Source organism: Schistocerca cancellata, chromosome 4, assembly GCF_023864275.1.
Source record: "Schistocerca cancellata isolate TAMUIC-IGC-003103 chromosome 4, iqSchCanc2.1, whole genome shotgun sequence".
NCBI lineage: Eukaryota > Metazoa > Arthropoda > Insecta > Orthoptera > Acrididae > Schistocerca > Schistocerca cancellata.
Genome location: NC_064629.1, coordinates 665104911 through 665176999, shown reverse-complemented (window position 1 = coordinate 665176999; position 72089 = coordinate 665104911).

Here is a 72089-nt window from a genome sequence, read left to right as displayed (position 1 = left end):
TAAACAGTAGCAGTTGGGCACCGTTGACTTTGTCTAGGAATTCAACTAATAACCAAAGAAATATGACTCAAACGTCAGTCAACCGGTCAATAGCGTGCAAGAAATAACTATAGATTCTATTTTTTGACGATAGTGATGGAAGTTAGGTTGCGGAAAAGGTGGAAGATGTGAAAACAGACTTCAAGTGCTTAGAGCTGCGTCAAGCCAGGAGCAGATGTTGAAGAAGTGACGAGATCAATTGTAAAATCAAGTGAAAACCTTGACTCAAAAGACTGTGTCGTAATTTGTGCAGGTGCAAATGATGTTGCCAGAGATAAGATCTCTAAAGTGTTATACTCAGATTAAGTAACACTAACGAAGCTATTGTAAATCAGTCACAAAGATCCGTTTTTCCTTCTTGGCCATACATAAATAAATTAACAGGAAGGTAGGACAAAGAGATAAATGAGGTATGCAAAAAATTTCTCATAGCAGCCATGTCCTTCATTTAAATTACTGTGGTAATTAGCTCTTGGAAAAATAAATCTGTCATTTAGTAAACTTGAGTTACAAGAGGAACAGCGTGAGACCAGCCCAAAGTAATTTGGACAAACGGCTCATAAAGAAAGATTCTGGCTCTTAAACAAGAGTGAACAATAGTTTTGAGGGAGTTAACTGTTTAAAAAAAGTGTGATGTCGAACGAACTAAAGTGTACCGTTGGACGTACAGTTATTAACAAAGTCGATAAAATAAACTACTTCACAGCACGGAATGGAAAGTGCTTCAGTTTCATGTTTTTGTGAATATTTGTTACAAAATGGGTATTTTCCTCACTTAAAAATATTGGATTAATCTTTCGGCCTGTTTTTGTATAACAGAATTGAAAAATGGAGGATATTGTGTATATGCAAAAGAAAATTTAGATTAAAAGACTGTAGCCTATGTATGCAAATTAAATTGTGAAAGAGATTTAGAAATGTCAGCTGTTGAGTTACTGGCAGAAAATTTATTACTTTATGTGTGTAGCTGCAGATCTTCTGACAGCAATATAGGTTTTTTTTTCAGACAACTGTACCTTGTTCTATGTAAACTCAAGATTACTGGGTAAACAGCAGTACTCTGTGGAGATTTTAACATTGATTTTCTGAGCCACAGCCCTCACTGAGGAAAATTCTTGTACAGAATAAAAGCTTACAGTCTGAGTGTGACTCTTACTTCTCCAACACATATAACAAAAAGTAGTGCCACTTTACTTGACCAGGTATGTGCAAACATGGACAAGCGTACACCAGAAGACTTTGATACCAGCAACAGCGACCTCGTCTCGCAGTTACTAACCATACATGTAAATCACATTTTCACCAGTCTGCAAAATGTTACCCATAAAAGGAGCTACAGTCAGACAAGTACTGAACACCTCTAGTATCTAATCAGTGAACAATCTTGAACAAAAGTGTATGACATCTCTATTACCAACGCAAACACAGAAATTTTTTTGATTATTTTCGAGCATAAATTTGATACTGCTTTTCCAAAAAAGACAATAATTTCCAGAAGCACAGACAGATAAAAAAACTGGATTACGTTAGGTACTAGTGTATCTTGTAAAAGAAAGTGGGAACGTTTCTGTTCTCAAAAATTAACAGCAGCCCAGAATTTCTAAATTATTTCTAAAAATACAAGTTAGTTTTAAGACTTCTCAAAAAGTGGTAAAAATGTAGGAAAATCGCAAAATATTATGGAATCATCCAAGAAAACTAAGTCCACGTAGAAATCTGTGCAGCGTCTTCCGGGGAAAAAGAAAACTGAAAAAAATATTGTGTTATCAATGGATGAAAAAACTCACTGATCCTAGAGCAGCTGTAAACAATTCCAATTCCTATTACGCAACTGTTGCTGATATATTAATGAAGTCAACATTTGGAAATAAACCCCAATACAACATTGAAAGAACTTCCATACAATGAAATAAATAATCTGTCCGTATTTCTCCGTAAAGTAAGCCCAGCTGAATTCCTGAATACCATTAAATCACTGAAGAGTAAGTGTTCATGTGGTATCAATGATATCCCGGGTTCTGTTATAAAAATATCTGCAAGACGCGTACTCCCTTCTGTGTTAGATACCTGCAATTCATATTCATCAACTGCTGTCTTCTCTAAAACAGCTAAAAACAGCAAAAGAAATACCTCTACAAAAAAGTAACCATCATTGTATAGGTAATTATAAGCATGTGTCACTACCGACAGGGTTTTCATAAACTATTGAAAAATCTACTGATAGAAGGAAATAACGAGGAAGATCTTGCAGCATCTGCAGAAGATATTATGACCGAACTGTCTGAATGGTTTACCAGAAACAGACTAATAGCAAGTCCCCAGAAGACTGTATTCATGAATTTCCATACAGATCAATAAAAAATGCAGAACTAGCAATATATATATATATGGATAAAAGAAAATTAGTGCTATTAATGAAACTAAATCTTGGAATTCACATTCAACAAAATCTTAAGTGGAGCTCTCTTATCACATCTTTAAATTCAAACTAGTAAAATTGTGTCACGTGAGAAGTCTTTACAACAGCAGTAGTGCTGAAACAGTTAGGATTGTACACTTTGCTCGTGCACATTCTTTACTGAGATACAGAATCATTTTCTGGGGAAATGTACACCGGACCAAACCGGTTTTCAGGAAACAAAAGGCAGCTATAAGGACAGTGAAACGAACACGCAGCAGTAAACCATACAAACCTTTCTTTAAAGATCTAGAAATCTTACGTCTTCCTTTAAATTATCTATTGGAAGTGGTTACGTATGTTAAAAAAAATATACTAATGAAAGAAAACTTCTTTAATCAAAACAAAATTGCGCATAATCACGGTACCAGGTCAAAGAGTAGCATACATGTTAGTTATTGCAACGCCACATTGTGCCAGAACGGTGTCTATCATGCAGGAACAAAACTATACAACAGGTTACCCAGACATATAAAACCTCTTTCTGATCTCCAAAAATTAAAAAAAAATGTTGTAGTGTACCTACTGCAATACTGCTTTATTCAATCTCTCAGGATCTCATACATGAAAACATGTAAATTATATTTTGATTATGAAAATAACTAGCAAATATATATTACACACTCAAATATGCAATTAATCGTTGTATGGATTTAGTTTGTTATAAAATTTAAATGGCATAAATCTGCAAGTTTTAAAACCAACAAGTAAAAGTATTTTGTGTCCAAGACTTGTGTACGACATATGTACTGAATTAGAGATTTGTATGGACAAATAAAAAGACCAGTCTTTCATTTTTTGTTTCTTTTTGTGACAATTTTGTTTCTACTTTAAAGTTTTCGGTGATTTATCGCCTTTTCATGCGCATTTGGGAAAGAAGACTGATGAATGAGCTGTTAAATTTCTCGAAAATTCTGGATCGATAGTCGATTTTTTTTTACATAAAAGCTGTACTTCCACTATGCCCAACACCTTTGTAACGAAAAAAGTCTTTTATTTAATTAATACGGCACCTCTTCCAGAATCTTTTGTTGAAAAAGAACAGCTTATAGTCGTTGCTCGGTCTAATGGCTACCAATAAACAACCTAATCTGACATGACCTAATCTCACGGAACCTAATCTATAACATCACAACACTTACCAGTAGCTCTGTGGTGTTGGGTAGAGTTAGCCATGTCTTTTCTGCAATTATTTTGCTATCTAGTCGGCGTGTTAAAGAGGAAATTAGAAATAAAATCACTTTATTGCATGTGTGTGTGTATGTGTGTGTGTGTCTGTGTGCGGAGGTGGAGGGGGAGGGGGGACTGCGGGAATTCGAGTGAGGCCTCTGGTTTTATTTTTCAAATATCACGCCAAATGAATGGAGGAAGGCTCCGTGGTGGTTTCCGCACACAAATTTATAGCATTTATTTGGATTCATATTCAAGCCTTGTCTTTTGCTCCTTACTGAAAAAATACAACCATTGTCTATGAAATATTGTTAAAATGATAAGAATATCTGTTGTCCCTGAGCAACAATTAGTGAATGTGCGGTATATTATCGAAACATTTCCACACATCGTATCCTTGTACGATATTCAAAGAGAAACAGAATACAGAAAATTAATGTATCCATACAGAAGTTTACAAAATAACTGACGACTGCAGCGACAGGAATGGCATCCGCGTAGTTATAATAAAATACTTCTCAAATTATCACTGTAAGATAGCGGAACTTGAGATAGCTCGAAAAACGCTGAGGTAAAAGAAGAATGTTAACATATGTATTCTTAGACTGATTATTTAACACAATTTCTACCGACAAAGAACCCAGTGTTTCAATACTAAACTATATTTCTATGACGAGTCGGGTTGATCGCAAATGATCACCATTCGAAACCAACTCAGAGAACTCCGTCAATTGTGATTTGATAGGTGTTTTGGAATCTAAAAACCGAAGTCGGTGAACTTTCTTTCATCATTTTTCTTCTATTATTGTTCTGTGTATACGGATATTGGGTATCTGAACAATATACGCAACAGACGACGCAACAAGTACCAGTGAAAAAGATACCAAGAGCGGCTCTGGAAAAAGGTACTAAAGTTCTTTATCATCAGTCTTGTAGTTAAAGCACACATCATACTGAACATCTAATCTTACAAATCCAACAAATATCATTCGTATCCCCCATTATAAATCCATCGCTTCTTTGCTGTTACCGCGTCAAATGGAAGCTCATATTGGGTAGGAGTGAAGTTTGGAGCCGGCCGAGATGGCCGAGCGGTTCTAGGCGCTTCAGTCTGGAACCGCGCGACCGCTACGGTCGCAGGTTCGAATCCTGCCTCGGCATGGATGTTTGTGATGTCCTTACGTTAGTTACGTTTAAGTAGTTCTAAGTTCTAGGGGACTGATGACCTCAGATGTTAAGTCCCATAGTGCTCAGAGCCATTTGAACCATTTCTTCTTCTTCTTCTTCTTTTTTTGGATCTCCGTCCTACCATGCTCACTTAGGTCCGTTTCTACTTCACAGCAATATGTTTCTTTAAAAAATCAATGATCGTTTTTTGTCCAGTCGATGCTTGAGCGCCATTAATTACGACGTCGATATCAATATGGTTCAAATGGCTCTGAGCACTATGGGACTTAGCATCTGAGGTCATCAGTCCCTTAGAACTTAGAAGTACTTAAACCTTACTAACCTAAGGACATCACACACAGCCATGCCCGAGGGAGGATTCGAACCTGCGACCGTAGCGGTTGCGCAGTTCCAGATTGAAGTGCCTAAAACCGCTCGGCCACAGCGGCCGGCACGTCGATATCAATAGAACGTTCAATATATTACTTTGCGGCTCGTAGTAAAAAGCTACTTTAAAGAACAAATTAACAGTGGCACTTCTGCGTGGTACTTATGTCTCACAGGAACTTTGTTACTTGGTACGAATATAGTCACCCATCATTTAATTGATCGGAAGAAAGCAGCGAAAACCTACCTAATATAGTTCCAGTCACCTTTGTCATACAAAATTCTGCATTTAATCGTAATTAAATTGTTCAAGTCTGTGGTTCGAAATTGGATATAGATCAGCATGGATTAATCCAACAAATTTGGAAGACAGAATGTCAAGTGGAATTCATAATTCCGCTCTTTGAAACATAACATCAAAATTATGACCATTACAGATATACTGAAAACTTTGACACATGTTATTAGCACCATATACTTAATACTAGATGGAAATTGAGGAAGACTCAGTGGCAGAGACATCAATTGTGTACGAGAACTGAACACAGAACAAATGCCATATCGTACAAGTAGGACAATTTCACGATACTGATTCTCTAAATCACTCACCAAAGAGTGAGATGAGTAGCCTCGCATTGTCAGGAATCCCGTACGAAGGCACTGTAGAGAAGATGCAGCCGAGCAAACCATTCCGAAATAGCACACCAATAGTAGTTATTAATCATCAATTAAACTTGGTTCCCTTAAACATAACTTCTTTAAAAATTCAGTCTTATGTTCTTGTCGTTATGAATTAGTACTGAATGAAATGGAATGAGAGAGTGAAACCCAGTGCAGTCCCCTCCCCTACTCCTGTCAAACGGCTCCAAAGGGATCGCCGAACTTAACGTCCCCTATGACAGATGGATCACCATCGACAGGCTCACATGCCCTTACTTTATGATACGTTGCGAAGGGTGCGGGATTGAACTCAGGACATTGATCAGTGTGTCCTAGTCAGGATATTTACGCCACCTGAGAATTTTATTCTCAGCATACCATCCTGTTACCGCTCTCTCGTGCACTAGATGACCATGAGAGGTTTAACAATTTCTACACCGAACAGAGTATGAAGCGGCACGTAAACTGTGCGCTCTTTAGTACCATTCACTCCGGTCATCTGAGAGCCTTAGAAATTAAAACATCGCTCTTCTGCAAAATATAAGCCTCGCACCCAAACAGGTTGAGTTCAAAACTGCTGGAAACTTCAAAAAAAAAAAAAAAACGAAGAATTATATCGGAGAAGAAGGTTTCTCATACTATTGATTCCAGAGGTGTTAAATGATAATGAAGAATTGAGAAATAGTTGAAAATAGTCGTTCTTGTGGCACTACAACGGAAAGAATTACGCTTAGAAAGAACGACGTAGGAGATATTGCAGTAATTTGAAATCTCGACAGGGAATTCGACTTTAAATTTGTAGTTTATCCTACTACACATCATAAATATACCAGAAAGCCGCAGACAATAAAGGCAACGGCTATTTAGGAGCCAGGTGCGGGAAAAAATCGGAAGAAGTTGCCAACCCAAATTACTCCTATGCATTGCGTAGTAGCGAAAAAATGGTTCAAATGGCTCTGAGCACTATGGGACTCAACTTCTGAGGTCATTAGTCCCCTAGAACTTAGAACTAGTTAAACCTAACTAACCCAAGGACATCACAAACATCCATGCCCGAGGCAGGATTCGAACCTGCGACCGTAGCGGTCTTGCGGTTCCAGACTGCAGCGCCTTTAACCGCACGGCCACTTCGGCCGGCTGCGTAGTAGCGGTCTGAGGCAGTTTTTATCTCCGTAATGTGAAGTTATTCCTGCTACACTATTGATAACTATCCTTTGTTCCAAGTGAGAAGGATACTTTTACGTTGGGTATCACATTACTGCCAAAATGAAACAATTATTCGGAAACTCTGTTTCTGAAAGAAATGGCACTGCTTTTGATTGCATCTGTTCCTTCCACTACGGAAGTAGGAAGCGAAATTCTGGTTTATATGTTCTTGTATTAACATGAGTATATTAATCTGATGCGAAATAAAAGTCACGGTCTTTCCGTCCTGCATCTCTTAAAACACTGCAGCGTAAAGTAATAAATAATCTGGGTTTCAAATTGGAACGAGATTCGTCATCCGCGTCGAATAGCAGCTGACTTATGAACTTAAAGTTGGGCTCGAGCAGAAAGACGAACGTTTTAAGGAGTGCCGAAGATAACGAAGAAAAAAAATCATTTTTAACCTTATTGTGCGTGCAGGACTATATCTTCTATAGCTCCGCCGGTCGCTGTCAGTTTGTGGTCCACTGCAATTTACGTTATAGTTTACTTCTTTTTTCTTTTAAGAGAATGTTCCGCTTGACTGGAACATTTCGTCTTAGAGTAAAAGTGGTGGAACCCGACGTGTGAATAGTAATTTGCTTGTTAGAGGCTGTCATAAACAAAGTTCCTACAACACGTTGATTGCGTTCCGGACGCCGAGGCAGGAAGTTTATATTTCTCTGCGCCCCACGGCTAACTCCAGAACTTCGCGGGCATGTAATGTAACCGCCGGTCGTAAATGAAATTATCTGCTCGCTTCTAATCAAACTTCGCGCTTCGATTCTCTGCGGAAGGCGAAGCAACTCAAACACTCATCCTTCAAAGCTCTCGTTTTCAACCTTCAGACTTGGAATAACAATGGAAAGGGAAAGAGATTATCTGCTCCGTTAAGTAAGAGAAACACCATTTTCGGTACTCGATTGAAGCTTTTGTATAAAATATTAAACTAGAACAAATAAGTATTTTACGAGGATTAGTCAACAATTAATGTTCCCTATTTTTTCTTAAATAAAGATTGTTAAGTGAAAAATTTGAATTTGGTGCTATCCGCAAAACTTCTTCTCTAGAGCTGTAAATACCTATCGGGCGTTACCTCATTTCGATCGCTTTGTTTGCGCATGCGATCAGTTTCTTTTGGGTTCCCCTAGAAAACGGCAGCGGTGAACCTTCGAGAAACTGCGCAAAGATACATAAAATGTTGCGTAACCTTCGCAACATTTTTGTTCTGCATGATTATCCTCCTGTCTCTTACTTAACAATAAACAATACTGACAGCAAAATTGAAACTGTCAATATTTAATTCAGGGTTTATTCTAAATTTGTTGATTTGTAACTTGATACAGAGTGACAGAGAAGGATTTACTATCAGATACAGTGTAATATCACGAATTATTCTGCAAACCTAGTTGTTCTGTGTTTATTATTCACACAATTCAAGACAGGCTAGGGTACTTAACACGTCGCTAGAATAGTTCAGATATAAGTGAAATAATAACAGTGACAATACGATGTATAGCGCTACTTTCATGTGCGTGATATGATTCGGTATGACTTTTCATGAGGTGTTGTTGTAATTGTTGTTGGTGTTGCCTTCTGTCCAAAGACTGGTTCGATGTGGCTCACCGTACTGGTTTATTCTGTGCAAGCCACTTCACCTCGGCATAACTAGCGCAACCATGGATTTCGACACAGTATGGATTTCAGTCTGCTCGGAGATATTCCTGGATTTGTCGGGTGGATAATTAGATGACGGTTGGCCCTTGTTTGATGGACGGTTTGAGATCTGGAGAAGGCCGTCTAACTAATGCATCCACAAATTCCATGTGATACATCTGAAGAGGTTAGAGGAAACAATAATGTGTGTCAGTTCAGGTGTGGGCAGGAATATGGATTTCATGGTACCTGAGAATGTCATTAAACTGACGCTGTTTCTCGACAGGTGAAGAGTGACGATAGTTACCAAGAGCTGCCTAATACGAGTACAGGGTGCAAAAAATATAATTGTTAAGTGAAAAATTCGGTACGTTGCGCCGTTTCCGAGTTAATTGGTATTGAAGTTAGTTAATCACGATGTTTCGCTCGCAAATTCAAGTGGTGCGTCAGAGAACAGTCTCGCGCGCAATCGTCTAAGCTATGACAACAACTAACATTAATTGTATCTGGTGCGGCGCTGGAATTTTCGCGCCCAACGGCCTGATCGGCTTATTTCAAATCTAATTAACTAGGAAACGGCCTAATGTATCGAGTTTCTTGTTAACAATTTTTTTTCTGCACAGCCTATCCTCCAACGCCGTTACAAGCTTTTCAGTTCCTGTATACTCCACCGCGGTAGGACTGCGCGTGCTTGTCTTCACCACAGATACTAATGGGAAACAAGGAGATAATCCCTGTAGATGCGCGCCCCCTATGGCAGGTGAAGTAGTCGTTCAAATGATAAAAGCACTTCTCGATTATATCTTTGGTTACGGCATTACCTTGGCGACTTCTTTGCAATTTCGACGCCCAGTACTTGCTGTACCGCCAGGTGGATCGTATATGGTCTGTCTTAGCACCGTCTCGTCGTGTCAACGTCTATCGCACCTCCTACGGTCCGCAGCGACGTAGATATAGCGCATAAATTATCCCAGAGTTAAATTAAAAAAGTCCCAGTTCCCAGTTCTGACCAAGGTTTTCGGGAGGTTCCCCTTGTTTCTAAGGTAAATGCTGCAACTGGAAATCTTGTCTCAAATATCCGTAATTTGGACTCCCTCTGCCTCATCGACAGTTCGCTTGGTATTTCACTTGACAGCCCTATCTCTACAGTGGCTCCGAAAACGAACAGCCAATTTCACATCTGTTGCCTATGCGGGCTTATATTTCCATTCACCAGCAAAGATTGGGAGCATTTAAACATGTTGTAAGTAAGTCTCGCAAGTACTGATAAAAATAATAAAGCCTATGATCTCAATTAAATAAAAATAACATTTGAAGTTGATATATTTTTTTAATTTGACATTTTTATATATTAGATGAAACTTTCTAATAGATATTGATATTGCTTACTAACGTTGTTGAAAATATCCACATTAAATCTTTTTCAATTACGATGTAAGTCTTTTGTTCTGGTTCAAAGTAATAGAGGTAGGTAAATGAATGTAATCGTTACTACATTTCGTTCTAGTACTTAGTAAAAAATCATCTGCTAAACAAGACTCCTCAACATCTTCCACCTACTGAACTTCCGTAACGTAGGGACTTACCTTCAGAAAATAAATGCAAAGCATTTTAACTTCTTCACACAGTTACTCAAGATTTTCGGCTCTATGGAGATCAGTATTTTGGTCGTTAGTACTTCATACATCATAAATGAATTTTAAATTTTTTCTTTAGTCACTTCAAAACAGTATCATTTTTGCTTTTCAGTGAACTGCTTTTCAGTCTTAGCAACATGCCATAGATCGTTAATATGCACAGATTTCTATATTAACTGTGACTTACCAAATATGTACAGTAACATCATATTTTGTGTATTATACACACATCAAAAAAAGTTTAGTACAGTCCCTTCCACTGTTCAGAGATGTTACTAAACCCGCTCAAAGGTGTAAACAACCACGCATGAGCAGCGCCTATTAGACAGAGGGGCTACGATAGCCGATCAGTTCCAGTCATTTCATCAGGAAGGAGGTGCACGGCTCGTGTTGTCTGTAGTTCAACCATGCCTAGACGGACAATACCGCTGTTAGATAGCGTCTGCATTGTTACTTTGTGCCAGGAAGGGCTCTCAGCAAGTATAGTGTCCAAGCGTCTCAGAGTAAACCAAAGCGATGTTGTTCGGACAGGGAGGAGATACAGACAGACAGGAACTGTCGATGACATGCCTCGCTCAGGCCGCCCAAGGGCTTCTACTGGAGTGGGTGGCCTCTACCTATGGATTGTGGCTCGGAGGAACCCTGACAGCAACGCCACCATGTTGAATAATGCTTTTGGTGTAGCCACAGGACGTCGTGATACGACTAAAACTGTGCACAATAGGCTGCATGTTGCGAACTTCACTTCAGACGTCCATGCCGAGGTCCATCTTTGCAACCACGACAGCATACAGCGCGGTACAGATGGGCCCCACAACATACCGAATGGACCGCTCAGGATTGGCATCATGTTCTCTTCGTCGATGAGTGCCGCATATGCCTTCAACCAGACAATCGTCGGAGACGTGTTTGGAGGCAACTCGGCCAGGCTGAACACCTTAGACACACTGTACAGCGAGTGCAGCAAGGTGGAGGTTCCCTGCTGTTTTCGGGTGGCATTATGTTGGGCCGAAGTACGCCGCTGGCGGTCATGGAAGGCGCGGTAACGGCTATACGATACGTGAATGCCATCCTCCGACCGATAGTCCAACCATATCAGCAGCATATTGCCGAGGCATTCGTTGTCATGGACGACAATTCGCGCCCCATCATGCACATCTTGTGAATGACTTCCTTCAGGGTAATGACATCGCTCGACTAGAGTGGCCAGCATGTTCTCCAGACATGAACCCTATCGAACATGCCTGTGATAGATTGAAAACGGCTGTTTATGGACGACATGACCCACCACCCACTCTGAGGGCTCTACGCCGAATCGCCGTTGATGAGTGAGACAATCTGGATCAACAGTGCTTGATGAACTTGTGGACAGTATGCCACTTTGAATACAGGCATGCATCAATGCAAGAGAACATGCTACTGGGTATTAGAGGTACCGGTGTGTACAGCAGTCTGGACCACCACCTCTGAAGGTATCGCTGTATGGTGGTACAACATGCAATGTGTGGTTTTCGTAAGCAATAAAAAGGCCAGAAATGATGTTTATGTTGATCTCTATTCCAATTTTCTGTACAGGTTCCGGAACTCTTGGAACCGAGGTGATGCAAAACTTTTGTTGATGTGTGTATTTATACATTCATGAATTTCCTACTAGAGTGTCGGCCCAATCGCAACACGATAAGCATTCACAAGAAGTGGCACACACGCCACCACGTTTTGCAGCTTTAAAAGAGTATTCTATTGGTTTTTGAGGTATTACCAATATATATTTCGATCAAAGGACAATGAACTGTGCTTCGAGTCATCAGACTTCAGCACGATATACTAACGTGAGTAGTCGTTCTCTTTGTGACTTTAGAGTTTTTAACCACTGACTGTTAATTTTCAAAATTTTTTACTACACTTGCAATATGTTTTTGCTAGACTTTCAATTCACTGACAAACTCGTTCATGCTTTGCTCTACACATTTGGAGAGACTATATATAAAAAATTAATAAATTACATTAGATTGTTAGCAATTGTAATAGGAACAACGAATAAAATTAGTTTATTTTGTTTTAGGTCAATCTGACTGAAAGTGCGTCCATTAGGCATGACTTCTAGAAAAATACAGTTAGATGTTTGTATCTGCCGAAAAACATTTCGCAACAGTTGTGGCATGCTCAACGGCCGTTTACTTATTTTCTCTTTAGATTACATTTCAGCTATACATCTATAGTTACTGTAGCGAGCCATTTTTGTTGTGTGTGACCTGTTCTAAGGCTTGTGAGATGAGTGTTTTGGCTTCTTGGTTAGTCTTATTTCTTCTTTTATGTTTTCGCGATGTTTTACTCGTTTCGTTCACAATTTTCCGTTGTTATTCGTTTTGCAACTCGAGTTCTCTCTGTGCTGGTAATTGATAGGCATTCACAGATAATGTACATGCATTCTAAATAGAAAATTAATAAATACTCTCAAAGGATGACGTAATTGTGGTGAAACATATTTGGGTGAATACAAACACATAGTGTTTTACTAGACGGTAGATTTAGTTGATAGTATTTTACGCAAACTTGAGCTCATAGTTTAGGTAATACAGGGTAATTACCTCTATTATTTTGATTTAATTAATACCTAAGTTCATGATATATTCCAATCTGTTAAACTGTGCAACCCTCCTTGTGAATGCAAACTATCACTGACGTCATCACTACACCTGCTTGTCGATAGCTGTTTTCTGAACCGTATAACATACAAGAAAAGGAGGTCACTGTTGTTTACGATGCTAGTATTGACTTTCCTACCGCCTATTGATAACCCTGTACTTTCAGTTTAGAGCAACGGACAAAAAGCGTCTGGAATTTCCACTTCTCAATTATACGTGAAAAGAGTTAGATAATACGAGCTCTAGTTCATATTTATAACATTGGCGGCTTCATAGAGGACGATACTGTTTACAGACAATTTAAAACATTGTGAGGTACCACCGGAATACCCAGAAAGAAAACGCTTCAACAAACCATTGTCTGAAGTAAAGTAAAAACAGCCAGAAAAGTGGACTGACTAAATCAGACTGTATTCTTTTCAAATTTATTTACATGCTCGAATCAGCAACAACTAATTTTTATTTGTATTACCAAGGGATATTTACGAACTACACTTCACTGAAACTCGTAATTGTGTTGAGGGGCAACAAAACTCCTTCCGTCTCTCTCAAAATCAAACTTGAATTTGCATAACAATATTAACGTTATAATGCATCATACCAGATACGTCTACGAGCCTTTTTTGCTGTATACCAAGATACGTAAAGAGCCTAAAGGTAATCAATTTAACTTTAGAAATAGATAAATGGTAATAATACAAGTGTGAGTCAAATGAAAACATTAAATTTGTAATAACGAATCGAAATTTCGCTCCGTTATCCTGCAAGTTGGTAAGCGTGCTACAAACAGCGTGTAGAATGGCCTGTAGGTGGCAGCATAGTGCAGATGCACACATACTTTTGTGGCGGCGTTCGTAGCGACAAACACTTCGCTGTAGAACGGCTTACGAAGTCCTCGCCACACTTTTAATAGCGGGCCGACCGGTCCGCTGGGACAGTGAACAGAAAGATGAAAACCCAAACACTCTGATTAAATAAAAGTCGGTCCTTATCTTTATTAACGAAGATACAGAAACACAGTAGTGAACTCCTTGTCTACAGAAATCTGTCTAGTTCGAGTCGGAGCGGCTAGGTCAGCGTCGGCTGACGACAAACAACAACTCTGCTGCGATGAACACACAACTGACTAGCAAGTACACAAATCGGTGGCGAGTATACAACTGAGCGGCGAATACAGAACTGTCCTAGCGCTCGCGACTCCAGCGCTTAAGAAGCCAGAAGCCAGCGGTGGCGCGCGCAGACTTGCGGCGATTTCCTGTATCGCTGGCGCTGCTTATGCGGACGGCGTCCGGACTTTGATGCTGCCAACCTTTTGGCAGCGGGCTCGGTTGGCATTACTGGCTAGGATATAACACATACCGTCCCAGTATCAGTATAAAGATGGCTGCCCCACTTGCGACTTTCACCAGGGAAGAACAGCGTTTTGCTATTCGGTTTTTGCGTAGTGAAGGTGTGAAACCTATTGAAATTCATCGACGAATGAAGGTTCAGTACGGTGATGCATGTCTGTCACAGCAGCAAGTCTACGAATGGAGAAGGAAGTTCGCAAATGGTGTGACTTCAGTGGAAGATGCTCCTCGTCCAGGTCAGGCACAACGAGTTGTGAGTCCACAGAACATTGCAGCAGTTGAAGCCATAGAGAAGGAAAACCGCCGAGTGACACTGAATGACCTTGTAGCAAGTTTACAGATTAGTCATGGGTCAGCATACCACATTGTGCATGATGTGATCCAGTTTCACAAAGTGTCTGCAAGATTGGTGCCACGCAGCTGACTCCTGAAATGAGAGAACTACGTGTTGATGCTTATGAAGAACTTCTTCGGCGCTTTGAACGAGAAGGTGATGGCTTCCTTGCAAGAATCGTTACTAGGGACGAAACCTCGGTTCACTTCTACTAACCGGAAACGAAGAGAGCGAGCAAGGAATTGCCCCATTTCTCATCACCAAAACCAAAGAAGTTTCGAACAGAACCATCAGCAAGGAAGGTTATGCTGACTCTCTTTTGGGACGAAAAAGGCGTCATTTTGGAGCATTATGTGCTTAGAGGGACCACTGTCACAAGTGCATCATACACAGATCTCCTAAAAAATCATTTGCAGCCTGTAATCAAATGAAAGTGACGTGGATTGCTGTGAGCAGGTGTCCTTTTGCAGCATGACAATTGAAGGCCCCACACTGCCCGTACAACAGGTGCAACAATCACAGACCTGCATTTTGAGTGTCTTCCTCATCCACCATACTCACCAGTCCTTGCCCCAAGTGATTTCCATATGTTTGGACCACTCAAAGACGCAATGGGAGGAATGAAGTTCCGTTCTGATGAAGAGGTACGCCACGCTGTGCATGAGTGGTTGTGCGGACTACCAAAAGAATTTTTTTCTAAAGGAATTTATGCACTTTGTAAGCGCTGGAGGACTTGCAATGAGCGTGGGGTAGATTATGTTGAAAAGTGATACAGCTTTGTACCACTTCTGCACAATAAATAATATTTTTTAAAAAAATATTTAAGGTTTTCATTTGACTCACCCTCGTATTAGTAATAGTTATGAGCAAAATAAGCGCCGGCCGGAGTGGCTGTAGCTTAAATCAACTTCACCTTTGAAGGACTCAAGAAATTGTTGACGTTAATAGAGGAGTACATTAAGAAATAAATACAATTTCTGTAAGAAAGCGTTCAATTAAAAATCACCTCAGAATCAAGCGCCTCTCCTAGAGAAGTATAAGTGTTTTTGAGCTGTCAGTGAGTCCTGAAGTCTCATACTATTTAATTGTATGTATTTTTTCTGCAAATGTGGTGATCCTGTATCGTCGAAACTAAGTTCGTGATATGGCTTATTTGTAATAATGTATCAAATCGGCATGTGGAAAGCGATTGCTGCAAAATATGTTTGTGAAACTACCATAGACTACCATAGGTAAGCTTAGACTACGATATTTTTCCTAGTAGCTTTGGTCAGTTACGGTCGTACCCACGTTACCTGTACGTTAGGTGTATTGCATACCTCTCGGGCGTTACCTCATTTCGATCGCTTTCTTTACGTATGCGATCAGTGTCTCACTAGATTCCTTTAAAAAGCGCTAAACTTTCTAGAAATTGAGTGAGTATACACAAAGGGCTAGGTAACCTAGGGAACATTTTTGTTCTACATAGTTATCCTCCTGTCTATTAATTAAGAATGAACAGTATCTGTAGGAAAACTGAATTTGCCAATGTTTTTCAGATTTTATTTGAATATTGTTGATTTGTAACGTGAAACTGAGGGATGCTGCGTTAAAAATAAAGCAAACAATACAGATTCTTCATGTAGTGCTAGGAAAAAAACTGCAAAACAATAATTTATCGAACATCACTTCAATGCGTCGTCAAACATACATAAAACATAATTCTGTTATTCATAAACAACTTTCGCATTTATCAGAAATAACAGGAAACTCTTACCCTTAATCATGACGAAAAACGTTCTATAGAGCACAAAATAAAAACGATAATTATATACATTTTTTATATTTGTGCGTGTAAACTTTACTTGCCTCGAAAGCACCTGCTCTGGTTCTATAAAAGCGCAGAAGTTACGGCATGAACTGATTTTTATTACTTATAAAATGCGATTTATATTCTGCAAGGATATAAAATACACACTGAACTAATAATGTATGATGTGCAGAACTAATTATGTGCAAAAAAGATAACAAGACAAAAAAAAACAAACAAAGAGAAGCTGTCGGCTTCCAGTTTCTCTCTTACACGCATTTATTTTCTCCCTTACCAGTGTTACCGTAGTTTTGGTAGAACGCAATTCTACCGCTAAATGATGATAGACTGCACTCATACCTCAGGTCCTACCAGAAAATTCGAGAATTTGTACCGTATCTGCGTGTTCACTTCACACTGGTTTACGGGTGGGGCCCACCATCTTCAAAAGTGGCCGTGCCGTGGGAAAACACACTGTGGGTGTGGCGAATCTTCCGGCACTAACATAAATCATTCGAGAGAATGCTGGGGTGCTATCTAGTTAAATGTTATAAACGAACCGCGTGGCTGGCTAGCCTCGACGCCTTTAATGACTGGGTCGGCGACGAAACGTAAAGTGGACAACGTACAGCCCTGAGCGACAACTCGATGTCCACGGCTCTCTCTTACTGTCATCTCGGCGAGGTGCGTCGCCCCCACTATGGCTCAAAACATGTAAAACTGTCTGTTTGACCAGCATCAGGCATAAAAATGATGACGTATGCACGTACTGCGGCTACGTAGAGACGCAGTTAAGCTGCGGTTTGATACAGACGCTGGATTCTGGCCACGGCTAGAAGGCGCCCGCCAGATTCCGAGACATCGATGCTAATTAAGGACACGCACTTTGAGCAGGACTTTATCTGTCGGGGCTGTTTTTACCTTGCAAACTAACGTTCCTTACGCAAGTCCTTGAATTTCTAAAAACTTACCACGTTCAGTTTTTTTTAACTAATGGCAGCGCTCAGGTCCCTATCGTCATCATTATTATGGAATGGAGTAACTTAAAATACAACATGGTCGGATTAATGCTAACGAATGTGAGTTTCAATTTCCTACCATTTCATCGTAAGATTAGCAGTTTTGGTCTTCGACTCAGAGTAGGAACTCATTAACTGGGTGAGTGTTGCAAGCTACTCTTGAGGAAATGGAAATGAGCTTCCCTCGTTACTACCGGTCCAGTTTGAGCACTCAGGAGCACCTGAATCTATGACGCTGTCAGAGAGGATACTCAATGAAACCCATTTCCTGCGAACAAATGTTGGAGTTGGAACGGTACATCGTGTTCCTTCAGTCAACTGTCACTTTTTCCTTTCTCTGCAAGTCAGACTTAAGCCATTTGTCATAGTTTCTGGAGTTCACATCTCACTGTACATATGAAATTTACTAGTGCCACTGTTAGAATGAGTAGTGTTACAGCATCTCGTATTGAAATTGTTGGAATCAGACCTGATCAAGGGCGTTGAACTTTTTTCGATTTGAAAGTTCTTAGCGTACTGTTTGTTAAGTACCTCAGGTCTGCTGTTAATTCTTTCTCGTAGTCCTACGGGGCCATCTAGAATACAAGAAATTGTTTCTTCTGTATTTCGAGGTTCTATCGGACTTAGCAAGACTTTCCTCTTAATGGAATTGTTGGTCGCTTTCTGCCGTCTTGCCAAGTCAGCTAAGAGCCTTTCCTCTGTAAAGTTTTTCTGACGTTGCAATAATTTGACTTGGGGCTTTCCGATTCCCGGTAAACACAACAAACATCTCAGTGTAATAAATTACATTTTGAATTACAGTATCTTACGGCGGCTAAGGCTTTTCTATGGTGCTCAGGACCATTTTTAAATTGGGCACATATGATACTATTCCAAATGTTAGATAATTTCCCCTCAGTTTAATTTACTTTACATAGTTGCATACTGAAATCTGAATAACGCAATCAACTGGAGCGAATGAAGAAAGGTCGGATTGCAAACCGAATTTATCTTCACAGATTCAACTCCGACATTCCACCCGAAAGCTCGGGAGAGGCCAGGAAATTAACACAGAATATTTTTGCTATATTTCCTTTTTGGTCTAATGTTTGAGCGGAGCGAAAATAAGACGCCACAGAAATTACACAATGGACTTTTTGTCAGAATTTTCAGAGCGAAACTGAGAATGGGAAATGGGTAAATGCAGGGCCAAGTTGATCAATGTGACGTCTAGTTTTGCAAAAAGAGATTTAATTGACTGAAAATAATCAGATTAATAAAGACAAATTTAATTAATGATTTGAGCGAAAGATTTTGTCCGAACTTTCTTAGCCAAACTACTTGTAAAAATGGGAAATGGACAAATGGCGCCTCGAATTAAGCAACGTGAGGTCAGTTTCTGTCAACAAACGTTTGATTGTCTGAAAAATTTAGAAAAACTTAATTAGTAATCTGAGGGAAAATTTTCGTCCGAATTCTCACAGCCAAAAGAAGAGTGCGAAATGGATAAATAGAGTATAAAACTGACCATTAGTTAGGCATAGTTCAAAAAATATTACATATATAATGGCTTGAAAGTAATCACGGTAACGGGGGACGTATGAGAGGAGCCTCCCTGAAGAGTGTGTTAATTAGACGTCCCTGGGAAACAGCTTCGGCTGGCTGATCATTTCACTCCAGAAGCATCAAAATGTTACTTGGTGATGCTTCTAACACGAATAAATAAATCGCAGTAAGGAAGTAAACTTTGATTAATGATTTGAAGGTAAACTGAAATATTTTACGAACAGCTGCTGCTACCTATGTAAATGAAGTACCAAAAAGTTCCCCTCTTCAAGGCCTAGGTATATGGCGCAAGAAAAGTTGCATTTGTATAGAAGTTGTGGGATTCTTCTTCGCATGTTGAAAAAATAAAGTAAATAACAAATTGCAGCATAAATTGACAACTTCTTACATTCTTTTTGCCCATATACTCTTTATAATAAATGAATACCGATCAATACTTAAATATATTATACTTCATGGCTTTTGAGAAAAACTTGCAAACAAGAAAAAAATTCTCGAAAGTAACGGTCAATTATTTTTTGAAATAATTGATCTGAAAATAAGAAATAAAATATGTTAGAGACACTCATTTGTTGTTCATGATTTCGAGCACCATTTAATGGCCCTTCAAATCCTTCTCTATTCTATTTTAATTCTTACTTTTAGACAAATCGTTTTACATAACATGTGGCCTTTCTTTTTTATTTAAATTTTTTAAAATTTTATTACAGAATCTTTTGGTAATAAATACTTTCCGCTTCCACGCGAAATCCAGTTGATGTCTCTGTTATGTTTTATTGTTCTTCGGTTTTAGTACGCTAGTATTTCAATCAGGAGTGCAGAGTGACCCAAAATCCGTTAACATATGGAAATGCAGTAATTCATGGAATAATGCAGATAGAGAGGCAAAAACTTGATACATATCTCTGATTTGATATGGGTTTTTATTGAAACCAAAAACTAATGCAAAAACTGGCCAACAGATGGTGCTCGTAGCAACCATGAGTTTCGCGTATAAAATGGGCCGTAGTGAGAGAAGGAGTCAGATGCGCCAGCAGCCGCTGCATGTTGACTTTACCAGAAAAGGCACTGTTAGTGAGACCTTACTATGAGAATGGAGAATCCGCTACTGCAGCTTTACGACCCTATCACCATAAGAAGGGCATTCGAACGTGCAAAGGTCTAGTTACAAGTGTCGTTGTGAAAAAAAAAAAAAAATCACGAAGTTCGAAGTCACGAGTTGTTTAGACGATTGATCCCTTAGTGGGCAACTGGACAGAAGTGTTGCTGCTACTCGGACAGTTCAGGAGGCAACGGGGACTTCAGCTGGTTCTTCTCTGCATGGTGAAGTCAGCGCTCGTGAATTCACACGTCGCACCGGCATTCTACACTCAACTGTTTGGAGAGCACTAAGGTGCAGTCTCCAACGCTATCCGTGCAAAATTCAGTGTCACCATAAATTCTTAGCCACGGATTTTGTGATGTGGAGGCCATTTGCAGTGTGGACACTTCAAAAAATGGGCGCAGATGACGATTGCTTGTCTAACATGTTGTGGTCAGGCGAAGTTTATTCCATACTCTGAGGGTCTGCCTACACCCCCAACTGTAGAATTTGGGCAACTGAAAATCCTGTAACAGCCGTGGAAACTCCATTGCATGGCGAGAAAACCACGGTATGGTGTGGAGTTAACACGTCAATCGAGATTGGACCATTTTTCTTCGACGAAATGCAGGGTGTTGCTATTCAAACTGTCAGCGTGTCGGTTGCAAGGCACACCGATACATTACAGAATCGCATCATCGCTACCCTGGTTGATAAACACCTTATGAAAGGTACGAATTTATGCAAGATGGCGCTTAACCCCATATGGCTGCCGGCCGTGGTGGCCGAGCGGCTATAGGCGCTATAGTCTGGAGCCGCGCGACCGCTACGGTCACAGGTTCGAATCCTGCCTCGGGCATGGATGTGTGTGATGTCCTTAGGTTGGGTAGGTTTAAGTTGTTCTAAGTTCTAGGCGACTGATGACCTCAAAAGTTAAGTCCCATAGTGCTCAGAGCCATCTGAACCATCCATCAGAATGTTAAGGACGGAATGAAAGAAAGTTGGGGCTTCACATTTCGTCTGTGCTGTCACCAGAGACGGAAGACTGGTGCAACAGCCAATGTATGGCTATGGAAGTGGCCACTGCATCTTTGACAAACCATTCCAACAATCGCTGAAAATGATTCGAGGTAAATTATGAAAAATCTAAACCAGGTTAGAGGGACTTGAACCTCGCTGACTCCGATTGTGTGTCTACTGGCCTATTGCGTCACATATCTAGACTGAAGCCAGGAACTCGGCGATAAAGACTGTGGAATGACGTAAGTGCTGTGGAGGAGAATTTCTGTTGGTTTGGAGCTGAGTGCCACAGTTGGAAGCGAATCGTACAGGGGACATTGGGTTTCTTTAGGGACCTTTACAAGCTGTATACACTCCTGGAAATGGAAAAAAGAACACATTGACACCGGTGTGTCAGACCCACCATACTTGCTCCGGACACTGCGAGAGGGCTGTACAAGCAATGATCACACGCACGGCACAGCGGACACACCAGGAACCGCGGTGTTGGCCGTCGAATGGCGCTAGCTGCGCAGCATTTGTGCACCGCCGCCGTCAGTGTCAGCCAGTTTGCCGTGGCATACGGAGCTCCATCGCAGTCTTTAACACTGGTAGCATGCCGCGACAGCGTGGACGTGAACCGTATGTGCAGTTGACGGACTTTGAGCGAGGGCGTATAGTGGGCATGCGGGAGGCCGGGTGGACGTACCGCCAAATTGCTCAACACGTGGGGCGTGAGGTCTCCACAGTACATCGATGTTGTCGCCAGTGGTCGGCGGAAGGTGCACGTGCCCGTCGACCTGGGACCGGACCGCAGCGACGCACGGATGCACGCCAAGACCGTAGGATCCTACGCAGTGCCGTAGGGGACCGCACCGCCACTTCCCAGCAAATTAGGGACACTGTTGCTCCTGGGGTATCGGCGAGGACCATTCGCAACCGTCTCCATGAAGCTGGGCTACGGTCCCGCACACCGTTAGGCCGTCTTCCGCTCACGCCCCAACATCGTGCAGCCCGCCTCCAGTGGTGTCGCGACAGGCGTGAATGGAGGGACGAATGGAGACGTGTCGTCTTCAGCGATGAGAGTCGCTTCTGCCTTGGTGCCAATGATGGTCGTATGCGTGTTTGGCGCCGTGCAGGTGAGCGCCACAATCAGGACTGCATACGACCGAGGCACACAGGGCCAACACCCGGCATCATGGTGTGGGGAGCGATCTCCTACACTGGCCGTACACCATTGGTGATCGTCGAGGGGACACTGAATAGTGAACGGTACATCCAAACCGTCATCGAACCCATCGTTCTACCATTCCTAGACCGGCAAGGGAACTTGCTGTTCCAACAGGACAATGCACGTCCGCATGTATCCCGTGCCACCCAACGTGCTCTAGAAGGTGTAAGTCAACTACCCTGGCCAGCAAGATCTCCGGATCTGTCCCCCATTGAGCATGTTTGGGACTGGATGAAGCGTCGTCTCACGCGGTCTGCACGTCCAGCACGAACGCTGGTCCAACTGAGGCGCCAGGTGGAAATGGCATGGCAAGCCGTTCCACAGGACTACATCCAGCAACTCTACGATCGTCTCCATGGGAGAATAGCAGCCTGCATTGCTGCGAAAGGTGGATATACACTGTACTAGTGCCGACATTGTGCATGCTCTGTTTCCTGTGTCTATGTGCCTGTGGTTCTGTCAGTGTGATCATGTAATGTATCTGACCCCAGGAATGTGTCAATAAAGTTTCCCCTTCCTGGGACAATGAATTCACGGTGTTCTTATTTCAATTTCCAGGAGTGTATTTCGAATCAACTTATGTTTCAAACGTTGAAACTAAGTATTGTGCAATACATGTGCAGCAACTCATCTTTAGATTAATCACGTGTCTTAGGATATAATTACATGAATTCGATTTCCTGTCGAAAGTTCACAAAGGAAGTTCAAAGTGTAAATCATAAGTCCCCTGACATGTTACACTCATTACTCAATTTCAGAGCAGTAATTGCCGAAAATTTCCATCCTTTTAGCAGATGATCCACTGGAGGAAGGGAGAGAGAGGGAGAGGGAGAGAGAGAGAGAGAGAGAGAGAGAGCGGACTTCGAGACTATGCGACTGATACTGCAAATTTAGCCATGAATTCGAAGTAGAATGGCTCTGTCTCAAGCTGCAATACGCTTGGAGTTGTGAAATATATCTACAAATGTGACTTACACCCATACGTGTTAATTTGACGAAAATATCTTTTCTGCAAGATTTACGGTCCATTTAAGGTGTTTTTCCGGGTCTAGATTCATTCTGAATTCTCAAACAGTGCTAGATTTAAGGAGTGGAACGGAGAAAAGTGACGAGTAAACAATTGGATAATGTGAGTTTATGCTTTTACACGCCTAAGATTTAGAGAGTGAGAAACATAGTCCCACGTTCTTCCGATCACTATAATTACTCAGTTTCTTCAGTTCTTCGGTAGGGGTGAGATATAGAAGTTTCGTTATTACTTTTGTCTTAGAAAATACAGAGGTCAAATCGCATGATCAAGAAAAGAAATTTTTTTGAATCTACATTAACATGTGTACACGCAAGCCGCCTTAAGGTCTGTGGTGGAGTGCACTTTTGCCACCACTATCTGCTCCTCCCTTTTTTGTTCCATTCGCGAATGGTACGAGTGCATGCGTATCAGCTCTAATTTCTCGGATTTTCTGTTTCCAATTACTTCGGATAGTTACTCCTAGCTATTTTACAGTAGTTACTGTTTCCAGTGATATATCATCAATAGTGTCATCATGTGATAGTGCAAGAAAACCGGCTGTTGTTCTTTGAATCTTCTCTGTTTCCTCTACAAGTGCCGTATGGCAAGGATCCCAGACTGACGAGCAATATTCAAGAATCGGTCGAACGAGGGATTTGTAAGCTACCTCTTTTGTAGCTGGTCTACACCTCCTGGAGATTCGTCCGAATCTCAGTCTGGCACCTGTCTTACCTGCGATTGGTTTCATATGGTCGTTCCACTAAATCACATATTAGGGCTTAACGCCCCATCGACGACGAGAGCACTGGAGAAGAAGCAGAAGCTCGTTTTGGTGGCGGATGGAGAAGGGAATTCGTCATACCCTTTCCAAAGGAACCGACCCAACATTTGTCTTAAGCGTGAAAAATCTAAATCTCGATGGCTGGACTGGGACTTGAAAACCCATTCCGAAGCACACTTACAGTTCGTGTGATGGTATTCAAACCGTTGTGCACCCAGAAAGTCTGTAAATTGCGTATAGGTTTTGCTTGTGAATTAACAACTAATTTTCTTTCTTACAACGAACGTAAAACCATTTGAAAATGAGAATTAGGATTCATGACTTTCTCAGAGGTCTAATCACTGTTAACCACATACGAACGAAGGAATTATGCACTTTCTTTATGAAGGTTACTGGGATCCCCGAATGATGAACTAACGGTAACACTCCAAAAATAAGATATGTCATCGAATTTCCACATAGGTGGCCAAGTGTGTAAAGTACTACCAGACCTGTGTAATAAACACCCATTTAATAATGTGCTTTAACTCATTGCGTTTCATTATCGTTTGAAATAGTCGTAAAATCAGTTTTTCATTTATATCTTTCGGCAGGAATCGGGATCATCCATTGTTGTGCGTATACAACAGCACTGTATCTGTAGAAAATTGCCACCCCTTCAGCCTGTTTCCACTCCCGAAATTGCTTAAAAATGCATTGAGAAAGATGAAACTAGATTAGATTAGGTAGCGGTCGTTCAGAAGTTCGACGTCCACTGCATCCAAATAGTGAGTACAGTCCACAGCATGGCGAGTGCAAACTATAAAATGATTTGCTGCAACGTTTCCCAAATGAAAGAACCACTATCATGTGAGTCGTGCTCGGATAGCCAAACGCTAAGGCGACCGCTGGCGGTAAGTGAGTCACGGTCCGACACAAATTTTCACTGTCGTCAGCCTGGTATAAAGCTGATGGTAGTCCATATTAGCAACTGCGAATACATTTCATACTTTTCAACACTCCTGATAGGTCCACGATGCTCTCGAAAATCTGTCAAGCGCGGTTGGCTGCTTCTCCCCACCTCAGACGAAGGCGTAGAAGAGAGATGCTAGCCCAAAAAAACCCATGGCTTTTTGAACAGACAGGTTCCTCGGCACCAGTCACAGGTGCGCCAAATTTGTGTTTGTCGATTTGCGATACATTGTGTAGAACATGAATTTTTCGAGTCTCGTCTCTCCGCAGTTAGCACGTTTCGTAGGGCTTGAATTTGTTTTTTGCAATTCCTATACACCAGCTACGTGCGTGTTGCTGCTTATGGTCAAAGACAGAAAATAAATAAATAAGGAACATCTTTGTTGTTTCCTGGGGATTTACATTTGTCCGAAGTCTTATGCAACAAGTCGAGTATAGCTGAGATGTCCGTACCATAATTTTCAGCTTTATCCTTACTGCAGATATGTGCTGGCCGCTCGCAAAGCTTGAAGGTAAAGCGCAGACTGTCCGGTGGCAATAAGATTTCTTTCCCAACGACTTGGACGCGCTATTGAGGATAAACCCTTTTACGTCTATGAACCTAATATTGAAATAACACATAGTTATCTTCATTTGTTTTTCGAAATAACGCAGCAGAGAACTTGACGTAATCCATTCCGTGTTGTCTGTAACACGTTTTCGTGATCTGCATTTGATTTGGACCTCTGGCAACTACAAGGAGCACACCATGAAAAAGTCTAAACAGTCTAGTGCCCATCTCGAGAGGGTGAGAAGCAGCTGAGCTAATAGAGCGGCCAGCACGGGTATCTGGCGCATCTTTGAGAGCGTCCACGCCACGTCCTCGCACTTAAGCCCTTATCTCGACCCCATTGCGGCCAGCCAGCCGTTACTGCGCTGGCCGATGACTAAATTTAAACCGCGAACGCTGCGCACCTCCAGGCGATGGTCTCATAGGGGTTTACCAGCCACATTCCCGATTCGCTAGGCTCCCCATCTATTCACGCTGGAGGTACACAGCTGTTTGTGCATCTCTCGCACCGGTTAGACATTCGAGATAGGCTGGCAGTCGATGGGAGCGTTAACATTCATGCTCTGTAAGAACAATTTCACGTGTAGAACGAAATGAGTTAGGCTTTTGTATTACTGATAAGATTTTGATGAAAATTATTTACGAGTATGTAGAAGAGATGGGGGCACGTGAGATACTATGGAAGAAATGCACTCTTCGGCTGCGGTAGATAGTAACGTGAGAAGTTTAGTGATACGATTTTGATATCACTAAAGTCCGGTTTGAAGGTAAATAACGAACTAAAATTACTCTGAACATAGTTTGTAAGTGTCTTCTTTCTAATAAAAGTGCCGTATTTTAGCATAAGCAGGTTCACATTAATTTAAAACAGCTAATGACATACGCTTTGTGACATATGCTCGTCACGAGAGCGCCGTTTCAGAACACCATTTGTACTTCAGCGATCTTTTCGGTTACTAAATACTCGTTGTAGTGATATTCTGAGACGTAGTACCATAAGAGTAAAGCAAGCGTGCACCAGCGTTTACAGGAAGTGCAGTTCCAAAGAGTCAATAGCTGCTCATAGTGTCATACAGAGCTACAGGTGATACAATCTGTCACAATTTTGAAAGAGATGTAGTGAAACATGTAGCAGACAGAAGTTTTAGTAAAAATGAAAAGGAAACTTAGTTCTTTCTAAGTAATATCATACAGATAGAAAGGGACTGTGAGATGAGCAGTGTATTAGATATTCCTAAAAGTCTCACCTGTATAAGAAACAGGTAGTTAAGCGAGCACGTAATTTTGATTCATTATTAAAAATAAGGACCACCCAAGTCAGAATAACGTCTTAGCCTCTCACGTTAATATCAATTTGATAGAATATATACTGAATCCAATATGTGCACCATTGGACTGGAACACTGACGTTGAACATGAACAACCGGAAGAAATTTAGAAACTGTTCATGGCTTTACCGTAAAAATTCATTTAATACAAGTGAATAGTTTCTGTATCTTCAATACGATATCTCAGGTATTAATATTTTTGATAATAATAATAATAATAATAACAACAATAATAATGAGAATAATTACAAGGCGTCTACAAGCATTGCAGTTTGCTCTGGTATCTTCAACAGAGCACATAAATCATTAACATAAAATTTTAGTTAACTTGCGAACATATAGTAAGAAATATGTTTCATCGTGAGTCAACAGTAGAAATTTATCAACAGAATGCGTCTTACGTGCAAAGCTGCCCACCTTAAGAACAAGTTTTGGAAAATTTCCTAATTTTATGTTTGTGCCGTGTACTGGCACAATACTTGCGTTTTATTTAAGTATAAATGACTGAAAAAAAAGTGACCACATTGTTCTATTCATTCATTAAAAATATATTTCTACAGTGGATTACGAACACTAATGAAGAGCTTCATGGGGATCACTCAACAGAATCGGCAGGGGATATATTACTACCCAAAGAGACTGTCCTATAGTAGTACACCCATGTAGGAAATATAACAGAGAATTCACAAAAAGCTTCACTGACTATCTACATCCACATCTACATCCATATAAATACTCTGCGAGATTGCATGTCTAAAGAATATATACAAAGAGAAGGTGATGGTATTCAGTACCGAGTCAAGAGTAGATTCCGTCCGTCATTTTTATCGGGAAGTAGACACAGTACGCTAAACATCGCAATAACGAATGTGATAACGTAATGTAATGTGCAAACGTGTAATGTGTGTGCTTGTGTATGGGGTATAGTGTCATGAGCTAACTGGGTATTTTGGTGTAGCTGGGTGACGGTGGCTGCAAGCTGGAAGTCAGGTACCACACAATCATGATCTACATGCGCTCATTGTAGCTGAGGGCCGGAGACGTGAAGTATATCGAAACATGTAAACTATGTAGAGCATATTGCGGTATAAGAACATGCCTTAATCTGTCTGCAAATAGGGTGAAGCAAAGCGTCCAGATACGGCCGGAAAACAGCAGTGATGACTTAAAATGTATAACAACTCGGTTACATGAATACTAGGTTACTCCTTATACCATGATTATTCAACAAAGAACCGACTCACTTCTCTAATGTAATCCCGTGAAACGATCAGAGGAGTTGTCGCTGAAGATTCGAAGGTTAAACGTGCCAAAGAATATGGCAGCATAGACTTATTTACAGCAAGCGATTGCTTATTGTTCGTACTCGCGGTGTTCTTGTTCCTCCTACTTTTCAAGGTGGTCCTAACGTTCCTTCTGTCCAGGCGCCCATCAGTTATCCGAAGTGGCACTGGCGGGGCATGTTGGTCGTCTTCGTGGCGTTGGGGATACTTCCCGTGAAATATACACCACTGCAGATCACGCCTAACTACTCTCGTTGTGTAATCCGACAAACATAAACAGAGAAATTATAATAAACCGAATATAGCCAACACGGGCAGCATAAGTGTTGACGTTAAGTTATTGTTTGCCAGACCTTGCGCCAATCTCAACATTTAAATCCCAACTATCACTATTTCACAGAATCTGGCTTTCAAGGCGTGGAATCCCACTTGGTGCTACACAACTTGGCATCAGCATTTTAACCCTCTCTGTTCTCTATCAACACAGAACCGAAACTACGTAATAAGCTTGAAAGAAAGGTTAGGTTCAAGCCTACTGTCGACGAAGAGGTCACTGGAGTGGAGCAAAAACTTCGTTTGGGGAAAATATCTGGGTGTAACAGTCTGCAGGAACTATCATTTGCCGTGCGGTTCTAGGCGCTACAGTCTGGAGCCGAGCGACCACTCCGGTCGCAGGTTCGAATCCTGCCTCGGGCATGGATGTGTGTGATGTCCTTAGGTTAGTTAGGTTTAATTAGTTCTAAGTTCTAGGCAACTAATGACTTCCGAAGTTAAGTCGCATAGTGCTCAGAGCCATTTGAACCATTTCAACTATCATTAGGTCCAGTCGTTTTTAAAGAAGGTGGTAGACTTCGGGTCACTAGCAGGATTGTGGGAAACTTCTGTCAGTCTTACAAAGGATGCTGCTTACAAATTACTTGTGCGACACATTTTTGGATTTTGTTCAAGTGTGTGGGACCCATATAAGATAAGACTTACAGGGGACGTTGAACATATACAATGAAGGACCGCACGAATGGTCATAGGTTTCTTTGACTCACGGGAGAGCATCACGGAAATGCAGAAGAATCTGAATTGGCAGACGTTTGAAGACAGACGTTAGTTTTCCCGCGAAAGCCTACTCACAAAGTTACAAAAAAACACTGTTAAGTGAAGAATCCAGGCCCCTAGGTATCGCACTCACCATGTACTAGAAGATAAGATTAGACTAATTACAATGCGCGGAGAGACATGTAAGCGGTAATTCGTCCCTTGCTCCTTTCACGATGTGATCAGGAAAAAACCCTAACATATCAGATAATTCTAAGTGCCCTCTGCCATGCACTTCACAGGATGTATGTAGATCTATGTGTACACCGTTCGTCCAAAAAAGTTACAAGACTGCTCTTGTTCCTGGCGTATAAGCGACGTCAGCGCAGTGACTACGGTGGAAGCTTGAACTAACAACTGCCGACAAACAGATATGCATACGGCCAGTCAGTTGTGAGCAGGCAGTATTATGTCGAGGATGTGCAACCCTAGTGAATCAATGTTGTTATGTCACAAATCACAATGAACCGACGTCTCTGAATCAGGTGTTGAAGACATTCTCCAGGAAGTTTTGAAGAAGAAAAAGTGTGTGCAAAGTTTGTCCCAAACAAACACATCGCTGCATGGACGTCTGCCGTGACATGATTGAAATGCAAAACAGGGACAGCTCAGTTCTGGAAAAAAAAATCACGAGTGACGAGGCTTGATATTGTCAATACGAATCTACCATAAAACGAGAAAGTGCAGAAATTTACATGAAGGGTCAATGCTTTGACGACATAACCGACATTCAAGCCAGTGTGACGTGTGAGTTGAATAACACCTCAAAGAAGGGATTTTCTGGCCGTTTCCCATGGTTGTATGATCTTTCTGTGCATTTTACTCAAGTCGGGGGTGCGGCAGAGGGAGACTGGAACATCTGAATCATTAAAACCGCCGTCTTCCATTTTATCTACTTTTTTATTCGTTCAGTCTCGAAAGTTTTTGTTCTGACGGATTAGATGAACATATAACGAAGTCAGCTATGGTCTATTCAAAGGAAGCAACATACAATTACTTAAAGCTAGTTAGGGAAACCAGGGAAAACGTTAATCTGAACTGCCATTCTCCAGTTTCATAGCACAGCAACCCATCTAGCAGTGCTACGTTCTGCCCATAGTCACACTTACCTATGCTAAACATTTAATACTAGGTAAAACACTAACACTTAGTAAGGTGTGGGACGATGTGTGCAACGTGAGGAAAGCATTTCAAATCCAGTGGAGAAAGTATCCTCAGTGCCCTTAATCCAATAACACAAAAATACTTTACCTCATTAGTGGAAGAAATGGGACATCAACTACAAACTGACTGAACGGCATCGTATAAATGGTAAATAACTATATCACACCATGAAAATCGATAGGCCTATTATCTGGATTTGATGCAAAAATGAATTAAGGCCAAAACGAATAACCAACTTCTGTCGATACTCAGAACAATATAAACCTTAGAATGTGAACTAAATAATTACACATTCACTAAAAGCAAGGGCATACAGTTTGCATTTTTGATGCGTTTAATTCAGCTAGGAGCAAATTTTTCCCACCTAACACAGGTGCTTTTGATAATTTCCATGGCGAAACTTTGTCCTGAAATCTGGCGGAAAACCCAAAGAGATATTGATGGTACGTAAAGTACACCAGCGGCAAGACACAATCTATACCCTCGCTGCGCAATAACAATGGTGATGTTACTGATGACAGTGCCCCTAAATCGGAGTTACTGAACACAATTTTTCGAAATTCCTTCTTCAAAGAAGAAGAAATAACTATTCCTGAATTCGAATCGAGAACAACAGCAAATATGAGTAACTTAGGAATAGGTATCCTTGACGTAGCGAAGCATTTTAAATCACTTAATAAAGGCAAGGCCTCCGGTCCAGACTGTATACCAGGAACCTAGTCCTTCCAGAGCATGTTGATACAATAGCTCTAAACTTAGTAATCATATGAAACCGCTCGCTCATCGAAAGATCGTATCCAAAGACCGGAAAGTTGCACACCAACACCCAAGAAAGGAAATATTAGTAATGAGCCGAATTACAGACACATATTACTAACGTCAATTGGCTATAGGATTTTGGAATATATACTCTGCTCGAAGAATAATAAATTACCTCGAAGAAAAAGATTTATTGAGGAATAGCCAAGACAGATTCAGAAAATACAGTTCTTGTGGAACACAACTAATTCTTTATTCTCACGAACTAAAGATTCCATATTTTTATATTTCCAGAAGACTTTTGACACTGTTCCGTGCGAGCGACTTCTACTCAAATTGCGTGGATGTGGAATATCGTCTCAGTTGCGTGACTGAATTCATGATTTCGTGTCTAATAGGTCACAGTTCGTAATAACTGACGGGAAGTCTTCGAGTAAAACAGAAGTAATATCTGGCGTTCACCAGGGAAGTGTTAAGTGTTTGGGCTCTCTGCTGTTTGTGATCTACATATACGGTTTAGGAGACAATTTGAGCAGCCCTCTTAGACTGTTTGCAGATGATGCAGTCATTTACGGTCTCGTAAAGTCATCAAATGATCAAAACCAAATGTGAAATATTTGAGATAGGATATCTGTGAGGTACTAAATAATGAAAAATGTGAAGTCATCCACATGAGTACTAAAAGCAATGGCTGCCCGATAAATCACAAAAATCTAGAAAGGTTGTATATTCAACTAAATACTTAGGGACTAAAACAACAGATAACTTAAATTGGGATGATCACAAAGGTAATGTTGTGGGGAAAGCCAACTGAAGACTGCAATTTATTGGCAGAATACTTAGGTAATGTAACAGATCTACTGAAGAAACTGCTTAAACTACGTTCGCCCGGTCTCTTCTGGAGTACTGTTGTTTGGCGTCGGATCGGCATCAGATAGGGTTGGAGGATATCGAAAAAGTTCGAAGAAAGGTAGTACATTTTGCACTGTCGCGAAATATGGAGACAGTGTCACAGATATGATACGTGAATTGGAATGGCAAACATAAAAAAAGGCGTTTTTCATTGCAGCAGCATCTTATCATGATATTTCAATGAACAAATGTCTTCTCAGACTATGAAAATATTTTGCTGGTACCCAGCTATATAGGGAGAAACGATCTTTATAATGGAATAAGAGAAATCAGAGTTCCCGCGGAAAGCCTTAAGTGTTCATTATTCTCTCGTGCTGTTCGAGAGTGTAACGGTAGAGAAATGGCTTGAATGTGGTTGGGTGAGCCCTCTGCCAGGCTCTTAATTGTGAATTGCAGAGTGATCATGTAGAAGTAGATGATTTGCAGGAAATGCACGTCGTCTATGCTGGCCGCGTGCGTTTCGTACTTTCCTCTTGCAAAAGCTGCAGTTCGAACTCCTCCCCTAATATTTTTCGATGTGGAACAAACTGAGACTCTTTTGAAGGTACTTCTGCCGCACACTGGGGCGCGGGTTATTTCCTCGATCATTTTAACCCGGAACGACACGGAAATTCTGGGAGTTGTCCTTACCGGTATAATAACTCGCATTTTTTGTGGGGGTAGTCCGCTGTCTGTGAGCTGCGCTTTTTGCGTGGCTTCTGCATTGGAGGACGCGGATATAACACAGGCCACCCTCTGGCGCCGCCGCCTCTGCCGCAAGTAATAGGCCGTGCATGACGTCCATCCTTTTTGCTTGCCGACCCGGTGCGGATTCCACGTTGCTGGCTAGGGATAACATCTCGCTATTTTATATGTCAGCTCTTTCTCTCTCTCCCTTTTATTTTTTATTTACGTTTTTTGCTGTTGTTGACAATTTTTAGCGTTTCACCCTGAAGATATTTTCGTGTCTGTGTGGAGGAACAGATACTTTCTACATTTGCATTTTTATTTGTATCTGTATTTATCGCGCCCCTGTACGATCGAAGGTAGCTAACAACAATGTTATTTGCTTTTGTTCCTGTTGCATCCGCGGATGATACGTGGGAGGAACAACTGTTTGCGTGCTTCTCTGTGCAACTTATTTTCTCGTAGGTTCTCTTATTTCCTCATTGAGAGCAGTATGTAAGACTCTCGTGCCGGCTAAACAACAGTCGCAAATCACATATATCTTCTTTGAGTTCATCCAATCTTTATAGTCAATCGTGCTTGAAAAGGATTCCAGGCAGACATTGAATATTCAAGGCAGTTTAGTAACGGTATGTTGTGCGTGATCGGTTTCGAAGGTATATCTTTTCTTCATTTAAATATCCGCCGGCCGAGGTGGCCGAGCGGTTCTAGGCGCTACAGTCTGGAACCCCGCGACCTCTACGGTCGCAGGTTCGAATCCTGCCTCGGGCATGGATGTGCGTGATGTCCTTAGGTTAGTTAGGTTTAAGTAGTTCTAGAGGGCTGATGACCTTAGAAGTTAAGTCCCATAGTGCTCAGAGCCATTTTTTTAAATCTCCAAATGAATGACGTATTTGATATTTTCCACTCTCTAGTGAAGACTGACAGTTTCATCCGAAATCGGAATTTAACTATCATACGGTGGGTTTTGCTGTTTCGGCAGCAAAGTAACGGAATATGGTCGAAGTGGAGAGCATATAAAATACAGACTGGCTGTAGCACCAAAAACATTTCCGAATAAGAAGAGTTGGTAAACATATAACATAAATATATGCGTTAGGGAATCTTTTCCGAAGGTACTTGTGTGGAATGTAGATTAATACGGAAGTGAAACTTGGACAGTAAACAGTTAAAACAATAAGAATGATAAGATTTTGAAAACTGGTGCTACAGAATAATGTTGAAGAATAGATGGTTGAGTCGAATAACTAATGGAGACGTACGGAATCGAATTGCGAAAAAAGAAGTTTATGGCACAACTTGACTAAAAGAAGGGAGTCGCGCAGATTGGCCACACCATTTGAGGCGCCTTCTCACGGATTGCGCGGCCCCTCCCACCGGAGGTTCGAGTAAACCCTCGGGCATGGGTGTGTGTGTGTGTGTCGTTCTTAGCATAAGTTAGTTTAAGTAGTGTGTAAGCCTAGGGATTGATGACCTCAGCAGTTTGGTCCCTTTTCGCAATAGGGGGGAGTGGGGAATTGAAGAGGGACACTAAGGGGTGAATACAGTAAGCCGATTCAAATGGGTGCAGGTTGCAGTAGTTATTCAGAGTTGAAGAGTTTTGCAAAGGATAAACTAGCATGGGGAGCTCCATCGAATCCATCTTCGGATTGAAGACCACAACAACAACATATTATTCAGTACTCAAACTGCATATGATAATTTTATCTATACATATCTATTGCATCGCATTTAGTTTTACAGGGTGTTACAGAAAGGTACGGCCAAACTTCCAGGAAACATTCCTCACACACAAAGAAAGAAAATATGTTATGTGGACATGTGTCCGGAAACGCTTACTTTCCATGTTAGAGCTCATTTTATTGCTTCTCTTAAAATCACATTAATCATGGAATGGAAACACACAGCAACAGAACGTACCAGCGTGACTTCAAACACTTTGTTACAGGAAATGTTCAAAATGTCCTCCGTTAGCGAGGATACATGCATCCACCCTCCGTCGCATGGAATCCCGTCCACAATACGAGCACGAAGAGTCTCTACATTTGGTATCGGGGTTGCGTAGACAAGAGCTTTCAAATGCCCCCATAAATGAAAGTCAAGACAGTTGAGGTCAGGAGAGCGTGGAGGCCATGGAATTGGTCCGCCTCTACCAATCCATCGGTCACCGAATCTGTTGGTGAGAAGCGTACGAGCACTTCGACTGAAATGTGCAGGAGCTCCATCGTGCATGAACCACATGTTGTGTCGTACTTGTAAAGGCACATGTTCTAGCAGCACAGGTAGAGTATCCCGTATGAAATCATGATAACGTGCTCCATTGAGCGTAGGTGGAAGAACATGGGGCCCAACAAGACATCACCAACAATGCCTGCCCAAACGTCCACAGAAAATCTGTGTTGATGACGTGATTGCACAATTGCGTGCGGATTCACGTCAGCCCACAAATTTTGATTGTGAAAATTTACAATTTGATCACGTTGGAACGAAGCCTCATCCGTAGAGAGAACATTTGCGCTGAAATGAGGATTGACACATTGTTGGATGAACCATTCGCAGAAGTGTACCCGTGGAGGCCAATCAGCTGCTGATAGTGCCTGCACGCGCTGTACATGGTTCCGAAACAACTGGTTCTCCCGTAGCACTCTCCATACAGTGACGTGGTCAACGTTACCTTGTACAGCAGCAACTTCTCTGACGCTGACATTAGGGTTATCGTCAACTGCACGAAGAATTGCCTCGTCCATTGCAGGTGTCCTCGTCGTTCTAGGTCTTCCCCAGTCGCGAGTCATAGGCTGGAATGTTCCGTGCTCCCTAAGACGCCGATCAATTGCTTCGAACGTCTTCCTGTCGGGACACCTTCGTTCTGGAAATGTGTCTCGATACAAACGTACCGCGCCACGGCTATTGCCCCGTGCTAATCCATACATCAAATGGGCATCTGCCAACTCCGCATTTGTAAACATTGCACTGACTGCAAAACCACGTTCGTGATGAACACTAGCCTGTTGATGCTACGTACTGATGTGCTTGATGCTAGTACTGTAGAGCAATGCGTCGCATGTCAACACAAGCACCGAAGTCAACATTACCTTCCTTCAATTGGGCCAACTGGCGGTGAATCGAGGAAGTACAGTACATACTGACGAAACTAAAATGAGCTCTAACATGGAAATTAAGCGTTTCCGGACACATGTCCACATAACATCTTTTCTTTATTTGTGTGTGAGGAATGTTTCCTGAAAGTTTGGCCGTACCTTTTTGTAACACCCTGTATATTGCTAGTCACGTACCAGTCGTGTTACCGGTAAGGTATTTTTAAAAGATAATCAGCTGCATTCTCCACGATACACGTAAGTTCATAATTGTAATCTCACACTTCGAACAGTTTTAACAACATAAATAAAATGGTTTCGTACACTCATATATTGAATACGTGTTCAAACAAAAACCTAACGTAGATAATATTAATTACATAATTTTTAAAAATACTTAATTTTTTTCACATATTGAATTTACCTCAAAATTTGGTTGACCAATTATAATTATACTTGAAGTCACTGACATTGTAACTGTCAATTACCGACTTTCAAAATAATTTTGGAAAAGACTTTCTTTGATGTTTGTATTATCTTGGTACTTCTTGGTTAGTGTTGGAAGTTGTTGTAGGTAGTTGGTGGGAAGTTACAGTACAATGTGTGTCATGTTCTATTCTGAGTTTCAGACTTCTTCAGATGTTGGAATTGTGCTGCGTAAATAAATGTCTGCAACGAGTTATTTCGTGTACATGTTTTGAACAAAAAACTGAATATTCCTCTGCAAGCAGATATGTGCTTCTAGTTGTTGAGCCAACGAAGGCGTTGAAATACATCGAATGAAGAGAATCAGTTAAGTTACGAAAATTATTAAATTAATTCTTATCATAATCTCTATTTCATGAATAATTCGACCTTTGCTCGTATTTTTTCTCGGCGGCAGAACATATCACGCAAACAGATGCAAAGAAGTCATTTACAGTTTGTTATAAAATTATATTTTGACAAAGCAGTAGATACGAGTAGTGCAGTTTTAAGCTAAGATCAACTTAAGGTCGGAGAAGGACGGTGAAGGGAGATATCATCCCAGCCTTCACCATCTTGTTGCCTCATGTATCAATATTAGGTGCACTATCTAAATTGCTTCTTAGTTTTAAGTTAGTTATGATACATCTTTAAAAAATGTTATTGTTATTGTTTAATACCTCGCAGTCTCAGTGCTTCTTGTCTCTCTGTCCAGCTTTCTACCTCCCTTACCCATTATCTACCTCCCTTACCCATTATCCATGACACATGAGTTGTATGATACAAAGTGGGCGTAGTGAAATACTAGGTGCCACGGAATGTTGTCATAAGTGTACTATAGCGCTGTTCATTTTATTTTGTAGGTTATTTTCTAAAAAAAAATGCAAGGGAATCGAATGCATTTTGTAATTTGACGTGGATACAGCTCCGAAACAATTTTATTTGTCTTATTATTGTAATCATTGCTTATTCTGAAGAACCGGGAAATCTACGCAGCCATTTGTAAAGATTTTTTTTTTTTATCTCAACACCGAACACAACACACCACATGTTCTCACCTGTAGTAGTTCCTATTGCAATATTTTGCTTTTGTCTGGTACATTCTCGATGAAAATGAAGATGATTCAGGAATATAACTGCATAATTTAGCTTCTGAAACCATTATGTTGGTAAATGTCTGACACAGTGACATTATAAGGCAACGTAAATTAACTTTCAAAATTTGTGATTTTTACAGTAAGATTTAGTTTCAACTTTGCAATGAATCCACACGTTTGAAAGGATCATTTTGTTCTCATTAATATTTAACAAAAAAATTCTGCTTGATGGAAATATAATACATGCACTTGACTAGGACTTTACTTTTCCCTGAAATAAACAGTTTCACTAATAGTTCGTATATTCTCCTCTCTGTCTGCCATTTAAAGTTTTAAGGTACTTGATTTACCTCTGTTTTTCAGTATTACAGGACCTTTCTTTTAGCTTCTATTTTAACAGTATTTTTACCAACTAATTTTAACGACTCAAAAACTGTATTTGAACGTCAGCTACTAGGAAAAATAGCAGTACATTCTTAATGTGTATTTAATGTAAACATTCGCCCGAAGAACGCAGTAAACAAAAGTGAGATCGAGTTTAAATACGGTTGTATTTGACGCATGCATCTGATGGTTAAATTCTTTCAACCTCGCGTAATTTTTGGCACCACTGTCGTAGCACAAAATTATTTGTTGCGGCGGACAACGTTGAATGTGGAGGCGTCCTGAGTGACACACAGAATGTTGTGGCCACGAGTGGAGCTCAAAGCGATTCGATAAGGGAAGGAAGCAAAGTTTACGTCTGTGAGTGGAAAGACAATAAACGCAAGGCACAGATGGATAGTTGATGCACTTATACATCGGGGAGACATCATTCTGTTAACGGAAAAGTGCCACCTACTGTGGTGAGTGGAACAACTTTGTAACTGCTATTAACAGTGGACAAATGTTCGTCATAATTCGCATAGCCGATAAGTTGTATGTGTTAAATATTTGCAGACTTATAATATAATAGTGTAACACTTAGTCGAAACTGTAATAACAGTTTAATAAGTATGTGAAATGAGTCGCGAAGCTTAAAACATGTGCCTGAAAATGACCCACGGTAGAAATTGTGTGATTGCACGGGTAATAAACAGCTTACAGCCTACTTGGACTATGTTTTCGTTCTCGAAACACGTTAAGGCTGTGGACCACACCTTACTCCCCCCTCCCTCCCAAAAAAACTCACTATTTTGGACCAAAAATTACTTGTTACTAGGAATAGTTTCTTTACGTGCGACAGAGATTTTACCCTTATAGAAGGAAACAAAAGCATCTTTCACGTTCATCACCCAAACTACCAGGTTCCAGTCATTGCGAACGCCAAGGATCACAGATTTCTTGTCTGAATGTGGAATCAGAAGATATTGAGATCTTTGGGCACTAGACCAAGTGTTGTATAGGAGTTCATTCAGAATAACTCACCATGACGGCTTATAAATTTCGTCTTACGAACCTACTATATTAAGGGGAAGAAAAAGTCATAAAGATCGCGGGTATGTCAAAGTATTGCAAGAAACTGTGAGGTATTGGGAAAAGAAATCTGTTCTCATCCAACATTTCAGTTGTCAATCAAAAGCGACAAGAAGAGAGATTTACTTGAGATGTGCCAATACATCCCAGCCGAAAAACTGGATTACTATCAAACACTACCAAATGAATAATGGACATGCACGGCGTTCTGGTGAAGCTCATTGATTGAGGATTGGAAATATAATACTAAATGTACGTGATTAGTGTAATTTCAATAGAAATTGTGTTAAATTTTCCATGACTTTTGCTGCTGTCTGTGTATGTTTGTACTGCATAAACCATGGTGTGTTTCCACCTGTTTCGTTCCTAAAACAAGATTTCGGTTTCAGCAGTGAGTAATAAAGAAAAACCTATGTGTTTCAGCAGTATAACGTTGTAACTTCGCAGATACAACGTAGTTCGTCTAGGAAAATTAAAACAGTCAAATTTTTTCAAAGGTGACATATGACACTGTGTAATAACTTTCAAAAACACGCAGAGCGGCTTTTACCTCACGTATATGTATCGAGAAAGCCCAAATAGATAAGCATTAAACTTTTTTTGCTCTGCTGTTTAATTTGCTTTCTGCTAGTTACAATGTTCTTCGAGTAAACGATTCAACTACGTATACACTTATTCCATTCTAACTTTTTTAATTTTTCATGAATTCGAGTAATATATTCGTAACAAACTTGAAGAATAATGATTGGAATTTTCGTATAAAATTATTATAATTTTACTAATTTCCTGCGTACTAACTTGAGATGTTACATTCGAACAGTCTTCGTGTGCAAATAAATTCAAAATAACCCATTGCTCTCAGGACATCGTAACGTAGGATAGGCTATATGATGGCTTGGCTATATGAAAATACACTCCTGGAAATGGAAAAAAGAACACATTGACACCGGTGTGTCAGACCCACCATACTTGCTCCGGACACTGCGAGAGGGCTGTACAAGCAATGATCACACGCACGGCACAGCGGACACACCAGGAACCGCGGTGTTGGCCGTCGAATAGCGCTAGCTGCGCAGCATTTGTGCACCGCCGCCGTCAGTGTCAGCCAGTTTGCCGTGGCATACGGAGCTCCATCGCAGTCTTTAACACTGGTAGCATGCTGCGACAGCGTGGACGTGAACCGTATGTGCAGCTGACGGACTTTGAGCGAGGGCGTATAGTGGGCATGCGGGAGGCCGGGTGGACGTACCGCCGAATTGCTCAACACGTGGGGCGTGAGGTCTCCACAGTACATCGATGTTGTCGCCAGTGGTCGGCGGAAGGTGCACGTGCCCGTCGACCTGGGACCGGACCGCAGCGACGCACGGATGCACGCCAAGACCGTAGGATCCTACGCAGTGCCGTAGGGGACCGCACCGCCACTTCCCAGCAAATTAGGGACACTGTTGCTCCTGGGGTATCGGCGAGGACCATTCGCAACCGTCTCCGTGAAGCTGGGCTACGGTCCCGCACACCGTTAGGCCGTCTTCCGCTCACGCCCCAACATCGTGCAGCCCGCCTCCAGTGGTGTCGCGACAGGCGTGAATGGAGGGACGAATGGAGACGTGTCGTCTTCAGCGATGAGAGTCGCTTCTGCCTTGGTGCCAATGATGGTCGTATGCGTGTTTGGCGCCGTGCAGGTGAGCGCCACAATCAGGACTGCATATGACCGAGGCACACAGGGCCAACACCCGGCATCATGGTGTGGGGAGCGATCTCCTACACTGGCCGTACACCACTGGTGATCGTCGAGGGGACACTGAATAGTGCACGGTACATCCAAACCGTCATCGAACCCATCGTTCTACCATTCCTAGACCGGCAAGGGAACTTGCTGTTCCAACAGGACAATGCACGTCCGCATGTATCCCGTGCCACCCAACGTGCTCTAGAAGGTGTAAGTCAACTACCCTGGCCAGCAAGATCTCCGGATCTGTCCCCCATTGAGCATGTTTGGGACTGGATGAAGCGTCGTCTCACGCGGTCTGCACGTCCAGCACGAACGCTGGTCCAACTGAGGCGCCAGGTGGAAATGGCATGGCAAGCCGTTCCACAGGACTACATCCAGCATCTCTACGATCGTCTCCATGGGAGAATAGCAGCCTGCATTGCTGCGAAAGGTGGATATACACTGTACTAGTGCCGACATTGTGCATGCTCTGTTGCCTGTGTCTATGTGCCTGTGGTTCTGTCAGTGTGATCATGTGATGTATCTGACCCCAGGAATGTGTCAATAAAGTTTCCCCTTCCTGGGACAATGAATTCACGGTGTTCTTATTTCAATTTCCAGGAGTGTACATAACCTGCAGCTATCTTACTTTCAGAATGTATATTCAATCGCATTTATCTCTTGAGATTGCGTCAAACTGGGTGATTAGGAATGTGTATTCGATTATGTAACCATATCGATTTACAAGGAATACCGTCAAAATTGACGAAGTACTGTCAATGAACAACGGGAGGCAGTAGTGAATACTGAAGGTGTCAACTCTTCATCGATACTCAGTGTCGCAATAATAAAGACTTGGTTCATCCAAGATTGTCATTTGCCCACAGTAGTTCACGTCGAATAGTATAATGTAAAACAAAAGACTCATTTTACTAGTATTCTACAGGTATTTAGTGTACTTCAAGACTATGTATAACACATACTACACTAGAAACCGTGAATATATCTTTATCTTACTCAACGCTAGAAACATACAACACTCATTGAAACAGACGCCGACTAAAATGTTACAGATTTTATTAAGCCTGAGAGATTTCATCAAACCCTTACGCGTTGTATACAGATAAATGATACGGGAGCGACTATAGTCTTTTGTAGATTGGAACTCTGCAAACCGCAGGTTGGAAACAACTTATAATTAGCCATCTGCAGTTGAATAATTGTGAGTACCAATTACAGCCATTACTAAGATTCAGTTGGACTTTCTACTTTTACAATGACTGTGCAAAATGGTTTCTGCGGTAAATAATTGTTACAAGAAACTGAAAGAAAGTTTCTCCACAAAGGCTGAATTCTATAACGGATAGTGCATTACTCTAGACAGGATTTTCTGTCGAACGTCAGAGACTCTAAGAGTGAAATTCTTTACCTAAATTATGGATTTGCCATAATGATTTATATTTTGAGTCCTTTCCTTCTAGCATTAGCGAACATAAGGTTTTTTCGTGGTTGTCGGTTATTGGACCGCCTAAAGAGATATGCCCCGACACAACTCCTTCCGCAGTCGTTGTCAGTAAATTGCGGTGATGGAGTGGATCTCGTCCCAGAGCAAGCTAGATTAGCGCCGCTCGAGGAAAGCATTTCCACCGCCGAAACGCTGTCTATAAGGAGAAGAGATGGAGACATAAAGTTCATTACCACCGAACTGAGAGCCAGTGTTCTGGATTACATAGCTAACTACTCGGTAGGGTATTTTGAAGTGAACCGACAAGACAATATTCTTGCGTTGGTGACATCGAGGCTGCTTTTTTGGCAGATAGTTTTGTAGCACTGGATTTCAACGTGCTTTGCCGATTCTATTTCCATATTCGTATTGACGTGACATTCCATTTTACAAGAACAAGTTTACGACAAAGTCTTTTAGTCTTTGCGTTTCATACAGTTCGTCCAAAGTGGGGCAATGGCCAATTGCCTCAGCTGTCTTGCAACGCAACAATGTGAGGCCTCTGCACTGATATCGGTGTGAGTAATTCATGTTATATCATATCGTATTCAATGTCTGCTACCTTTTTCGACTGGTAACTGATAAGTGAACACGATTTTACCACATTAGCGTAAGTTTCCAGACTGACGTCCACTATATTTCGTGATACTTAAATTTTGCTTACGTATATTTTTTTTTGTAAATATCGTTTCCACTGACATATGTTGCAGTACACTTATTCGCCCACTGCTTGAATACTACTCACCGGTGTAGGATCCGTACCAGATAGGGTTGATAGGAGAGATAGAGAAGATCCAATGGAGAGCAGCGCGCTTCGTTACAGGATCATTTAGTAATCGCGAAAGTGTTACGGAGATGATAGATAAACTCCAGTGGTAGACTCTGCAAGAGAGATGCTCAGTGGCTCGCTACGGGCTTTTGTTGAAGTTTCGAGAACATACCTTCACCGAGGAGTCAAGCAGTATATTGCTCCCTCCTACGTATATCTCGCGAAGAGACCATGAGGGTAAAATCAGAGAGATTAGAGCCCACACATACCAACAATCTTTCTTTCCACGATCAATAAGAAACTGGAATAGAAGGGAGAACCGATAGAGGTACTCAAGGTACCCTCCGCCACACACCGTCAGGTGGATTGCGGAGTATGGATGTAGATGTAATGGCAGTTGGAAAGATTACTCAAATCTCCAACCAAAGTGTGGTTTGACAATGCAGGGCGTACCCCTATATGGCGAGAGGTGGGAACACTTAATACATCGAGGAACATTATCGAACACGATAATTTTGATGGTATGGCGTTACGGTGTGGCGGAGGCATAATATTGCATGGGCGTGTTGCCCTCCAAATCTTTGAGCAAGATACATTCACTTGTCAACGTTACTGCAACACTGCACTCCTTCCCAGTGAGCGCCTTATCAGGGATACATTCGGCACTGGCTTCAGACTTAAGACTGACTATGCGCGACCGCATCGAACTGCGCAGATAGTATAGCTCTTGGAACAAGAGAGTATTGAGCGAAAGTACCGGCCTGCCTGTTACCCCGACGTACAGCCCATCAAGTACGTGTGGTATGCGTTGCGGAGACGTACTGCTGAACGTCCACGTGCATCAAACATCAGCCAGCAGTTGTCAATAGTGCTGGTGGAGGAATTGAACGCCATACCACAAGAAACCCTCACCAGCCATGCGGCTCACATGAGAGCACGTTGTAGAGCCGTCTGTGATGATCACACATCCCCATCGTTTGTAATTTTCAGGGGAATGCCACAAACGCTGTGACTTCAATGTGTGAATGTCTCTGAATACAAGTGTTATTACTCTTCGTCTCATTGCGTACTGCTTTGTGTACTATACTGTAGCAACTGTCTCTTTGTATGGTTCAAGTTTCTTCGGGTTATGCTTCTTGGCAATGACACATCATGCGAAAATTACTTTCGTCCTCAAGTTTGGCACACCAGTGTAGAAGCATTAGAAATCTGCCTGCCTCGATGCCCGAGCGGCTTCACACATTTTCTTGTAAATTGGGGGTTGAAGACAAACTAATGAATAAAACATAAAATTCCTGTCGTACGTACCTGTATACACCTGTTGCTGGGCGAAGGATGGTCGGAGATTAGAGTGCCGTTAACAGCGTTGTCAAAAGAAATGGAACGCTTGCACTTGGACAAGGATAGTGTAAGAAATCGTCCGTGAGTTATGCAGAAGAATCATCCCAGCATTAATGTCAGCCTTTCCTGATGTGGAGAAAAATAGAAAACATGAATCTGAAAATGTGGATGGCAACTTTGGTCCCATGCATTCTGAATAAGAATGCAATATTCTGATCACTGCGTTTCTAGAAGGGCCAAACCAAAGAAAAATATTTACGACGACAGTGGGAAGTAGAAAGAGCAATAGAACGTACAATGACAGAAGAAAAGAGAGAGGAAAGTAAAGAGACGTCTTCGAATTGTGAAATGTATGCTGTGTAAACCTTTTAAATGGTTAACTGTCTGATGTCACATATTAATCATTCTGGTTGTGTAAGGTACTCATGTCATTACTGAACCTCATGTTTGACACTTCGCGCACTTTCTCGTGTAGCCTAGTTGTGATATGTTATAGGGAAGAAGAAGATTGAAATTGGAAATTTTTCCAAGTACCACATGAAAGTATCGATAATGTCATAGTGTGCGAAATCCGCCTCCGGTAGCTGAGTGGTCAGCACGGCAGGCTGTCTATCCTAAGGGCCGGGTTCGATTCCCGGCTGGGTCGGAGATTTTCTCCGCTCAGGGATTGGGTGTTGTGTTGTCCTAATCATCATCATTTCATCCCCATCGACGCGCAAGTCGCCGAAGTGGCGTCAAATCGAAAGACTTGCACCAGGCGGGCGGTCTACCCGACGGGAGGCCCTCGTCACACGCCATTATTAATAGTGTGCGAATATCACTTTTCGGATAATGTTGGTTCTTTCAAATGACAAATGTGAACTGTGAAACGTCACACAACACTTCATACGTTGACGTTCGGTTGATACTTCTAGTTCTATAACGTCACAAGTCACGCGACTTCACATGATAATCTCATTCGTTGCTGATTAGCGAAGGAATGCAGTAGGACACTTTCAAATTACTGTGTGTTTCTAGCGTTTACCAGTAGTGATGGAAGATAAGGAATGTATGTCATGGACGGAGTGAAGCTACTAAATATCGAAAACATGATTTGGCAATCTTAGGTATAGTGTCCCCACCATTGACCGGTATCTTCAGATCTTGCTCTTAGTCATTTGTCAGTAAATTCGTAACTCATTTTAGACAGTATTAGGACACAACTTCCATTAAGACTTCAAAATGTATCCTCCATTTGTTTTCATCAACAAGCTGATCATCTTACTTATTTTATTTCTGCTTGTGCGTGTCGCCCAGTGCCTTATGGCTTGACTGAGGGGTTTAAGTATACACAACACAAGTTGAAAGACAAATGTGACGTATAAATTCGGAGTAAAACGCAGACTGTTCTCCGACAATGTAATTTATGAATTCAAATTGCTTTAAACTCCTCCGTTATTTTGCATCTGTGAGCGTAAAGGCCGGACTGAATTACGAGCGAAACGTTTGTGCAGCACTTAGAGCTCAGAAGAAGGCGCATGCCACTCACAGATGCAAATAACGATGGACCATAATCGCCTGCGTGGGACCAGGGCGTGGTGCGACCATCCATCCGGTGCCAGTGCACTAGGACAGGAGCACCGTGCAGTACACTCACCTCGCCAAAAAAGAATAGCAAGTTCATACATTATAGTTATTTATTTTGTTCATTATGTTGTGCGGGCACTCAGGGATGTAGCCATATATGTGCACACCCAATGTGCATGAAACCACTCACACAGTCTCACTTACAAGTAACACATTTAGTATTCCATAGAGGTAGAACAACACTTCTAAAACAAACAAATAAGGATAAACAGAAATTTATAGTCCAGTACAGGGGCTGGTTAAAAATATAGAAACACCGCGAGAAATCCATACTTGAACATAAGCACCTGCACATTGACCTGTTGTATTTGACCTGTGTAATGTTCTGTGCAGTTAAGAGTGAGTTATGTCGGAGCTATGTGAAGTCGAACGTGGCCAAATTGTTGGTATTCGTATGTATGCTGGGTGCTTCCGTAACCAAGATAGCCCAAGTGTTTGGTGTTTCAAGAGGCAGCCTATCGAAGATTCATACCGCATTCAGCGAAAGCGGAAAAACATCATCCGCTAAGTCACAAGGCGGAAGAAAGTGTTGTAGAATGATCGTGACGAACAGTCATTGAAGAGAATTGTGACGGAAAGTAAGAGGACGGCAGCTGCAAAAGTCAATGCAGGAGTGAATGTAGCACTCGCGAACCCTGTTAGCAACAGAACAACATGAAGGGAGCTCCGAAGCTGGGAATTGTAGGGTGGGCTGGAATCACAAAACCACTCATCAGTGATACAAATGCCGTCACCAAGAAAACGTGGAGCCAGAGTCATAAAACCTAGACTATAGAGCAGTGGATGAAAGTCAGTTGGTCGGATGAATTTTGTTTCACTCTTTTCCAACTCCTGGTCTAGTTTATGTCCGAATAGTGAAATATGGCGGGTGTTCGGTGATGATTTGGACAACCATATAGTGGTATTCCATGGGGTCCACGGTTAGTCTGCAAGGTCACGTTACTGCAAAGGTTTATGTGACCATTTTGGCTGATCAGTTCTATCCCATGATACAATGTTTGTTTCCCAATGTTGATCTTTTGTTGCAAGACGACAGGGCACCTGTTCGCAGAACTCGCATCGTCTAGAACTGGATTTGTGAGCACGAGGATCAATTTTCGCATCTTTCTTGGCCACCACAGTCAGCAGATCTCAATTTGATTGAGCCTTCGTGGTCTGCTTTGGAGATAAGGATATGTGGTTGCTATCCACCTCCATCATCTTTACCTGAACTTGCCACTATTTTTTTAGGAAGAATAGTGTAAGATTCCCTTGAAAACCACACGCGATTTGTGTTTACCAATTCTGGAGTTGTTTTCAACGGCAACGATTTTCGAACTCCATATTGGGCATGGTAATGTGTTATATTTTTGGTGTTTCAATATTTTTGTCCAAACCATGTTGTATGAGGTGGGACGGGTGAAAAATCTGAGAGGCTTTGTTAGCAACATGACCATCATTTTGAAAGCCACCTTCTCGGATGTAATTCGTTATTTTCAAATCGAAAGGACGTCGAGTGACATATCAAACAGACACAGAATTGCACGAAAGAAAACCTACCATGTCAGTGTAGTTTTATGCATATTAGAGTTATAACTGATATTTATTCATTACACATTGTGTGAAAGCTGATGTTGTTAAGCCGAACTCTCTCAGATCGCCCTAACAGCAGGAGAGAGGAGCACCTGTATTATGTCGAAGGATTTTAACCAACGGCACCCACACAGACCGCCCATTATCCTCACTCAGGAGTCGAAATTTCTTGCATTATTCCGCGAAACTGGCTCTGTCACAGAAAAACCGAAAACTGGACGAAAGAAAACGGCTACTCAAGACTCAATGGTTCAAATGGCTCTGAGCACTATGGGACTTAACTTCTAAGGTCATCAGTCCCCTAGAACTTAGAACTACTTAAACCTAACTAACCTAAGGACATCACACACATCCATGCCCGAGGCAGGATTCGAACCTGCGACCGTAGCGGTCACGCGGTTCCAGACTGTAGCGCCATTAACCGCTTGGCCACACCGGCCGGCCAAGACTCAATAACAACCGATGTCTGATATCGTTCAATAAGATGTTTAAGTCCATTACTTCTATCTCAGGGAACATATGAAAGCATCTGTGTATCTGTCGAGAACCAAAAACTTTGCAAAGCTCAGGGAACGACCTGTTGGTGCCTTTGCTTCCGTTACTTGTGTTGGTTAAAGTATCTGAGGAACAGGTCCAGCGCATAACTACTATCTTGCAATGTGCTGGACAATTCATAGAGCACAACCTATAATCGTTATGTGATGTCACCAGCATTTGCCTTGTTCTGAAAAAATTAAATAAAACTATGCTGAAATGAATGACATCATTGTTTTCTCACGTAATTTTCTGTTTGGTTGATATGTCAAATGGACTTGTTTCGACCTGAAAATAATGAATTACATTCACGATAGCCACTTCCAAAACGGTCGCCAGGTCGGTAATGTAGCCTCAGAAGTTTTTCCCCACGTCCACCGCATACTAAGTGATTTCAATTTCTGTTTACCTACCTGCTTTTGTTTTAGAAGTGTTGTTCCACGCATACAGACCACTTGCAGTTACCGGCCGCAGAGTGAGGTGAGAAACAGATATTGTCCAGTACGAGCCTAATTTCAATATAAATATAACACATGTCGAAAAAACGTTTCCAGGTTGCAAATCCAAGAAAAACAATGTTTTATGTCCCAGATTCAGTTTTTCTCATGGTTCTACAAAACAAATTGTCCTTTTTTTGGGTTCAGTGTTGATTTCAAATCCGTGAAGGTACGCCTTCTTGATGGGATCTACGGAACACAGTGAATGAATGAATTAGATGTTAGAGACGAATTGATGGTGCAGGGTCCCTAAGTGGAAAAAGAGCCTTTAAAGAAGAGACCATTACTGCAGAGAATCCTGCTGCAATGTCTTGATGAAGCTGGTAGAAGATACTATAAAACATTTTCTTTAGCTTCAGTTAACGGATGTGATGAAACGTATCACGTGAAGCTAGTGAACTGCATACAGCATCTTTAGGCGACAAGCTCATCTCTACAACAGACAAACATATTCTATTTCTGAAGATTTCAGATGAAATAACAGGTACATATACGGAATTTAAAAATTTACAGAGGAGGGACGGTCCTATGACATCCAACAGCCGGCCGCGGTGGTCTAGCGGTTCTAGGCGCTCAGTCCGGGACCGCGCGACTGCTACGGTCGTAGTTTCGAATCCTGCCTCGGGCATGGATGTGTGTGATGTCCTTCGGTTAGTTAGGTTTAAGTAGTTCTACGTTCTAGGGGACTGATGACCACAGATGTTAAGTCCTATAGTGCTCAGAGCCATTTGAACCATTTGAACCACATCCAACATGTATTGGGAGTCAGTGTTCGTGGTATTTAGCTCTCGGTGCACCAGTAATACAACCGTATAACTCCTTACAGAACTAAAATATGAGTTTAAATCGAAATGAAATCACCATAAAGTAAAAATTTGCTGCGTATGAAGCATCAAACGAAACAGGTTACTTATTAAGAAACTGGACTCATATGAGGTAGGAAATGGTTCAAGTCACCATGTCTCTACACAATGCAGTTTGGTTTATTTGGTTGCCTTTTCTATTACAGTAAACATTTAATATTCAAATATACTTTCATTTACAGCTGCAATTTGTAAGGAATGCAGCGCACAATTAAAGGCTGTGGCTCTGAGCGCTATGGGACTTAACATCTTAGGTCATCAGTCCCCTAGAACTTAGAACTACTTAAACCTAACTAACCTAAGGACATCACACACATCCATGCCCGAGGCAGGATTCGAACCTGCGACTGTAGGAGTCCCGCGATTCCGGACTGAAGCGCCTAGAACCGCACGGCCACCGAAGGCGGCTCAATTAAAGGCTGATTATAGAGAAACACATACAGGTCACGATGTATTAGCTAAAGAAATAAAATACATTCAAAAGAAAATTTAAAGAAAAGACGCAGGTCCGTGTTTCTGAGCGGATAAAGATATTGTAAGCGTATAAGGTCCTTAGCTCTTTGAATTCATACTCACTTCAGAAGAGGAAACAATATCTATATAGCGTCTCGTCATCAAGTGGTGTACTGTTACGTAACTGTGACAGAAAAATCAGATTTTAGCCGTTGCTGTTCGTCGAACAGACAGTATACGCTAGTTTTACTATTTATTTCCCTCAGTATAAGAACTAACAAAAGTGTTTTGTGATTACAATTCTTCTTTCCGAAGAAAATGCAGTAATGTATTCGTTTTTTCTTTGGGAATTGAAAGAAATATTACGCTCTGTACATTGCATTTAAGTATACGACGCACAGAAAAATTATACAACACAGTTCAGTTAGAAAGCTGTTCAGTAAGACCTATGAGAGTACATAATAAAGACCATTGTCTGTATTACCATGACATTTGTGACAACCAATACTTTGTGATACTTGTTAGTTGTAAATGATCAATCGAGATTCATTGTATCATGCCAGCTTCTTCCACCAGCATTCTCTGCGATTAATCACTTCTACGGATGTGTAAGTTGCTTTTATCAACATGCTCCTTATGCGAGGTTACTACGTGGTGCAGTATTGTGATACGGGAGACATCGCATCATTTGCGCCGTAATTTGTTTCCACTATGCAGACAGCTGAGTAACGGTAAATAAGAGAATCCGGCTCTAAAAGTGTACATTCAGAGCAAGAAGAAAAGTTATTTGTTGAACGGTTCTGCATATTATTTTAATTAAACTCTTCTTTACCTAAATGCTGAAGAACAAACAAAAAAATGGCTCTGAGCACTATGAGACTCAACTTCTCAGGTCATCAGTCCACTAGAACTTAGAACTACTTAAACCTAACTAACCTAAGGACATCACACACATCCATGCCCGAGGCAGGATTCGAACCTGCGACCGTAGCGGTCGCGCGGTTCCAGACTGTAACGACTAGAACCGCTCTGCCACCACGGCCGGCTGGAACAAATCAACAATTGTACTTTTGTCAGGTAACTGTTATAGTTGAAGAACGTATTTTCTTTTTTCTTGGGCTTCAGAGACAAAATACGAATGTGTGCTAGGAAACTGAGTTATGAGCAAAGCTGTAGAAGAAGTTTATCAGTGCGTGTTGTGACAATGTTTCGGAAGGGGAAGACGAGCAGAATCTCTACTTCCGCAAACAACTCCGTACCAGTTGTTCCTAACAAACAAACATAAATGAGAGCTCTTTTTAAGAAGCGTCCGTTTACTAGTTCTCCTGTCTTACTTTTCCCATGTTCAGAGCGTCTGTATTGAGACCGACAAAGAAGGTGGGGAATGTTCTGTAATTTGGGACGTTTCTGATTATTTCTGGGCTCAGTGTTACTGTAACGGTTTTGTCCCAACGTTGTCTGGTTTTGATGCATGAACTCGCTCACTCACTGGAAAATAGGGTAGAATTTCAAAGCCTTACTGTGGTCCGGTTACGTATGTTGTTGGGAAAGGTAATTGTTCCACCCAAATGCTACAGACACACTTGGTGGATATGAAAATTTTCTGTGACGACTGAAAATAACAAATTTTTTATGTTGAAATGAATGTACATCGGATTTTTTCAGTTAAAAAGAGTTACAGATAGAACCAACGATGACGTATTTCCAAAAATTGGCGAATAAAGAACATTCAGAAAAACCAACAAGGCGAATGCGACACGATTAGCTAGGTCATACAGTATATTACAACATGTTCCCTGTAAATATTCGAGATGGGACATTGCGAAGAGAGAAACCCCCGAGGAAAATAACGACTGGTACTTTTAATACAAGTCCCAAATAATGAAGAAGTCACTAACAATGCAGAAATGAAGAATCAGATCCAGTTGGAGAGCTGTCAATCAACTGGAAGTGGGTAATGGAGGAGAAACAGGAAAGGTTACAACAACAGACGCAGGAAAATTAGCGTTTAACTTTTCGTTGATATTTATTTGGTATAGACGAAGCACTAACTCAGTTGGAAGGGATGGAGAAAGAAAGGAACTTGGGCTTGTTGACACAACTTAGAAAAAGAGAATTATTTGGACGTGCTACCCTAGAAAAACCAACTCTTCAGTTAGTACGAACATCAACATCTAGAAAAATAACCCTTTCACATGAAATGTGGATAAAGACGCTTTAAAAAGATGTAAAGTTATTGTATAGAAAGTCAATACTTGTGACGAACTAGTGAAGACAATTTAGCCAATGGCAAAAGCAATTGGTTTGCCCTTTACCGTGAATTGCCTAAATACTGTGATTTGCAACGTAGTGTGAAATTAGGTTTTCTATCACAGGAAACAGGATGCGCGTATGAGACCGCCAATCCTGACGTAGATAACTATGTTTCTCTTTTATTATTTACCGAGCGGGCTGGCGCAGCGGTTAGCACACTGGTCTCGCTTGCGGGAGGACGACGGTTCAAACCCGCGTCCGGCCATCCTGATTGAGATTTTCCATGATTTCTGTAAATCGCTTCAAGTAAATGCCGGGATGATTCCTCTGAAAGGACACGGACGATTTACTTCCCTATCCTTCCATAATCCGAGCTTGTGCTCCGTTTCTAATGACTTCGTTGTCGACGGGACTTTAAACAGTAATCTCGTCCTCTTTTATCACTTATCGTCAAAAATCAGAATGTTAGAATGTTTTCTTCCAAAGGGCGGTGCTGATTCCATCAACAACTCTTATCAAAAAAATCACGTCTCTCCTCTAGTATTCTCTCTTTCCATAGAACGACAAACATCAAAGTGATAATTATTTCCGTTCAGAGAGAATAATCATTTGAAAATGACGAATGGATATACCGAAAAGCCGAAAGAAGCTAGCAGAAGATTGTAAATGCTACCTTACAAAACTGTGTTAAGAGTTTGTACTAAACGAAATCATTTTGGTTTGTAACACAGGAAGAAAATCTACATGAAATACATAAGAAAAAATGATTTGTGGCACTCTAACGTTTTCTTATAGTATTCGCTTTCCAATGGATGAAAAAAGAAAAAAAAGTAATAAAGGGCACTATTAGACTACGCTCAAATGCTTGGCTGTTACAAATATGCCAGTATAAAGAAACGTTTGAAAGATGATAAACAGAGCAGAGATAACGCAAGAAGCCAAAAATAATACTAAGAAAAGAATGGAGAACGAACATAGTGACGCTATCGTTGAGTGTCGACACGAGGTGCTGTTTTGCCACTCATAGCTGTGGGGACAGCGCCAGAAGCAAGCACGGGAAAGGTTTCTGCAGAACTGAGCCCGTAAATACGTCAAAACCTAGCTGAAACTTAATGATACCAACCTGAAAGTATTATTATTAGCACAGGAAAGCCGTTAGCGCGAAAACAAATGTATCTGGGGCTCGTGGTGTCAGCCACCACTAGTGCCAAAACGAGGACTGCAGCACAATTGATGAGATATTTGGCGCTCTTACGCTCGGTCGTATATTTAATTAGGTTTGAAACCACGATCATACACAATCGCACTGCGAGCACAACTGTCTCCGTCGGCTGTAAAACATTAAGCCAAGCCTGGATGATTTAAACAGGAGGCGTAATTAACGTCAAAAGACAGTTGCAGGTAATTCCGAGAGTATTGTTCAAAACCGGAATGTAGCACGCAATGACTCTGAACAGCTTTGGGCGTGTTTTGTCGACTATTCAATTTAGATATCTGCGGCCGTTGTGCATAACCTTGTCCAGGTACTGAGGAAATGAACTAATCTCATATTCAGGTGGAAACAAATTCAAATCACCGGGTAGCTATCCTGGTTAAGGTTTTTCGCAATTTCTGAAACTCGATAGACACTTGTCGAGGTGGTTGTTTGAACAAGGCTTTTTCCAGTCCCATTCAACTGAGCTGGTGTTCTCTCTTTCATTACCTCGTTAAGGAAACTACGTTAAACGCCGTCTAAGAAACATAATAAACGAGGCAGGTCACACCTATCACCTGCTTGATGAAGAAATAAGGTTCCACATGGGGAAGTACATCAGTCATGAAATATAGTTCATAATACTCATATTACGAGGGCCTGCTGAAAAGTAATGATTCCGATTTTTCTAGTCTTTTCTCATTATAGGTTTGTAATGCATATTATTCGTTCGATTTTCCCGCTTCACTGACGCAAGTTACAACTCTCTGCCGTTAGAGGGATCCGAATTGTAGCGTGCAACATGGCAGTGTGCAACGTAATTATGTCAATGTGTGAGAAAGAGCGTGCTGTAATCGAGTTTCGAATTCAGAGTTCGTCCACGCATGTAGTACCCTCTTCTTCAGCTTGACAATGGCAGACCACACACGAGCTCTGCAATATCTATAACAATCCGACTCCTTGTATTGACTGTCGTCGATTATTATCGATCATGCAGTCCCGCGTTAGCTCCAACGTTGGTGTAGACACAAGCGTTTCCGAGCACACCGTTCGGAGCACATTATGGAACATGGCGCTCCACAGCACACTACTATGTATTTCCATATTAACCCAACGAATTCGACAAATACGATCGCTGTTGGAACAAGACCAGCGATACTGGGCGATCATAGGAAACGTGTCACCTTGTCGGATAAATCATGCTTCTTGTTACACCAGGTCATTGTTCGTGACCGGATACGTCGTCATCCAGGTGAACGGCTGCACGAAAGATGCAACGCTCCACGGATGCAGGCCGGTGGGAACAGTATTATGGTATGGGCGAAAGACTCCAAGGCTTCCATGTGACCTGTGGTAGTAATTGAAGCCACCATATCAGCTGTGAACTACGTGAACATTATTGCGGACCACCTGCATCCCTTCACGCGTGGTGTCTTCCTAGACGGCGACTGCATCTTCCAGCAGGATGATTGTCTGTGTCGCAAGCCCAGAATCATGCTAATAATATAGTGGTTTAAGAAGCGTGATAAAGAAGTCACGCTGCTATCTTGCTGCCAAAAATGTCTGATCTTAACTCGACTCGACCGAACACATGTGAGACGCCGGCCTCTGTGGCCGAGAGGTTCTAGGCGCTTCAGTCCAGAACCGCGCTGCTGCTACGGTCGCAAGTTCGAATCCTGCCTCGGGCATGGATGTGTGTGATGTCCTTAGGCTAGTTAGGTTTAAGTAGGTTTAAGTTCTAGGCGACTGACGACATCAGATGTTAAGTCCTATAGTGCTGAGAGCCATTTGGACCATTCTAGGGGACTGATGACCTCAGATGTTAAGTCCTATAGTGCTTAGAGCCATTTTGAACACATGTGAGACGCTATTGGGCGCTATCTCAGCTCCCAAAAACCACCGGTCCGTAATTTAAGGGGACTGCCAGACGTGTACATTGATATCCGATGCCACATAACTGCGGAAACCTACCAGGCACTTGACGAATCGCTGGTGTAATGCGTTTCAAAGATGGACCAATAAACTATTAGACAGATGGTCATAATATTTTGGCCCATCAGTGTGTATCTGAGATAATATAACTTACTATATTTGGGGAAAGTGGGGAATATCGGGTTAGTACTCCAAGGCCCATTTTATTTAACCTAGAAATTGTCAGATTTAGTAAAAAGTAATCATTGTTTAATTGGTTACAGTACATTAGTCCTGAAAAGTCATAGCATTTGTACTTTTTTAATCAGAGATTCTTTTATAGAAATAATCATGTCGCCCCGTTGTAACTCATTAATGGGATAAGAGTGGGTACAGATAATAACTTTATGGGAATACAGGAAAAGATTTTCAGTGGAATTGCAACAGAATTGTTTGAAATATAATAATGAAACTAACAATGTTATTCACAAAACTCACATGTAAAGTAACAGCTTCCATCATCTACACTATTGCAACTTTCCTGGGCCCAGCAAAGACATATTCCGCATTGATTCCAATTTTCTCCTTCTGAGTTGGGAAACACGCCGTCACAGTACAAGCAATAGACGTCTGAATTGCTTTTATCGTCTTCATCCATAGTATAATTGCCAAAGGACTGACAGGATACTGCCCGGTCATGCCCACACTCAACGTACCAGACGCAGAGGTTATAGAACCGAAAGAACCTTACCTTGTTGTCGAACCGAATCCCCATTGTTTGCTAGTTTATAAATACTTACTACTCATGTAATTTTCCTGACTAAACATCGTTTTTATAAGTGTAATGACTATGAAATAATCGCAGTTTAAAAGCAGAAGAACATTACTCAGTTGGTACCCGTAAAACAAACTTATCTTCACAGACACGGTGAACTGAACAGCAACAACGCGCCAATATGGTCAACCTTTCTTCTTGACTAGTGGGGTGTAATTCTGTCTCTCTCCACCAGAATGCATAAATAATGACATCAGAAACACGTTACCCGTTTTCACCCCACCATCCGGTCTTACTCCACTTTCCCCTAAGTCTCTCTTCGCCCTAAGTAAACTTACTGTGTCAGCGATCACCATGAATTATAATTCTCTTTGAAATACAAACGACTATGAATGTCACAATTTGCTTCTGTAATTCTCTGAACCTGACGTTCAACACTTCTGAATGAAAAATGCATGAGTATGTATTGTGAACGTTTCGAATTTCAGTATGTAATTTATACGCTACTGTTCTTTTAAAAGAAACTTACGGGCCTGGATCAATACATATACATCAGTTAAATATCTACTATTAAGTCTGACTATGAAGTAAAAGCATAACTTGCTTCTTTTCGTTTCTGATGAAGTCTCGATCCCCTTAAGCTGTCTCTGACCTCCAGAGAAGTAACGAGCTTATTTGAAACGACGACCATCAACAAAACCCGCGTGGGAAGGCCTGTCCGTTGTCAACACTTGACAGCTCCCATCTTTAAGACCCTGTGAGCAATTTCGAGATGATTTGAGCTGCCATATTTACAGCTTAACGTTTCTTTTAGCAGCTGCCTACACACTAGGTCGTAGCTGGTTCCGTAACTTCAGCAGTCCAGTGATTATGCACGGGCAACGGCAGGAACATGAACGCCAACACACGACTTCCCGTTACACATGTTATACCTTAGGCGAAATATTATTCCGTCGGTTTGCTTCTAAACCTCGTTTTGGAAATGTACAAAGCTGGAACTTGAAAATTATCCAGTCTAAGAATTCCCAGTGAATGCGCGAGTCTATTTGACGTGAGGCAGACAAGAGTAACACAATTCTCTTCCCATCTTAGCAGTATAACTTCGCGAGGATTCTCACATTACCACTAAGTTAAAGTATATGAATATTATGTAAATTCACCTAATTAAATTAATTATTTCGTCAGCAGAGACATACATGAATCCAGTGTACTGGGATTATTTGCTTGAGAGGAAAAAAGTATTTACATTTTCGTGTGCACTGCATTATTTGTACCACATTCGAATCGTTAGGGACTGAATTACTGTTACCGCGCTTCACCAAGTGTAGTAATTTAAGAGGGGCTTCAGAACAAAATTTACACATGTTTATGGCAATCCTAGTAGCTTTTATTGAATGTTGCACTACACTTCAAAGTGACACAGATGCATAACACTATTTTTCAACTTAGTCATCTCGTCCCTGTTAAGAACCATCGGAACGTTCTACCAATGGTTCACTTCTTCGACGATAGAAATCCTCTCCTTGATCGCAGACCAATTCGAGAACCACTGTGTGAACGTCCTCATTCCTCATTCCGCAGGTGTACTTTGAGCTGGCCGAAAAAATGGAAATTGCAGGGTGCAAAAACTGCATTTTACAATCAGCAACATTCACGTTCGTTTGGCTTTGGTCAAATTGTTGGGCATGTCACTGCGGCTGCATACCGCCACAATCTCATTGTGAATCTGTGTGCAATATACACGATTTGTCCGCAGGAATCGTATTCTGCTGCGTACTTCAACTTTGGAGCATGCTTCCTGTTGCCGTGCCATTTCAACCGCACACTGTGATGCATTTGTTATCCGTACCGCAGCAAAACTGTGTCTGCACATACGGCAAAACGTATGTTCTCTTCTGACAATGCAGGCTATTACTGCACAACGTCTTTGCGTGGAACGACATGTGTATCGTACTCCTCGAAACCCCTTCGTAATTTTTAAAAAAAATTATATCTTATATCGTCAAATTATGATTTTTTGTTACATAAATGATGTTACAACAGACGAATATCGTTCAGATGTTTTCCCTATATAACACACCACAAAATTACAGAGCTTCTACTAGTACATCTGTAATTCTGATATGATGCGTAATACAATGCTCGAGATTCTTGCGGACTACAGGTTTCAACTTCCCTTCAAGAATAAGTACTATAGCTTGTTCTGATTGAAGTGGCACTGTCAGAATGACGTTCAGCAAGTAAATTCAATGAAACTACCGCTTCGTCTAAGCCATAGTTCCTCAGACCGACTCTGTATCACAGAAAGACATAATTATTTTGTTAATAGCTAAGCGAAAAACGGTCATCGATTGTGATTAGAGGGCCAAATTCACTAAATGAGATAACAGCACCGGCGAAGGCGGCTATGAGAAACCCATCTTACCGAAACCTGGCGGAAAATTAAGGTACTTAACGAGCCGCACGTTATTTTCCTGAAAGTTTGGTGCCTTAATCAGTTTTTTGTTAGAGATAGCCGCTGATTTCTTAAGTAAGAAAATTATAAGTACATGCTTTCTAGTAGTGAACATTACCTACGGCCTTTTGACGACAATAATCATGTACTTTACTGATCTTATGCAGTTTTACAACATCTTTTTTCTGGTTGAATTCTGTGTATGGTGTCAGTATGACAGAGCTGGCCTCTTCAATATTTATATCACAAATTAATCGACACAGCTAAGTTTACAAATAATACATAGTTCTGGAAACACTTTAAGTAGTCTGCTCTTTGGTAAGTGCGATTCACTTATCGCTAGCGGTAATATATCTACTAGGTTTTGTAGGTCTTATTATCAACGAATCGTTAAGGGTGGAGTATGATGTAATGTATTTAGCAACATATTTCGATGGAATTTTATTTTCTGTCGAGACCGAGTATATTATTGGTGTGACACTAACATAGACATGAAACTATAAAAGAGGGATCCCGTTGTAACTTTCATATAAGACTATACAGGGAGTTACAAAAAGGTACGGCCAAACTTTCAGGAAACATTCCTCACACACAAATAAAGAAAAGATGTTATGTGGACATGTGTCCGGAAACGCTTAATTTCCATGTTAGAGCTCATTTTAGTTTCGTCAGTATGTACTGTACTTCCTCGATTTTCACAATCAACATGTGTGGGCTGACGAGAATCCGCACGCAATTGTGCAGTCACGTCATCAACACAGATTTTCTGTGAACGTTTGGGCAGGCATTGTTGGTGATGTCTTGTTGGGCCCCATGTTCTTCCACCTATGCTCAATGGAGCACGTTATCATGATTTCATACGGGTTACTCTACCTGTGCTGCTAGAACATGTGCCTTTACAAGTACGACACAACATGTGGTTCATGCACGATGGAGCTCCTGCACATTTCAGTCGAAGTTTTCGTACGCTTCTCAACAACAGATTTGGTGACCGATGGATTGGTAGAGGCGGACCAATTCCATGGCCTCCACGCTCTCCTGACCTCAACCCTCTTGACTTTCATTTATGGGGGCATTTGAAATCTCTTGTCTACGCAACCCCGGCACCAAATGTAGAGATTCTTCGTGCTCGTATTGTGGACGGCTGTGATACAATACGCCATTCTCCAGGGCTGCATCAGAGCATCAGGGATTCCATGCGACGGAGGGTGGATGCATGTATCCTCGCTAACGGAGGACATTTTGAACATTTCCTGTAACAAAGTGTTTGAAGTCACGCTGGTACGTTCTGTTGCTGTGTGTTTCCATTCCATGATTAATGTGATTTGAAGGGAAGTAATAAAATGAGCTCTAACATGGAAAGTAAGCGTTTCCGGACACATGCCTACATAACATATTTTCTTTCTTTGTGTGTGAGGAATGTTTCCTGATAGTTTGGCCGTACCTTTTTGTAACACCCTGTATAAGAAATCGTTTTCTCGTTCATCATGTTTAAGCAATGATTTATCAGATTTTATAATCAGTTGAAAGAAGAAGTTTGCTATTGCTTGAGGTGAAAAGAAGTACTTAATAATATATGAAATTCTGGTGACTCAAAAAAGGAGGATGAACACTTTCAAAATATCGGCAGCTTGTTCCGCCAGAGAACTATTCTTGTGTGTTAATAATTGCGCTGCCCCACTTACTTTCAGTTTAGTATAAACAACTTCAGCGCCCAGGAAAAAACTTGTCACCCCCAGGAGATGTCACGCTAATACCCTATAACACCGCCTCCAGCCTCTATAATGGCATCAGTTCAACGATGAAGAGATTAAAAAAATGTTTTTCTCCGAGGATGCCATACCCAAGCTGAAGCTATTCATTGATGATTAGAACCTGTACAGTTAGGAAATTGTGGGATATTGATTATTACGTTTCACCCGCTATTCCAAATAGTCAAAAATGGCTCTGAGCACTATGGGACTTATTAGCTTAGGTCATCAGTTCCCTAGAACTTAGAACTACTTAAACCTAACGAACCTAAGGACATCACACACATCCATGCCCGAGGCAGGATTCGAACCTGCGACCGTAGCAGTCCCGCGGTTCCGGACTGCAGCGCCGAGAACCGCACGGCCACCGCGGCCGGCTCCAAATAGTCCCATACATTTTCTATGGGATAGGGATCGTGTGATGGTTTAGTGCGAAAGTCGAAGTTCGGTAAGTTGTTTCAGTATTCGTGTTACAAGGAACCTAGGCGTATAACCATGTGGACACAGTTGTTTTCATGTTAGAGGATGTGACTGACCGCAGCATACTTATCATAAAGATATGGAAGAAAGGGCGACACCTAGTAACAGAGAATGTTGAAATAAACGTCCTGGTTCCTGTTCATGGCAACATGAATTAGTGAGTCCAAGTCATAGCAGGAAAACCACGTCCGAAAGACATAGAACCACCTCCTACCTGAACCACTCTGAACTACTCTACACTGTGAGTGAAACCTGTCATTGGGCGGTAGTTGGACTTGTCGCCTTTCATCATTTGAAAAGAGGGTAAACCGCGACTCCTCGAACCGCTCTGCAAGTTACTGTCCAGTTTCTTTACTGCTTCGCCCTCCGAAGACGTTCAGCTCGATGCCCCGCAGTAGGTAATGGCGCTCTGTGAGGAAACTGATTGAGATGTGTCTGCATCCAGTGACAGAAGCAATTGCTGTCGGGGTTGAAAGCGATTGGCATTGACAAAGCGTGACACTCGCTTCCGGTTCCTGTCGATTACAATCTTTGCAGGACCTCGGTTCTTACGTCGCATTACATGACTGCAAGAACGTCATTCCTTGTGGACAAATTGGACAGTCGGCGTTGATACACAAACAACTCAGGCAACTTCGTTTACGGTTTGGTCATGGACGTGTCCAAACACGTTAACTCCATTCTGCCTTGTCCGCAGCTCTTGGTGTCGTGGTCGCGCTCTCGCTTCCCGAGCGCGGGGTCCCGGGTTCGATTCCCGGTGGGTCAGGGATTTTCACCTGCCTCGAGATGACTAGGTGTTTCTGTTGTCCTCATCATTTCATCATTATTCATGAAAGTGGCGAGATTGGACTGAGCAAAGATTGGGAATTAGTACGGGCGCTGATGACCGCGGAGTTGAGCTCAACCATTTTGGTTGAGCACATAATGCACGGCCTGTGGCGGAGTGGTTACACTGTAATGGACTGGTCTGCACTAAGTCCTGACCTGAATCCTATTGAACACCTTTGGGATGTTTTGGAACGCCGACTTCTTGCCAGGCCTCACCAACCGACATCGATACCTCTCCTCAGTGCAGTAGCCGGATGATGTGACCGAGAGGTTCTAGGCGCTTCCGTCTGGAACCGCGCGACCGCTACGGTCGCAAGTTCGAATCCTGCCTCGGGCATGGATGTGTGTGATGTCCTTAGTTTGGTTAGGTTTAAGTAGTTCTATGTTCTATGGGACTGATGACCTCCGATGTTAAGTCCCATAGCGCTCAGAGCCATTTGAACCATCAGTGCAAAAAAAAAAAAAAAAATGGTTCAAATGGCTTTGAGCACTATGGGACATAACTGCTGAGGTCATCAGTTCCCTAGGACTTAGAACTACTTAAACCTAACTAACCTAAGGACATCACCCACATCCATGCCCGAGGCAGGATTCTAACCTGCGACCGTAGCGGTCGCGCGGCTCCAGACTGTAGCGCCTAGAACCGCTCGGCCACTCCGGCCGGCGTGCTCTACCAACTGAGCTACCCAAGCACGACTCACGCCCCGTCGTCACAGCTTTCTTTCACAAGTGCTAGTTCTGCAAGGTTCGCAGAAGAGCTTCTGTTAAGTTTGGAAGGTAGGAGACGAGGTACTGGCAGAAGTAAAGTAGTGGCGACGGGGCGTGAGTCGTGCTTGGGTAGCTCAGTTGGTAGAGCACTTGCCCGCGAAAGGCAAAGGTCTCGAGTTCGAGTCTCGGTCCGGCACACAGTTTTAATCTGCCAGGAAGTTTCAAATACGTTACTCATTTATAATATAAAATTCGAATGATAAAGACGTCTGCACTATCAAATGTCGAAGAAAGACGGCATGGTAATTTACATGAAGCCTTACAAACGGTCACTTGCGGATTCATTTATGAAGTGCAGGAATAAACCAGTTTGGAATTTTTTGTTGAATGTAGGTTGCTGCGACGAGGAGGACACGGACAGGTAATACGGGGCGTGAGCAGGCGCTGCCCACCCACTGCGGCACAGCGTGGTGTCAACTGTAAAGCATACGCCATGACGGCGGCCACCTTAATAGCGACATCCATCCAGCTGCGGCCTATCTGGAGTCCCGCGCAGCCGCAGAGGCGGGCTGAGCTATCCTCCAACTCATCTTGTAATCTTTGGCAGTTAGTACATCTCTAATCACATTTGTAAAAGTTATACCAAGAGCGTTACAAAACGAAAAGAGAAAACAGAAGAAGTAATTTTCTGAGACTTTATCGTAACGTACGTTGTGTTACTAACGTCGAAAGATACCGGGTGATCAAAAAGTCAGTATAAATTTGAAGACTTAATAAACCAAGGAATAATGTAGATAGAGAGGTAAGAATTGACACACATGCTGGGAATGACATGGGGTTTCATTAGAACAAAACAAAACACCCCATATTGCTAGACGCGTGAAAGATCTCTTGCGCGCGTCGTTTGGTGATGATTGTGTGCTCAGCCGCCACTTTCGTCATGCTTGGCCTGCCAGGTCCCCAGACCTCAGTCCGTGCGATTATTGGCTTTGGGGTTACCTGAAGTCGCAAGTGTGTCGTGATCGACCGACATCTCTAGAGATGCTGAATGACAACATCCAACACCAATGCCTCACCATAACTCCGGTCATGCTTTACAGTGCTGTTCACAACATTATTCCTCGACTACAGCTATTGTTGAGGAATGATGATGGACATATTGAGCATTTCCTGTAAAGAACATCATCTTTGCTTTGTCTTACTTTGTTATGCTAATTATTGCTATTCTGATCAGATGAAGCGCCATCTGTGGGACATTTTTTGAACGTTTATATTTTTTTGTGGTTCTAATAAAACCCCATGTCATTCCAAGCATGTTTGTCAATTTGTACCTCTCTATCTACATTATTCCGTGATTTATTCAGTTTTCAAATTTATACTGACTTTTTGATCATCTGGTGTTTTCGAACGCCAAGTGAAGGCCTCTTTCTGTCGTAGAGTGTCCTCAGCACCTCAGCACGTTGGAAAGTAATTCAAATTATAAGTTACAAATTACAAGTAAGCCTTATTACCCGCAGACACAAAACAAGAAAATTGGTCAAATACTTCTCGAGTCTATACTGGACCAAAGAACAACAAAGGTACCCGTAAACAAAGAGTATCTGTATAAGACAAAGCTAATCAACCACATGAAGGGGTTGAAATAATTCCATTTCGGTTATACAATCCATAAAATTGGACCACTTTTGCATATACTTCTTGGACATGATTCTACGACTTAACGCTAAACGTGCTAACTTGCGTGGGGGAAGGTGGGTCAGACCAGAATGGAACCAACAGTAACTGGCCTAGTACATCAGCCTGCTTGAGTGTTGGTCTGTCTTCTACACACGACTATATATAAGGGTCGATTAAAAAGTTTCGGTGTGAGTGCATTGCTGCAGCGTATATGCAACGTAGTACGATCGCGATGCAGCTATATAAGCACCGCACCGATGTTAATGCGGCGTTTGTGTTTTTGCGACGTTTGTGCAGTAAATGCGAAGACGTGAACTATGGCGACAGTATTACTAAATGCGTCCAAACAGAACCAACGTGCTGTTGTTCTCTTCTTGGTTGTCGAAGAACAAAGACCAGTGTACATCCACCGGAGAATGAAGAATTTGCATCGTGTCCATCTACTACCGACGTTATGGAATGGTGCACCAAGTTCCGTGTGACAAGCGGTGCTTCATGATAGCGCACGTCCCCATACCGCTAATGTCGTAACGCAGGAGTTAAGTCAACTCAAGTGGGATACAATCGAGCACCAGCTCTGTAGACTTGATCTCTTCCCATGCCAGTATCACACCTTAAAACAGGACTTGAACGATAGAAGATTCCAATCGGAAGAAGATGCGCAGCAAACAGTTACAGACCTCTTCACACAGCAAGACACCAAACGGATATCTTCACATTGGTGCGTTGGTGGGATGTTTGCCTCAGTATTCACGGCAATTCTGCCTGACTAGCATGTCGATTCTGGACTGTACGGCCTTCGAAAGGAAACTTTTTGAACAGCCCTTATAAATATCAGACTGGTTTGTCATCTTCAAACCGGAGAAAACAAATAGTTGAGATCAATTACGCACACGAAAAAGTTTACATGTTCCACTGACTGATGATTCACACAATTTTTCGCATTTAGGATAGTTGAAGATTGTGGGAACAGGAAGTGTATCCGCCCACAAAATTAAAATAAAATACCGAATTACAGGAAGGCGATTGCTCCCCATTAACAGCACAAATATCTGGGCCTTTAGATCTGCGTTAATAAATATAATATTGGAGTAATGTCGCCAAAGGACTATTGCACTGACAAGGGCTGATAACATAGTATCTCTCGTAGATAAAACTCTATACGAGTGTAAAATGCATTAGACTCTTAATTTCTGGTACTTGTAAATTTATTTATTGCTCTGTGCAAATAATAAGCTCGCAATATAAATACATTCGTATTTAATTTGTGAGTAGCGCTTTGTTTCGACCTGAACGATGTGTGTATATTTGTATCTTCATTCTGACGTTTATGCCTCTAAATTGACCAGATTACCTCTTAAAGGATGAAAAGAAACAACTAATAAGTGACTGTCGCTTCAACCTGGCAGGAACCATTACAAGAGAAACAATTTCGTTCGTGTTGGTCCGTACTGGTTTTATGTACCAAAAATCCTGGGATGAAGACGTATATCCTAGAACTGAACCATCATCGTCAGACATAAAAGTTCGCGTTTCCTACGCTTTGTTCAAAAATGGTTCAAATGGCTCTGAGCACTGTGGGACTCAACATCTTAGGTCATAAGTCCCCTAGAACTTAGAACTACTTAAACCTAACTAACCTAAGGACATCACACACACCCATGCCCGAGGCAGGATTCGAAACTGCGACCGTAGCAGTCCCGCGGACGCTTTGTTCATTCATGTGTATCAGCTAAAGACGGAAGTGTCGAGACAGGTTATGCATTAGCGGGGCTAGGGAAATGCTAATGAATTATTCTACTGAGTGAAACAACCTTGTAGCAAAATACTGCAATCTTAGCTGGAAGCTAATAAACCAGTCACGGTTCAGTCGACCTGTTGTATGCTTTCTGTGACTTCTCTAATCGATTCCGGAAGACTAGATGTATCGTTCAGTAATCTAATAACTAGGTCTTACCCCTGTTCTTTTAGAAGTAGTACACTGCCCTGTTTATGATGATTTCCTAAAATGAATCTATAAAATAGTTGCAAAAACTAATTTTTAATAGAAGCATTACTGCAGTTCATACGAGATCGCTGGAAAGGAAACGTGCTGAAAATACCGGGTGGTTATAATTAAACTTTCCCTATTTAACACGTTATAACACGGAAACTAATTACCGCCCGAGGCCCAGACATTGTAGCATTAATGTCAAGGACATGGGGAAGAGAAATAATGCAGAATCAGTTGAAACACTTTTAATGTGCTGCTGCGGTACGTAATATCATTCCATACAGGTATCACTACTGCTACAAAAGGGACTCAATATGGCACCCTTCAGTGTCAAAAGGTTCAAATGGCTCTCAGCACTATGGGACTTAACATCTGAGGTCATCAGTCCCCTAGACTTAGAACTACATAAACCTAACTAACCTAACGACATTACACACATCCATGCCCGAGGCAGGATTTGAACCTGCGACCGTAGCAGCAGCGCGGTTCAGGACTGATGCGCCTAGAACCACATTTCACAGACATTGAAAAAAATCTAGTCATGGGATGCCAACTGAAACTCCACTCACTAGCCGCTGTGATTGATCAAGTCTGGCATAGAGTTGAACCAGCGTGGAATGACGTATCAGTATCTGTCATCTCAGCTCATTTAGTTTCGATGCCTAGGACGCTTTGAGCCACTGTTGCTGCCAGAGATGGCAGCTCTGTTTGTTACGTTGCGGCACGTAGATATCCTCAAATTACCTAATTTAAAGTGTAATCATGTATTCTTTGTACTTAATATCATTATCTGCTGTACTTCCTGGTGTCAAACGGTTCAAACTCTGAACACTATGGGACTTAACATCTGAGGTCATCAGTGCCCTAGAACTTAGAACTACTTAAACCTAACTAACCTAAGGACATCACACACATCCATGCCCGAGGCAGCATTCGAACCTGCGACAGCAGCAGCAGCGCGGTTCCAGACTGAAGCGCCTAGAACCGCTCGGCCACACCGGCCGCCTCCTCATAGGTGTTCTTAAATTTTGGAAACAGATGGAAATCTGATGGGGCCAAGTCAGGAGTATATGGAGGATGATCGATGACAGTACACCTAAGCCGTCGGATTCTTGTAGACGTGGCAGCGCTTGTCATGCTCAAGGAGAGGGTGCTTCGTGCTATTCTAATATGACCGGAGAGGAAAAATAAGTAACTTACTGACTTAAAAGTGCTATCAAACTCCATTATAAAATGCAACCATTGTTACTACTTTACCCACCACATTTCGGGACAGAATTACCTCAACTAGAGCTCGCTTTTAGTCGTCGATATCTACGAATGTACACGTTTTCCTTATTCTTTTTATAGAATTTTATTTGTTTATAGCATACAGGTATAACAAACATTTCTTGCTGTCGTAGGATTTTTATAGACGTTACAGGATAAGGTTACATTTATTCATATATTTAATAATTTTTTTAAAAAATTATTGTAGCATTTGGTGAAGGGGAATTGCCATTTTTGAGGGTAATGGTTGATGATGTCTGAGTAATTGTAAGACATCCGTTTGCTGCTGTCATACGGCATACATGTCAAGAAAATGTGATTTATATCTCTTGTTGTGCCACTCCGTCATATTCGGAATAAGAATTATTTCGTGCGTGTATTAGCAGAAGATGGCTCTGGAATGATCCACGACTAAATTTCGTACAGATCATCAAACTTACAAATTTCTCATTCGCATTAACTGAGTGGAACCAGGGCATCGGCTGTATACGTTCTTAATATTTCCTTTTAAGTGCGTTCCGGTATTTGACATTCGTCCTCCTTTGGTGTCTTGCGCTTCCATAAAACGTAGTCTGCACAACTAATGGGCTTAGTTTCATATTTTTTGGTGTACTCTTTTGAGCAGTTATCTTCTTCCTTGTCTGCAGCTTATGTCACTCTTCACACCTCGTAAATATTTCAAGTTAAACAATAGTTTATTCAAAAATCTTCAAATGTGTGTGAAATCTTATGGGACTTAGCTGCTAAGGTCATCAGTCCCTAAGCTTACACACTAATTAACCTAAATTATCCTAAGGACAAACACATACACCCATGACCGAAGGAGGACTCGAACCTGCGCCAGGACCATCCGCACAGTCCATGACTGCAGCGCCTTTGCCGGCCGGAGTGGCCGTGCGGTTCTAGGCGCTACAGTCTGGAACCGAGCGACCGCTACGGACGCAGGTTCGAATCCTGACTCGGGCATGGATGTGTGTGATGTCCTTGGGTTAGTTAGGTTTAATTAGTTCTAAGTTTTAGGCGACTGATGATCTCAGAAGTTAAGTCGCATAGTGCTCAGAGCCATTTGAACCATTTTTTTGCACCGCCTTAGATCGCTCGGCTAATCGCGCGCGGCAGTAGTTTATTCATCAGCTTGGAAACGGAAGTAATTAACTGCATTTCAGGCAGTGGATGGTTATTCTGAAATGCACCATTAAAATATTAAGAACAAAGTATTTAGTCTCTATAACAGAAGAATGGTATCAGTCGTCGTTGGGTCATAATGACCAGCAGTTCCCCACCAGAAACGAAAGTAGATGTTATACCGACTTCATACCTAAATATTAATTTGGGGAGTTAAAAATTAGGCATTACTTTTTTTCTGCTGTTGCAGGACCTGACATGAGTAAAGTTGTTTAGTGGCACTAGGAAATGATTACGTATTGGGTTAGCTAAAAATGAGAGGGAACAGTGAACTGCAAAAAACCTGATATGCAGAAAGTCATTGCTACCGGAATAATTCAAAAGGTTTTGTTAAAGAGGTGACCTTTTTCGGCGACTACTCAATTACGGTTCGTTCGCGGTCGCCCGTGTGTGTTTTGCAAGAGCCGCCTAGATTGTTTTATCAGCGAACCCGATACGGGGCTGACCAGTTAAGCGTGCTCGTAATTCTTATTAGCATACAAATTACGTTCCCGTTACCCTACTTTCCGATGGGAAACTCGCTTATGAGAGATTCATTCGGCAGCGAGTTCGGTGAAGGGTTCAGTCAGAGATCACCCTGCTTGCCAGCCTCAGGTACCCCGGTATCGATTAACAGGCGATTGCATCGGGAAAATGTTATATTAACTTTAAATGCGATCTTTTATGTTAGGCTTTATCGTGACTGTTATTGACATTAAATGAAACATCAAGTTTACTGTTACCAGGCACTGTTTATTTACCTCCATGACGCGTTTCAGAGGTTTCAATCTCCATCATCAGGTTTACATTTATTAGTATGACATGTGTGTGTGTGTGTGTGTGTGTGTGTGTGTGTGTGTGTGTGTGTGTGGTGTGTGTCATGATAAGATGTTTTGGAAGAACTTGTGGCACTGTCTAGTGCAGAAACAAAACACTATTTCAGAACATGGTTTTGGGTTTCTTTTGACAAAAACTAAACGTATATCTAACGGTAAAAACAAAATAACTGAAATGGAGTACCTCCAGTGGTCACAGGTTCCTTTCACTGTCGCTACATAACACTGTGAAAGGAACTTGTGACCACTGGAGGTACTGGTTCAAATGGCTCTGAGCACTATGGGACTCAACTGCTGTGGTCATAAGTCCCCTAGAACTTAGAACTACTTAAACCTAACTAACCTAAGGACAGCACACAACACCCAGCCATCACGAGGCAGAGAAAATCCCTGACCCCGCCGGGAATCGAACCCGGGAACCCGGGCGTGGGAAGCGAGAACGCTACCGCACGACCACGAGATGCGGGCCACTGGAGGTACTCTATTTTACTTATTTTATTTTTACCATTAGATATACGTTTAGTTTTTGTCAAAAGAAACCCAAAACCATGTTCTGAAATAGTGTTTTGCTTCTTCACTAGACAGTGCCACAAGTTCTTCCAAAATATCGTAACACAACACACACACACACACACACACACACACACACACACACACACACACACACACACGCCATTCTAACAAATATAAATCCACCTGATGATGGAGGTTTAAACATTTGAAACGCATCGTGAAGATAAATAAACAGTGACTGGTAACAGTAAACTGGTATCATTTTCTGTTGAAGTTGTTTTGGTCTTCGCTCCGAATACTGGTTAGACACAGCTCTCCACGGTACTCTGTCCTATTCAAGACTCTTCATCTCTGAATAACTACTGCAACCTACATGCATTTGAGGCTGCTTACCGTATTCATCCCTCTGTGTCCCTTTTTAATTCCCCCCCCCCCCCACCCCCCCACCTTCCCCACACTGATCACCACACTTTCCTTCTCAGGGTGTGCTCTAACAATTGATGCCCCCTTTTTGTGAACTTGTGCCATAAATTTATTTCTCCTCCAATTCGATTTAACACCTCTTCAGTAGTTATTCGACCTACCAATATAATCTTCAACGTTCTTCTATGGCACGACATTTCAAAAGTTTTTATTTTCTTCTTGTCTGAACTAATTATAGAAGTTCCCTACAAGGCATCACTCCACTTAAATTTATACTGGATGTTAAAAAATTCCTCCTTTTCAAAAATGATTTTCATGCTATATCCAGCCTTCATTTTATATCCTCTCTTCTTCGGCCATCATCACTTATTTTGCTGCCCAAATAGCAAGCCTCATCTGTTGCTTTTATTGTCTCATTTCCTAATCTAATTTCTTCAGCATGACCTGATTTATTTCTATCACATTCGATTTCCCTTATTTTACATTTATTGATGTTCTTCTCATAAAACCTTTTCCAGAAGTCTTACATACTCTTCAACTACTCTTTGAAATCGTTTGTGCCTCTGAAAGAATTACAGTGCCATCGGTAAGGGTCAAAGTTCCTATTTTCTTCTTCCAAAGCCTGAATTCTCTCTCCAAATTTCTGCTTGGTTTTCCTTTACTGCTTGCGCTGCGTACATATCGAATAATATCGGGGATAGATTACAACCTTGTCTCACTCATTTCTCAACTATTGCTTCATTATTTCGTGTCAGTATTACGCGAGCATGATTTATTAAACTGATGGTTCGGTAATGTTCACACCTGTCAGCACCAACCTCTTTATTTTGTTGATTATACCGCATAAAATCTTATTATGAATCTAAAGATCTCTAAGGTAAAATGATTTTCATCATCGATGAGAAGTCCGGATGCATAAAGCAACTTCAGACTAAATTCTACCATAATTTTATTTTCATGAACATCTATGTTGCACTGTAGGATCACCTGCCACGTTTCTAATAAACTGCCCCTACTTCCAAGCTGTCTGCTTAAGTCTTAATCCGTATGTGACTTTAATGTGTTGCTGTTGGGAGCTTTCTATTTACTGATGACCGTGAATAGTTTTATTGGTGCGTTATATAGAAGATTATTGGACCTCGTGAGCTAAAAATAAACTCGTACAAGACAACCCAAGGCAGAACATTTCGAAGTACTGTGCACATATCTCAGTTGGCAGTACACAGACTGTACCCTGTCACATTTCCTGCCTGACTTATGGTACTCTGCGTCAGCCTTTCATAGTTCTGCACAGCATATTTCATGCAATAAGCCAGCAGTATATTACTACACGTGACGAAAGTGCTTGCGTTCCTACAAAGAGTCAGTGTGGTATAATGCGACTTTGCGAGCCATTGTTATTGTGGAGACCAGTATAGAATGCTATCTTATGGTCTGCGACATGTCAGTCACATGGCCAAAGAGGTAGAACGAAGGCAATACTGCAAGAAGAACAAGTAATTTTCTTGCACACATTACGAATAAAGAATAACACACAATTAAATAAATGGACTGCCTGTCTTGGTACTTAAACCACATGCAAGGAAGATACCGTGAAGTTTATGTACTACAGCTCACAGTCATAAGTAAGATAACGTTTGAACGTAACGTTGGGGCACGCTATTGTTAATTTTCAGGCAGCAGAAATTCTAACGTGTTAGTCACTAGTTCTCCGAAGTAGTTTCATCCATCATTTTTACGGCTGTCCACTTTGAGTAGAATACTTACGACTGTGCTTGCGAACGAGGGCACTCATATTTTAAAACGCTTTACCCAAAGTTTTACGTTGGCTCTGAAACACAACGGCTCTTTGAGTGCTCAGAGAGAAAGATTATTCATTCGTAAGCGTATTTCATCGAGAACTGAAAGGAATAGAGGCGACTTTGTACAAGCGGCAGTAATTCGTCTGAAGGTTACTGTTAAGAGATGCGCGTAAATCTTTAAGTATACGAGGTTATTATCTGAAATAAATGAAGAAACGTATAATGACTTCAAGCACT